This window comes from Peromyscus leucopus, chromosome 3, assembly GCF_004664715.2.
Source record: "Peromyscus leucopus breed LL Stock chromosome 3, UCI_PerLeu_2.1, whole genome shotgun sequence".
NCBI classification, from domain to species: domain Eukaryota; kingdom Metazoa; phylum Chordata; class Mammalia; order Rodentia; family Cricetidae; genus Peromyscus; species Peromyscus leucopus.
Window position 1 is genome coordinate 122,587,260 of NC_051065.1, and position 57,650 is coordinate 122,644,909.

Genomic DNA, 57,650 nt, shown 5'->3' on the forward strand with positions numbered 1-57,650 from the left:
TGTGAGATCCTTCCTCTGAATTTGCTGCAACCCTTCATTTGGTATTTCATAGGGTACCACTTTTGGAAATCTCTTGTACTGTTATCTTGCATTTGAACCTAACTCCTGTATTGTTACTGACTTTTCCTTGTATGTATGCCTTGTCTTCCCAACTAGATTGTAAGCTCCTTGAGGGCAGGGACATTGGTCTTCTCTTCCATGTACTCTCGATAGTGCCTAGCACAGTGCCTTGCAATAAATACTCATTGATGAATTGATTTAAGGGGTCTTTGAAGTAGCATTTTGCCTCAGTTGTCCGCCTGTGTGCTATATAGCAAACCAAGCAGGAAGGACTACTTTGGGGATGCTCTGGAAAGTACCAGTGGCTTCTAGTGTTATACTTTGATGAACTTTTTTCATCTCTCAGCTTTATCATCTGATAGTGATGCCCTGAGTTAACTGAGGTCAACTGGACTCAAGAGTTTGGCAAGCGCCACTTTCACCAAAGCTTGTCCAATTTGTTGGCTTCTGTGGTTATTGTGGGTAGGGGCCATTGTTGAAAGGAACAAAAACAACTCTCCTAACTGGACTAAATAGAAAGAAACTAATTAACACCTCACAGGGTCATCACAGGAGCCCAGGAATTACCAGAGATACAAGCCTTGAAGAGTTCGAGCAGCCAGCTACTCTCAGGAGTACAGAAACCTTGCCAGGTCTTTTTGGTATATAGTTTGAAGGATAAATCAGTTGTGTTTCTGGGTTTGATGTCATTCTGCTCAGTGCGCTCCTCACTTCTTCAGAAAGTGTCTGATCAATGTGGATCACACAAGCTGATCAACCTGCTCACACCAAGCCTTCACTCACAGGGACAGTGTATTAACCCAAGAGCAGAATGATGCTTCTAGAAGGTGAGAGAATAGGTCTTGGGAGGCTCTAAACAACAGACTTTCTATGTATAACCAATCAAGAGAACTTCCGAAGCACTAAGCCCCAGCCTATACAACCAAGTGGGGTGTACCACTCTTGAGAGTTATTCCCAAGGAAGGAACAGTAAGAAAATTTGTTTTCTTTAATCTTTTCGTATTCTTTTGTATGTCAATCACATGTAATTTCACTGAAGAAAAAAAAAGGGGGGTGTTCTATCCTGACAGGTAATTAGATCACATCAGGGCAGCTAGCTTTCAGTGAGATAACAAGCCTTGTATACAAAGCAGTGCATTCCAGGACCTTTCCGTGTGGCTGGAAGAGTAGGCAATAAACTTTGATTCTCAGGTAAGCACTGAATTTTTCCAGACTATAACATGGGAGCTGCCATTAACTTTTATCTTGAAACAGAATGCTTGTGGCTATTTTTTATATCTAGTAAACTGTTAAAATCCTGGTTAACATTTTTCCAAACCTTCCCTGTCTTGCTACCAACATGTTCAAGGAACATTGCCTACACAAGCAGCCCACAATTAACTCCTAAATGTCATAGGCTTTATGTAATATTGCCTAACAGGTTTTACTTTTATTTCTATTTTATTTTGTTGTATTGCATTGTTATCCTCCCAGCCCTCCATTTCACATCAATCTTGAAGGCTTGACTGTAATTTTCCTGTTTTTAAAATTAGTGCTGGATTCTCACTGAGAATGTGGTCAACCATAGTGACTTGAAATACAGGCTCTTAAAATTAAGTATTTCTAGTCAAATTGGGGGCATACAAATATTATTCTACCACAAAACACCAGTCTCTAGGGCCTCACAAAGGCAGCCTAAGCCAAAGGCTAATAATGATATGTCTGTGGATTCTAACAGTTTGAGGTACATTCTGACAAATACCCCTTCTTACTTTGGATAAGTTATAGAATGTTCTAGATGTACAACTCTCAAAACACTAGTGATTATTCTTGTATATTAGCTATTGCATTTGTCCAAGGACATAACAAAATCTGTAACATTTAACCATCTTACTACAATAAATAGAATATAAACTAACACTAAATATCAATATCAATGTTTATATAAAATAAAATAAAAAGCTGTAGGTTCCTCATTCAGATGCCTGGTTTTCTACAAAATCACTTTCAGTTGTTTCCCCCACATTGTACTGAACTGTCCTTCTTTTCCCCCAGGGCGCATGATCAGGACCTGTTTCTGATGGCCATCCCTCTGCGGCTAGTATCTTAATCATTGCATTTGTCTATGGAGGGCCATTATCTGTTGCTGTTCCGTGTGATTTCCGAGCCTTCTGTCACACTGTGATCACTGCGCAAGGCAGGCTGCCCGGTGTGTGAGCAAACCCCTTTGACCCTTGTGCTAAATGGGCCATGCAGATTAAATGTCTAAATTCCACAATTCAAGTGTAAATGTGCAATACTCAGCAGAGTTCACAGTTCAAACAAAACTGGCCTCTGTTCTTTATCCTCATGGTTATGGTCAGACCGAGATTAACTGAGCTATAATAAAACTAGTCACACAGACAAAAGCCTTTTTTTAAAAAAAAAAGGTCAATCACATGATAGATCTGGAAGTCTAGAAACTATAAGGCCGAGGTATTTAATATGGATATGGTTACCATGACACCCCGTCTCTGTCAACTGGACCATCTTTATACATTCCTTCTACTTGTTAGGAATAACACAAATTGAGTGTGAATATAAACATGCCTTAGGGTTTTAGTGAAAATTTTAGTATGATATTTAATCCTTTGTTGTTCTTGTTTTGAGACCAGGTCTCTTTACATAGCCCTGGCTGTTCTGCTACTCACTATGTAGACCAGGCTGGCCTTGAACTCACAGATATCCACCTGCCTCTGCCTCCCAGGTGCTGGGATTAAAGGCATGTGCCACCATACTTGGCTGATATTTAATTTTTATGGTTTTCAAAATGCTCTTCATTCTAATAAGAAAGAGGTACCTTTAAGAGGTTATGTTTTGGTCTTGAAATTGACCAGGGCTGGGATGACCTCTTAAATATACAATTCCTACAGAGAGAGCCCAGGTGGATTTTGTGTGATGATTCTTTTTCACTCCAAGAGGCCAAGCAGGGCTGCTTCTCTTTTTTCTATTGCAATTTGTGTTTTTCACTTGCATTTGTAACACTAGTCCTTCCCCCTTAAGCTGTCACAGCTGTACTGCAAGTTCAGAGTACCAGGTAGAATAGAAGAGGCCCAGTCAAACGTGGACTTCAGAGGAATTCAGAGAAAGCAAACGAATAACGTTCTTTGAGCCTAAGTATGTTACATGCAATATTTATTTGAAACACAAATTTGATTGATCCTCCTCTGTATGTGCTAAGTCTTGCAGGGAAGAAGATGCAACGATACCTATGAAGTCACTAATTTTTATTTCAAATTTCCTGGGACTTTCCAATGTCTGAAATTGATGGCTCTCTGCTGGAAGCATGAGGCTTGCTAATTGGAGCACTGTTTCAATGACCTATCTCTTCTCTTTCCTTGGATGGTGCAGGAGTGCTTGCTTGCAGGTGTGCATGCATGCATGTGTAAGTGCCCTGCATCATGAGAGCCAGAGCTAGTGGATAAGGTTCCACTTACAGCTGCCACCAAAAGAAAGACAAAGGTATCTTTCCAAAGCAAAATTATATGGCAAGGAGGTAAGAAGGGAGTGCAGAAAATTCCAGAAATATTTTAAAGAGTTATACAAATGACCTCGGTGCCAAGAACATAAGCCATACAGCCAGTTGGAGGGGGGGGCGAGATTTATTAATGTTTAGGACAAACTATCTGAAAACAAGTAGTTATCAGTTTTATTGGGTACAACTCTTCTTAGTATTGAGCAGTCAACAGATAAGAGCTAGGTGTTGTGCTGGCACTGAAGAAATGGAGATAAAAAGACTGAGACTTCTCATAGTTTAGTGGAGAAGACCAAAGAATGTACGTATTTGAAATATGGCATTAAAATGTGGACATATAAAAATAGGAACAAAAGTCCTGCACCTGTGTTTTCATGCAAAACCAGTAAGTGACATGGTTAAGTTCAGGGGAACAACCAAGTTTTTCATCAGCACAACTCCAAATAAAATGGTTTTTATTAGATTAAACATTTTCTCAAGTTGGTTGTGTTCTAAACAAACTCAAGAAGAACAGCACCCTTGAGGTAACATATTTGGGGTTCGTTAAGCTCTGTACAAGTAAAATATACCTGTGAAACCGAGCCCTTTGGTCCACTTTCTGCAAGTAAATACCGGGCCTCAGCCTTTCCCATGAACACCTTGTGTTGTGCCAGACAGTGAAGCTGAACACAGATCCCCGAGTCCTCAGACCCGGCATGTGGACAAGTTGGGTGCCTATAAGCTATACCACTGCTTTGTTGTTTCCTTCTCTCTCTCCTCTTTTTCCTCCTCCTCCTCCTCCTCCTCCTCCTCCTCCTCCCAGGTTTATTATGTATTGTTGCATCTTTATCACCTGGTAAGGACCAACCTCTGCTTTTAATTTGAAAAGAGAAACAAACTTAATAACATGCTTTCAAGTTGAAAAATAAAAGCACATTAGAAGTTCAACTTAACATACCTGGGCTACTTTGTGTTCCTGATCCATGTGCTAATTACCAAAGGGCCAGGAAAGCTGGGGCAAGTGCCCAGTGCACAGACCCTTCTCTGAGTGCCAGAGCTTGGGTACTCTGTGTGCACACATGCATGGTGCCAGCAGCTGGCTGGCTGCAGATCAAGTGAGTGATGTCAACTGTGAATTCTTACCACATTAGTTGATGGTATACTTCATTTCTGGTATAATCACACAACTTTTAATACATGAGTTTGAATTAGAATTCTAAATATCTGTTGAATGCTCTGTCTCTTTCTTTAGTCTTACTCAGCTCAGCAACCACTCAGTTCCTACTGAGGGCCTGTGTAAATAACAGAACATAAGGAACTAACTGTTCTTGACCTCAGGGTGTTTACACAATAAATAAGAAACAAACAGTTGAATGGTGTAAGAATTACGTAGAAGGTATCTGGCAAGCATACAGGGACACATCAATCAGACAAGAAATTGAAGACTTCAATGTGGCAAAGGGCTAAATCTTAGAAGATCCAAGGTTGACAAGAAGGAAAAAGGAATCAGAAGACTTTTTTCCACTGGAGAAAACTTAAGCAGTCATGAGAGGAAGGGAAAGACAACTTGCAGCTTGCAGACCAGAAGAGAGGTTATATTTTGCACAGTTTTGCTGGAGCACCACAGAGATGCCAGGTCACAGTGGACTTCTTGATAGAATGAGCTTTGGTTAAGTGAGGCATCCTTTAGGTTTCTAGACAGAGTGAAACAGGAAGATATTCCTTTAAGAGAAAGGAAATGCTAGAGGTCAGAAATTCAGCTCAGAGGCTCTTGCAAATGAGAAGGATGGTGAGAACAGTAGTGGATACAGAGAAGGAGGAATATTTAAGGGGAGGGATTAAAAATATATCTCCCTTGATTGTATAGACTTAACTAAATCAATGTCATTTATGTTAAAGGGTTCCCATCTTGAACCATACTCATGTTCACATTTACATGCCAGAGTAATGCTAAAAGAAAGAAAGAAATTAAAAGTAAGAAAGAAATTGTAACTCAATATGAAATTCTAAAAGAAGTGTTTTGAAAAAGTTTTGTGTTCTGGAACCCCAGGTATGGGACATAAAAGCAGAAACAGCTCCATAGCTTTTCTCACAAAGATCCTTAGGGTGACACTATGTCCTGTTTCAATCAAGCTCATCACCTTTTCCTGGGCCATCAAAGGTTGTTTTTGGTTCTCTCTTCTCACAAGCAGTCTGCTGTTTCTTTAACAAATTAGCACCTACAGTTTATGAATGCCACCAACAGATGGTCCTGACACATACAAGTCCCACCTCAGAAACGCTGGGATTTTTAATCAGGATGTTCCTTGCCCCAGTGACTTCTTCCCCAGCAGGCATAAAGAGTTTGAGGCCTAAGGCACATCAGTGAGGCTCAGGTGGTTTGGCTGTTGCGGACAAATTCCTCATTCCCCAGTCTCCTCAAACTCCCCTTACATAACTCACTGTGAATTTCAAGTACCAAAGAGAAGGGTTGGAATAAACTTTTCATTATAAAGGCTATCTTGGAGAACTGCTGTTTGTGATATGCTGTGGCTAGGAAAGATCTAGAAAAAAGGTGGGTCTCTGTCCTGTGCTGGTTGGAATCAGTATTGTGACCTCAACTTCCATCAGCCACAAGGTATCTTCTGGCTACTCCCAATTACATTTTTTTGGTTTTTCGAGACAGGGTTTCTCTGTGTAGCTTTGCGCCTTTCCTGGAGCTCACTTGGTAGCCCAGGCTGGCCTCGAACTCACAGAGATCCGCCTGGCTCTGCCTCCCGAGTGCTGGGATTAAAGGCGTGCGCCACCAACGCCCGGCTTCCCAATTACATTTCTATTAGATACCTCTCTTTCTTTCTATGGCATTGTAGATCTTGATAATCTCTGCTGAATACAATTCAATTTTAGATATATGCAATGTTATGCTAAGGCTGAGAGAACATTAGCTAGCTCACTAAGCATATACAATGTTTTTAATGTTATGAGTATTTTTGCAATATATGTCTGGGTACCACTTGCATGCTAATGTCCACAGAAGCCATTTAAGAGGGGGGTCAGATTCCCTGGGACAGGAGTTATAGATGGTTTTGAGCCACCATGTGAGTGCTGGGAATCAAGCCCAGATCCTCTGAAAGAGCAGCCAGTGCTCTTAACCTCTGGGTCATCTCTCCAGCCTCGGGAACCATTGTAACTCTAGAGGATTAGGTACTGTTCTAGACCCTGCAAATAAAAAAATGCATCTCACATACACAATGTTTGTGCTCCCGGGGCATATAGTCAATCAGGGAGGCAGCTAAACTCTTGGGTATATCTTCCAGCACATAAGGCTCACAATGAGACTCCAGAGCCATGACCTACCAACTGTTTTTGAAACCTTCATAGAAGAGATAATGTTGGATATGGATTCCCAAAGAATGATTTTCACAATCCAAGAATCAGGGAGAGTAAGTCCACAACACGCTGATGAGGCCACATGAGCTACTTTGTATTGCTTCTTATGCATGCACCAAGATTAGATGTTAGCACCAGCACAGGGAAGGGGCCAGGAGATCTGTGAAACCCAGAGGATTGCTGGCTGCTAGGTCTAGGGAGGCCTCTCTGAAATGAGAACTTCACACATGCACAACGAACAACTGGCCTTGTATGAGGCCAGCACCTCGGCTCCCTCTTCTGGTCCAGCCTCCTAGGTAGAGGCAGGTTTCCAAAATAGTGTTTCTAGGTTTCCTTTGCAAGACAAGAGACAGAGAATTCTTGGGCTTGGTTGTTTCCACCGTTATTCTTAAATTGGGCAGCTTTCAAGTTGTAACGCTCATAATAATTTATCCAAGTGTGGTATGCAGACCAGTGGCATAAGCCTTCCTTGAGAATTATTGACCATGCAAATTCTTGACACCACCCCAGACTAGTGCCCATTATAGAGTTTCTTTAGTACCATTTTTCATAGATTCTTGGCCAGTTAGCTGATCAAATATACATTTTTCCCATTATAGCAACACTCCCATAGGAGTGTTCCACTTCCTGGTCTGATCCCTAAAGCCAACTTCAGCTTTTCTTTCTTTCTTTCTTTCTTTCTTTCTTTCTTTCTTTCTTTCTTTCTTTCTTTCTTTCTTTCTTTCTTTCTCTCTTTATTTATTTATTTATTTATTTATCTTTTTTTTAAAGATTTATTTATATTTTTGGTTGTGAGCCTAGCCTTTAACGGCTGAGCTATCCCCCCAGCCTGCAGAGCAATTGCAAAATTGATTCCTGTGTACCTATGCTCTTGGGGGCTCAGGCAGGCAGGCAGACAGCTATGATCTCAGAAGTGGAACCATGGAGAGAAAATACTCTCATCAACAGAGTGGTGATAGGACCTGTGACATTGCCCAATACCCAGCTGAACTATTTATGAAAGACTCAAGTGACAAAGGCACTTTGCCTTACTGCTTGTGGGTATTTTTTTGTAATGATAAAAAGTAAGCTAGAATGTTAAAAGTGTAAGAATTATATTGTCTAAACTATGCCTTTATCAATTCAGTTCTCTTAACAAAAATAACTTGAAAAAAAAGATTAATTTACTATGTATACAGTGTCTGCCAGAAGAGGGCGCCAGATCTCATTACAAAATGGTTGTGAGTCACCATGTGGTTGCTGGGAATTGAACTCAGGACCTCTGGAAGAACAGCCAGTGCTCTTAACTGCTGAGCCATCCCTCTAGCCCTTATTCATGCATTTTATGTATATGGGTGCTCTGTCTTCATGCACACCAGAAGAAGGAATCTGTTCCCATTACAGATGATTGTGAGCTATCATGTGGTTACTGGGAATTGAACACAGACATCTGGAAGAGTAGCCAAGTGCTCTTAGCCACTGAGCCATCTCTCTAGCCTCCCAACTTCAGCTTTTATGTGATATTCTCCTCTGTGTTACTAAGATCTGCTGAGTCTGAGATTCAGATCATTACCGAACCTTTTCCCGCTATTGACATTTCTCATCCCCATATGTTGTATCTTTAATATGGAGGCAGTCATATATCTGACTGTGACACAGTAGAGACTTGTGAAGGCCAGAGAGACAGTGCAGAGAATCTGGGATGGTGCTCTGACCCTTTGGAGAAGGTCCAATATTGGCAGAGGTCCATGACTCTTTTACCTCTCATTCTGAGCACAGAATGGTGGATGGTTGTATGCTAAATCAGAAAAGCCATGTAAGAGGTATTTGGTACCCCTTATATACCTCACCCAGAGTATCAAAACTGACTAAACCAGCTCTACAAAGTATTAAAAAATAGATCATGGTGTGGATTTTAAGTGCCACCATCTCCTTTCATTGTCTCAAGCTTCTTGCCTCGGGGTTATATAAAACCAACACCATTAGGGTCCCTTCTACTACTAATTATTCCTCCTCCCAGAACGTAGTTGTGCTTGCTTCTGCTTTCAGCCCATTGCCCATCACAAAGACCTATGGAGACATCTTCATATAAGAAGATACTGAGAGAGTACATTTCTATACCATTGTAATGTGTACTGAGATAGAAGGCTGATAGGAAACCCTAACTTAAGAGAATATGGTTGAACAAGAACTAGCTGACCAATAAGTTGCCATGAAGGCTCTTGCATCAAACATCCCTTCAGGAAGTACATTCTAGTTCCAGCAGTCACCTCCACAGCAGAATTGTGCTCAGTGTCTTTCTCAGTTTATTTCCATAGTACCAAGGAAACCTTGATGAATGTAGTCCTTGAACAAACCCCTGTCTTCTCTCTTAATAGATGATGATGTTTTTAGTGTGTGTGCATGTGTATGGCTTTGTATGTGTACATGTGTATGTAGGCCAGAGGTAAGTGTCAGGGGTTCTCCCCAGTCACTTTCCACCTTACCTTTTTGAGACAGTATCTCTTACTGAACCTAGAAACCACCCATTGGCTAAACTGACTGGCCAACAATTCCCATGGAGCCTCTCATTTTTGTTTCCCAGTACTAGGATCATAGGCACGTGCTGCTTGCACTGTTTTGTTTCTGTTTCCTTGGTGCTGGTTGACCAGTCTCAGGTACTTATGCTTCTTCACCAAACACTTGTCTGACTGAGCCATCTCCTCAGCCCCAGGCATGATGTCTTAGTGTACGTTTTCAGGTAGTTTCCCTTAGATGCTTACTGGGACATACATACAGAACTGGACATAGTCTTTGTTTCTACCTCCACTTTACATCATCTCATACCCCAACACAAAGGCACAGTTCTTGAAAAAAAAAAGTATTCTAGAACTCAACAAGAAAAAGCACCATGAAGTTATGGCTCCCACTTGCTTTGGAAAAGACAGTCTTGAATTTGGGCTCACTCTGGATGGGCTCCACTCTTCCTGTCACTGTAGCTGAAAGTGCTGCTGTTGGCAGCTCAAACCAAAGTAAACACATGACATTAGCTTGAAAAACTGTCTCCTGTGCAAAATGTCCAAGGTGAGCCATGCAAATTGCAAACGCTGGCCTGTATAACCAGGTCAGGCAATACTTCATATACTGTGGGTGGGGAAACAAGGCACCCTGCTCTGTTGAATCTATTGTCCTACTGTGAGCAAGGAGGTGTTGATGAGGCTTGTACAAGTTAAGAGATGCAACATCGGAGACTCAGATATGTCTGGATGTGTTTCCTGGTAACCAAATTGAGCATTGTGTGTTCATTTGAAATTCCTTCTTGCCAAGAAATATTATTCCTTGCTTTTATCATGGAGTCCTGCATGAATTCAGAATGCCATCAAAACATGGAATTTTCCATGACTTCAAATCCAGCCTCTTCCACACAACTTACAGCTTCAATTTTGGTTTCATTCCAAGCGGCTTTCTGCAAAACAAAATACTTCCTTACATGTCTTTTAGAGAACATCTCATCTCTTTGATGTTCTTTTGTTTGTTTTAAATTAACTTTTAAATAACAATAGTCTGTTTTGCAAATAAGAAAACTTAAATGGAAAGGAAAAAAAATATTCATAAACTTATCTCCCAAATATACCCTACTGCTTCTCCTCAGCCTTTTTTTTTTTTTAACACATAAAGTGTCCTTTACACTAATAATGAAGTAACAGGGACACACAGCTTTATCTTTATAAAATATATTACTATTATCATTATTATTATTGATATTCTTCCAATGAAATATATCCCCCTAACTCTTGCATAAGTGTATGAATTTTTTTCTTTATAGCATCATATAATATTTTAAGTATATTTTGTATTTTGGGGGTCATGATGTAGTTCTGGGGATTGAACCCAAGCCTTGTACATGTTAGGCAGGTATTCTCCTCGGGAGATACATCCCAGTTAGATGTGGTCATATTCCACTCACCAATTACAATCATTTAATTTGAGGCTAGAGATGAAGTTCAGTTGGTAGAGTGCTCACCTACCATGTACAAAGCGCTAGCTTGGATTAAACCCAGTGTGGAGGTTCATGTCTATAATCTCAGCACTTAGGAGATGGGGGCGGGAGGATGGGAGGATCAAAATTTCAAAGTAATAGTAAGCTATATATCCAGTCTGAGGCCACCCTGCACTAGATGAGACCCTATCTCAAAAAATAAGAAGATTCTAGTAAAGTGGAGCATTTGGTTTTACTCTAACTTTAGATAACACATAAAGCTAATAACAATTAGAAATTATGCTAGAAATATCCCCTATAAAAGATCATCTTAGGGGCTAGAGAGATGGCTCAGAGGTTAAGAGCACTGGCTGCTCTTCCAGAGGACCTGGGTTCAATTCCCAGCACCCACATGGCAGCTCACAACTGCATATCACACAGATATATAGGCAGGCAAAGCACCAATGTACATAAAATAAAAATAAGAAAAGATCATCTTATTTTTCCCTCATGTCCTCATCCAGCACATTTTTAACACCCACCCCACTCCAGCTATCTTGCTATATATTGGGCATAATCTGAGAAACAAAGCAGACATAGTTCCTGAATTACATACTTTATATTATGTATAGTGGACATAATGTAGGGTAGCATCCTCTCTGGTTACCACTGGAAAAAAGTCAACTAGAAACTCATCTCCAATAAGTTTGAAAACTCAGAGTTAAATCTTAAAAAAAAAAAAGAAAGAAAGAAAGGAAAAACAAAAACAAAATGTTAACTGTCTATTGAATGTTGTAAAATAATCTCTAAACTGAAGTTGGAAGAAACAAAAACTTGTTTAGCAACAACTCCAGGATGACCCCTGTCTCCCAAGCCCCATGACTTTGAGCATTCCTACTGAGTACGGAGGTGCAAGTCACAGTGAGCCCCTAAATCCACTGTTTTGTATCTGTGTGTTCAAACAAGTGCTCTTGTTGTTATTATTCAGACTGTGCAGTGTAATAGTCACCCACACAGCATTTGCAATGTGATTATTTGAAGTAATTTTAAGAGGATTTATAGTGTGGGGCAGAATGTGGAGAGTCTAAGCAAATATTGTGCCATTTTACATCAGGGCTTGACTAGCACAGTTCTTGACAACCACAGGGGGTCTGGGCACAAATCCTTTCTAACCCTCACCGTGAAGGATCAGCTCTCAATGTAGAGATTTATTTTCCAATAGGCAGGTGCTTCCCAGAGACCATAGTGCCAATAGCACTCATGGGCCTTCTTTTCCTCATTGCAGGGTCCCCATGAGTGGAATGGTGACTGTTGCCTTTAGGTGGAGAGGCTGGAACACACTGCTGCATGTAGTCCAGCTGTTGTGGTCAGCTCTCTACTTGCTCACATGGTATGTTAGGTTCAAACTTTAGACCATAATACTGGAAACACCATAGAGTACGTTTTCAGTCCCTTAATTCTCTGCACCCGTTTCTCACCTCCCTCTCTCTTTTCCACAATCTTTCATGTAAAACTCTGCAATGGGTGCATAGAGTAAGTTATCCTGAGAAGCTAGGCAATGTGGACATTAATCCAAAAGCAGCTTGTCTACCCCCAAGTCATTATTCTACACACATGACTTGATTTTAATTAATAACAAACCAGAAGCTCAGGAAGGAAGCTCTTAAGCCAGTCCCATTCACCAGCCTCGGAATACTAAGAGAATCTTTCCGGACTCTCTAGGGAAATTAGAGACCAGCCTTCAGATGCTCCATTAAGAGAAGAGGACAAGCTGATGTGTCATATTTAACTTCCGTGTGCTTTCCTCTGCTACAACAAAGAGGAATGAACAGTGCCCACTCAGATGCACACAAGTAGATCCACACAGGGCCTGCTCCTTTCCAAAGAACTCTAGATAAGCCAGCATGGGTGGGCTCTACCCTCAATGAAGAAAACAAGAAACAAAGGCAAGGTAGCATGACTCTCTGGTCAGCCTCAAGTCTTTACTTCAGTAGTTTAGTAACCTACTGCCTATAAGTCATTCCAAACTCAAACTGCAAGGGACTCTAGGGAATTTTTTGGGATTTACTTAAATGAATCATTTTGGTGAATTTTTCATCAGCCTGCCTTTTCTTCTAACTAGTCATGAGATGCTTCATCCACATCTATTGAAGAAACTTCTAAATTTGTTAAGAGAATTCCTTGATCTAAGTCAGAAGTCAGTGAATGAAGCCCAATCTGACTTATTATCTCTTTTTGTAAATAAAGTTTTATTATAACACAGCCATGCTTATTCATTAGTGCATTTTATGTACATACACGCTTTATAACAAAAAATCCTACCTTAAATGCTTACTATGTCTTTATAGGAAGAGTTTGGTGCCCTTTATTTCAATAGCCACTCTACTGAAAGATAAAGTCAAGTTGACAAAATGCAATAATTGATTATACACAGAAAATATTGCAATGTTGCTGAAAAAAACTAAAGAAGACCTCAATATATGGAGATGCTGATAATAGTATTAAGATGTTGCTTTTCCCCCAAATTAACCACAGAAGCTCAAATTTACCACAGACTTCCAGCTTCCTGCCTTTAATCCCAGCATTCAGGAGGCAGTCAAGTGGATCCATGAGTTTAAAGCCAGCTTGGTCTACATAGTGAATTTTAGCCAAGACAGAGCTACATAGTGATAACTCATCTAAAAAGGAAAAAAAATCCAGCTGTCTGTCTGCTCCCATCCCTTCCCACCCCTCCTTTTCCCCCTTAGAGAAAAATGGCAGGTGGGCTTTAAAATGTATGTAATAATTCAAGATATCTTGAGGGAAAACCACTTTAGGAGACCTCAGTCTACATCATGTTAAGTCTTACAACAAAGCTATAGTAATTGTGATAATATTGTTTTGTCAGGATCTCATCTATGCCTGTTATGTACTAAAAAGGAACTTAAGATTTCCTGTTGTTGGAGGAATTACCAGAGATCAGTTAAAACATGGTGACTGTGATACTGAAATTCAAGTTTAACTGGCAAGAGCCCTTGTCATTGACTAAGACTTTCCCTAAATGTAGAGACTATAATAACATCTATATCTAACTACAGAGAGAGACAGAGACAGAGACAGAGACACAGAGAGAGACAGAGAGACAGAGACAGAGACAGAAAGAGAGAGTGAGAGTCAGAGACAGAGACACAGAGAGAGATACATATAGGTATTGAGTGTTGCATATATATACAGAGAGAACTTGATACTCATCTCAGGGCACTTAGAATATCACCTCTTTGTGACTTTAAACATTACCTCATAGTCAGTCACTACCAGGAGATCTTTGATGTTGCTCTTAGGGGCTGGAATTGGTGGAAATAACTTGATCCATATGCGACACCTGAAAACAGGGAAGGAATTGGGTGAGTGTAAACAGTCCTCTTGCCTAGATTTCTACTCAAACATTGACCAAGTTGGTTCCTCGTGTAACCATCTTGTAAATTTGGATTCTCTGTTCGTTAAGATTTCTAAACATCTTATCATCATTGAAAACCTTGGAATGCTGCCAGGCTGGGATGTGGCTTCTGAGCTCTCCAGGGAAGAGGAAGTCCTAACTGTTTCACATCAGGCTCATTGCCAGGCATGACTTCTGAAGATGAATCGGCAGCATCCTTTGCTTGGCTTCTCATTTATTGCTCATTCTAGCTTTCCTCTTTCAACTATGCCAATTTCACAGCCCCCTCTCTTCTTTCCCTTTCCTTTGGACTGCTGCCTATCACCCACAGGCATCCAAATATAACATGTTAATGAGTTATTACTTATTAATTCGGAAGTTATTTCCTAAGTTGTTAGACTAAAACAGAACTTTGCCTTAGCGATTGGGGAGTGGGTGCATGCAGCCACTTGCGGGCTGCAAGGTGGGATTTGAGATCTGTGTAGCCTTTAGAGAAACTGCATTTAACCTAAGGACAGCCACTCTGGACCAGGAGCCTGAAAGCCAGGAGGAGGTCAACCCCTGACCCATATGTGAAGGCAGTGTGTGGTGACTTCAGACTTCGGTGGCCTGCTGCCTTTTTATAGGAGATGTCAAAAGACAAGCCAGTGTGGAAGGGGAAACTGTGAAGGAAAAGAACACAGTGTCAAAAACCTCTACAGAAATGAAAATGTTGTCAACAAATTAGAGGAGTGTGTGGTGGCTGAGGACTGTGCTGTGTCCTGTCTAGCTTCTGTATGCCATGTTTTATTTCAGCCTGACCAGCATGCTGTAAATTCCACCTGATAATAAGCATGGGTGATGGTGCCCACCACACTGCAAAGTCTGCCCTTGAATGTTAAAGAATACCTACACTCTGCAGATGAGTGAGAAGATTAACAAGACGAAGCAGGCGGTGGCTGGAAACACAATGAGATGCCACTCTGCCAAGGGTTTCTTCTCCTTTCCTGGTGAGAAGGAGAGAGAGGGGGGAAGCAAAGTCAGAACCAGGGAGAATAATCAAAATGATAAGGAGGGCAGCAGAGGGATTGGGTTTGAGTTGAAGGTGCTGGGTGGTGCTAGGCAAGGACAAGTAACTAAACACTGAGCCGGTAGGTGTCTCCTGCTGAAGGAGCTAATACCCATCTCCCAGGGTTGTTAGGAAGTGGAAATGAAACCATGGCAGCAAGGCCTTTTAATTATTATTAATTTAGGCAGGATTAATTCAGCCAATCAACCAATGTTTTAGAGCCCACCACCACCCTGTATCACCTAAATACACGTAGAGCTTCAGATGAGTAGTAGGGTCTTAGGTAGAAAAGTTAAAAAAGCATAAGGCTACTCAATAACCTCATTACAGTACAGGGTGTGGGTGCTATATTGTCACAACAGGAAAACATTATTTTTACCTACTTGGAAAAGAAACTTCTGGAGGAAGTATAAGAAAATACTCATAGTTAGCAATGCAGGCCTTAGAGCCAACGAGGAGCACTTTAGGACTGTAATTATCCTCAAAGTACCACTGACCCTGATGCCCATTCCACAGCTCGGAAAGTAAAAAGTTGTCATTATCAGTCCAGGAAGTTTCCTGCAGATCATCCTGTCCTCTAATTTGTTCCTATTCTATATTCAGGGAATTCTTCTATGGGCTTTAAAGACTACATTAGACTGAGCAGGAGGAGGGGGTGCTTGATTTGTCTGTTTGATTTTAGGAATGCATGCCTGAGAAATCAAAGGTCCCTCTAAATGGTGTTGGGAGGAGTAGTGTTCTTGCTAATCTGCCTTACTCACTTTCAGGGGGAAAAAAAAAAAGCAAATCCTGAGTTAAAGTCAGTTCTCTTTCCTAGGGAAAGAGCTCATTCATTCATTCATTCATTCATACATACATTTAGCAAGTGTCTGCCAGGCTCTTGTCAGGTAGACAAGTTACTGTGGCACAGTGGTTGAGAGTGCATTTGATACCTCCCATCCTGCAGCTTGGAGTCCAGCAAGGGAAATCTGCAGAAGGTGAATAATGACTCAGGCCATGATTTAATGATAGCTGTACTATGTAAGCACTGTGGTGACATTCAAACAATGCTACACTGGTATAAAAAGGTCCCAAACCTTGCTATAATTTCTTTTATAAGACAATAAATGCATATAAATGGAGAGTTTGAGCACTCGTGACTCTCCCAAGTCTTTCAAAAAAACTGCAAGTCATTCAAAGTTCACACACTGTTCAAGTATCACAGGAGAGAGCTGTCTGGATTTAATGCTAGTTCTTGCTTCTGCCCACTCTTCCCCATTACATTCCCAGCATCCTTGGTCAGGTTTCATCTCTACCTTTCCAAAGCTTTCATCTCTTCCTCTCTGCTTTCAAATATTCGTAGAGTCCTGTATCTTGACTAAGCTGTGACCCTGCTCAGCCATCTTCCACAACTACCATCAATTACTTTCTTCTCTCACTGCCCAGGCTGGTATCTTAAACAAAGATTCAGTCTGCTGCCCTTTCAGACCTCAGGAACTACTTTTGAAGTCACTGGTAATGTCTTCCTAGAAAAAAACCCAAAAGATCCCTTGTTTCTTGTCCTAACTTGATGTCTTCCAATCTCTCCCCTAATTTTCTTCTTTTCTTTTAAGATAATTTTTGTGGCAGGGTCCCATGTACCCCTAGACTGGCCTCAAACTCAATATGTAGTGGAGGATGAACTTGACCTTCTGATCTTCCTGCCTCCAGTTCCTTAGTACTCTACCACACCTAGTTTATGTCATGCTAGGGATCAAATCTGTTGCTTCGTGCATGCTAAGCAAGCACTCTACCAAGTGAGGCACATCCCCAGCCCGTCCTTTAAAAAATCTTCTTAGCATATATTAATTGCTCAAAACCACAGGATTCATTATGACATTTTCATATATATACATTACATACTTCTATCATATCTGTCCCATTGCCATCTCCATTTTGAATCCAAGCTGTCCACAGCTGAGTTAAGGGAAGCCACGGCTCTTCCCTGAGATGGTCCCTTTCTTCTGTGGCACTTCCTTCTCCTTCCAAAATCGCAGTTGGGCCCCTTTCAGTGCATCCCTTGACTAGTTCTCATCTCAGTCTGTTATTTGAGCACTGAAAAATTTGTTTGTCTGACCTATACCTTTTAATTCCATGAAGCCCACAAAGCCTTTTCTTTTCCTGCCCCTGCCCTGACATGTAGCTCTAGGTTTACATTATAAAACCCCCATAGCCCAAACTCACTTCAATCTTTTGCAAACCTAAGAATAGCCACAACCAAATTTATGTTCTTCATTTCATCGAAACTATTATCAGCCAGGCATGATGCTGCATGGCTATAATCTCAGAATTTTAATGGCCAAGATAGAAGGATGGTGTGTTATAGACAGTCCTTGCCTAAAAACAAACAACCAAAAATGACTTCTTTCACCAGCTTCTCCATTTCAGTCTCTGACCTTCCAAGACCCAAACCTGAATCCTTGGAGATACATTGTTTCCAATTTTTATAGCCCCTGTTCCTTTTTCACACTCTTAGTATACATGAGTTCTATGTACAAGTATAAATGTAAGGCTACATGCTTCTGCCTCCTGCGTCAATCCTTGCTTAGCTTTCAGTGGAGCTGGACATTTGGGGGCGTGGTAGTCTCACCTCAAATCAAGTTAAAACACAGAATCCTACAAATCCCTCCCCCCACAGACATGCTTTTTTCTGGTAGCACTTACTCTAGCCAGGGCACCATCACTTCATTACATATCCTTTAAGCAAGACTAATTTTACCAAAGCAGTATATTTTTACTGTTAATAGTTTGAAAGTTAAAGTATAAAAATATGAAAGTTATCACTCATAAGGATTAACTAAGAACTTATTCTCTACACGTATTTTATATGTACTTTTTAAAAAGTGACTAGACATAATGTACACATTTAATTTGCTTCCAGAAGCCACTGTACAGATGGAAAAAAAACTGAAGTAGAGAAAGGCAGTCACCTGAGGACACACAGCTATCTGGGAAACGGGAAGCAAAGCCCATGATTGGCTAATGATTCCATCCCTAAATGTAATGTAGAGTTCCAAGTCCATTCCTCTCCATCTGTAAAACTGAGGGTGTGCTATGTGTGCTGGGGCTTTACTTGGGTTATTTTAGGTGTCTCTTTACTCCATGTATGTAGAGATGATGTATTTCTTTAGTTAATGTATTCTAGATGTTTCTTTGACATCAAGAACCACACCACTAGCCCCCAACACCACCACCTTTGTTGCTGGATCTGCCTTACTGGAGTAAAAGCCTATTTTGTGTTGGATATATATTTACAAGCCTCCTCGTTAGCTGAGGTTGGCTGCTCTGCAAACTTCCAGTGTGCTTGACAGTTCCAGGCCATAGGTGGGACTGAATCACTTTATAAAACCCCAAGCTAGGGCTAGAGAGATGGTTGAATGATTAAAAACTTATACTGACTTTGCAGAGGACTGGACTTCGCTTCCCAACACCCATATTAGGCGATGTAGAACCATCAGCAGCTCTGGCTCCAAGTGATCTGATACTTTCTGGTCACTGAAGACAACACACACATGTATGTACATAAACACACACTCAGACACACCCACATACATATACAGAAAGAGTCTTTAAAACCCTAAGTTTGTCTTTCCTTTTGTAAATGTTTTTGTGTCTGTTATAAGCAGGCCTTAGCACCCTGGGAATGGTAAGGCATACCTGTCATTCCAGCGTTTGCGAGGCAGAGGCAGGAAGATAATCACAAGCCAGAGGCCAGCCTGGTCTACACAGTAAGTTCCAGGCCAGTCCTATGAAAAGAACAAGAAATGTTGTAAATATTATCGTGGTCACACACTCAATAATTTGTGGCTCAAATTGTACAATACCCACTGGCCTGATATGCCAAGTCCTGATAAGAGTACTGTTGTCTTCTAACCATGATTACAAAAATCTTTTCAGTTATACCACTGGTTTATTCACCTTTCCTCTTAACTTAGATAAGTGTAGATTCTCAGTAAATGAGCAAAAATCAAGGAGGCAACTGATTTTACTTTATCCAACTAAAAAATAAAGTTCTCATTACATGGAAACTACTGTGTAGGAAGCCGAGTCATGGGTAGTGCTTGGAAGGAGTTAACCTGGCCTCTCCAGGCTCCCCTTCTCTATCACCATGTGAAGAGTAGAACTCATGCTCAAGGTCACAAGCATAGTGAGCTTCACCTCAAAGAAAATATGTTGACAGGTCAATCCAGTGCAAGAGAGCTTGTTCACATACTGTTGAATAAAAATGACTTGTCAATTACCAGCAGTTCAGTTATTTAAATTTTATTTCTACTTCTTTTCAACATTTATTTCTTTTATGATGGAAGGCTGTAGGTACCCAGGTACATGTGTGCAGATCATGGGACAACTTGTAGGAGTTGGTTCTCATGCTCCTTTAACTATGTGAGGCTGTAGGTACCAAGGTACATGTGTGCAGATCATGGGACAACTTGTAGGAGTTGGTTCTCGCTCTCCTTTAATTATATGATTCTCAGGGATGGAACCAGGTCATCAGGCTTAGCAGCAAGCACCTTTACTTCCTGAGCTATCTCACCAGTTGTTTTATCAATGAGAGCAAGAGCAAGAGAGAGGGGAGAGGGGGGGAGGGAGAGGGAGAGGGAGAGGGAGAGGGAGAGGGAGGGAGAGGGAGAGGGAGAGAGAGAGAGAGAGAGAGAGAGAGAGAGAGAGAGAGAGAGAGAGAGAGAGAGAGAGAGAGAACTAATAATTATAAAAAGATGGATCCAAGCAAGGACCTTCTCTTGTCTGGCTGAAGGCAGAACAGCAGATCAGTATTTCAATACTCTAAAGTTGAGACATTTTCAGATGTCCTGGAATACATGACCTCAGAACTTTCCTTTCCTAATCTCATGGGCAAGATCCTGGGCTTGATCCTGAGACAGAGGCTTTAGTGGGGAGGGGATAAAAGGAAACAAAAGAAAGTTCTAAGTAATGTGAATCATTTGTCTGACTTAAGGAGCATTTCTTACATGCTATTCATCTTGAAGTCACAGATGTTTCTTAAGAAATTGTTGGGAATGGGGTCTAAAAAGCTAGTTTGTGTATCCACCCTAAGTCCTGGCCCCATTGCCAGGGGACCCACAAACACATCAAGCCAACGCAACTTCCACCCACATTCAGAGGGCCTAGTTTGGTCCCATGCAAACTCCCCAGCTGTTAGTCCAGAGTCCATGAGCTCCCATTAGTGTCAGCTATCTCTGTTCTTTTTCCCATCATGATTCTGACGCCCTTTACTTTTACAATCTTCCCTCCTTCGCTTTAACTGAACTCCAGAATCTTGACGAAGTACTTGGCTGTGGGTCTCTGCATCTGCTTCCATTAGTCACTAGATGTAGGTTCTGTGATGACAATTAGGGTGGACACTAATCTGAGTGCAGGGGAAGGCTAGTTCAAGAACCCTCTCCACCATTGCTATGAGTCTTAAGTGCGGACAATCTTGTGAGTTCCTGGGGTTTTCCCAAGCTGCAGATTTCTCCCCATCCCCTTAATGGTACACTCTGTCCAGATATCTCTTTCACTGCTCTCCCTCCCCATCTCTTCCCTATGTTCCCACCTCCCTTCCCCTCCTGTCTCCTCCCCTCTATTCCCCCATCTTGGTTTGCCCAGGAGATCTATGATGCAATGCCTTACTCAGCCTTGATGCAGGAGGGAGGGGCTAGGTCTAGCCCCAACATGGCTAACAGCCTGTGTTGACTACACAAGGGAGGCCTTACCCTCTATGAGGAGGGGATGGGGGTAGGTGGGGAGGAGAGAAGAGAAGGGAGGGGGAACAGGGGTAGGTATGTAAAAGGAAAGAAAATTTCTCTTTTTTTAATAAAAATTATATATATATAAAAGAAATATGGCTATCAAAACAGAAAAAAAATAACTGATTCCTTCAAATTGTCCTCTGACTTCCAAATGTGGGCTGTGACACAGGCTTGTCTGTGACACACACCCCTACTCCCCACCTCAATACACATAACAATAAATATAATTTAAAATTTAAAAAATTGTTGGGTACTCTCTCCTTCCTTTTTCTTTCTTTCTTTTTTTCTTTTTTTTTTTTTTTTTTTGGTTTTTCGAGACAGGGTTTCTCTGTGTAGCTTTGCACCTTACAGAGATCACCTGCCTCTGCCTCCCGAGTGCTGGGATTAAAGGCATGCGCCACCACTGCCCGGCCTTCTTTTCTTTATTTTTAATCCTGACATGATTGGACACTGGATGGCCTGGGAATTGAACCGACATCCTCTGGAATACCAGTCAGTGTTCTTAACCGCTGGGCCATCCCTCTCCTCAGGGTACTCTCTCACTTGCTTGTACAGAGATGTGCTTTTTTTTTTTTTTTTTTTTTTTGAGCTGAGGACCGAACCCAGGGCCTTGTGATTGCTAGGCAAGCGCTCTACCACTGAGCTAAATTCCCAACCCCAGAGATGTGCTTTTGAGAGAGGGAGTTGCATAGCCTGTCCTTTGGAAAAGCCCACAGGCCCATCTGCCTCATTTCTGGGTACCCTGCAGATCTTACCAACACAGTGTATTTAGAGAACTCAATCATATGGTTCAGGTGGCTTTGGTTGCCATGATTTTTGGCATCTCAGCCAGTGGACCTTAGTATAAGGAACCTCATGGAAACTCTGTGGCAAGTGTACTGGGTAAGATGGATGGTGACAACAGAGGGCAGGGACTCTCTAGGTGATGATAGGCTAGCTTCCCCTAGCTGCCTCTGGCTGCCTTGGAAGCTCCACCAAATGACTCATATCTTGGTACAGCAGCCTCTCTGGCTCTAGAATTCTGTGATCTGTTAGTTGGGACTGGGAGCTCTACAGAGGTGAATTTGATTCCTAAGTCTATTCCAACCTTAGTCCATACAAGTTTGTGCTTTGACAGCTTCAGTATCGATTTTGAATCTGACTCTGTCTCAACAATAGGTTTGAAGCAAACGTACTCATTAGTAAATTGACCTAGCCCTTCCAATAAAGCAGCCCTGCTGTGTTTTTAAACCAGCAGGTGGTGGGAGCAGTTTAAATGGCGTCAACCAACGGGGTTGAGTAATTAAGAGGGTGTCAATGTGTTAGTCTGTGATACAGGGTTTAACTAGCTGCCTGTGGCTTTCCCCCTTTTGGAGGGTGAAGCTGTTGGTGTCACTCAGGAAAGGTTCCCAATTCAAGCAAAAGTCAAAAGTCGCCTCCTGTGACTGAGCTTTCTCTGGCAGCTTTCAGGTGGGCTCTGCGAGATCAGCTGGCTTGAGGAGCCAAGAAGAAAATAACAACAAACTAAAGGTAGGGGCAGCAGAATGCCTTGTATAAAACCCGAGACCCACAGGCAAACGCAGAAAGCTGTACGCTCCTGGAGAAGCTGGACTCAGGCGAAGGATGGTGCGGCAAGGCCATGGAGACTGCACTGTATACATGAATGACTTGACAAGCTTGGGGCTGAGTGGAAGCCCAGTGGTTTTCCTAACCCAGACTAGGCCCAGACGGGATGGATCACAATGGGGAAGGTAGAGTTTCCTTCTCCTCTGCAGGCTTCCCATAAAGAGCCTGTGCCTTCCAGAGCTCCCACAAACTCAGAATTCTTCCCTGTGAGCAGCTATGAAGCCTGTTTTTGCGAACCCGCTAAAGCAGCTGCAGGCTGCCTGCCGAGGGTGAGGGAGCCTGCAGAAGTGAGTAAGTCGGGACCGAGAGGTTTGGGCCTAGTTCTGTCTCTTGCTGCTGAGGTGACCTTCCTTGAGCTGTGGATTTGTTTCACTTTGCTTTGAAGCTGGGAGTAAGAGTGAACGAGTTAACACACGCAAAGTACTTAGCATCTGTGCCGGTCCACAGTAGCCGATCAATCCATGTTTGTGGTAATTATGATTGGGATTAATGCATTGTGTCAGAGCAAAGGCATCGAGTTAATTTCCCTAGATTCTCCAGGGAAGACCACAACTGCAGAGCTGACAGACCCCTCAGGTCAAGAGACACAAACACCAGAATTCTGGGTACAAAGGAAGAAAGAGGTCAGAAGTCACGGCTAGTCTCACTCCTCAAGAATCTGAATTAAGCCGGTGGTGGCACAAGCCTTTAATCCCAGAACTCAGGGGTGGGGTGGGAGGGGGCAGAGGCAGGTGGATTTCTGTGATTGCAAGGCCAGCCTAGTCTACAAAGTGAGTTCCAGGACAGCCAGGACTATTACACAGAGAAATCCTTTCTCAAAATAACAAAAAATTAAAATTAAAAAAAAAAAAAAAGAATCTGAATTAAGATGAACATTGCAATGGACTGGCGAGATGGCTTAGTGGGTACAATAGCTTCACATCACACAAGCCTGAAAGCCTGCGTTCAGATCTCTGGAACCCACACCAAAGCCTAGCACAGCAGCCCAGGCATTTGCAATCCTGGCAAAACCCTGCAGGGAAATGGGAGGCAGAGAAAGGAGAATCTGTAGAAATCAGATCTAGCCTGATGTGTGCAACTACAAAGAGTCTAATGCTAGGCACCTGCATGCCCATACTCACACACTCATAAACAAACATGCACATACACACACAATGTGTATGGTGCACAACATGGAATAAATATTTAGACAAAAACTGCCTGTGGAGGTCAATGTAAACAACTCCATTGCTTGGCCTAGATGGAGCCTGAGCAGACCAAGAACCAGAAGAAAGTCACATCTGCAGCAGTCTACATCCCAAGCCAGGTCTATCTCCATGCCTCAGTTTCTCCGGCTTGAACATAACAAATGGAACAAGGGAGTGTCAGTCAGCACACACAGGTGTAAAGGCAATCTTTTTGCCAAGTTCCAGGCCTAAGCCCACCGCTTAGCAGCTTTGAGTAGACCCTTGTCTTCATTTGGGCAGATATTCTAGATACTTACAGAATCAGGTACAGAGATCCAATCTTTCCTTCACCTAAACTGTTATGCATAGAGGATTGATTGGTGTGGCCACCAAGAGAAGTGGCCACATCTGAAATAAGACAAAACACCAAAAAAAAAAAAAAACCCAACCAACCAAACAAAAGCCTTGGCATTAGGGGACAGAGCCTGAAAGCTTACTGCTACCCTTCCTTCAAGATAGTGGGACAGCCCTCAGAACCAAGGTGGTCCAGCTTGAGGCTTACCAGGCGAGATTCATCCAGCCTTGAAACCACAGAAGCGTGAGTCAAAGGAAGCAGATTGACTCAACTCCAATGTCTACCCAGGTGAAATCCCCCATTTTCAAAGAAAAACCCAAGGTCACAGCTGTGACAGTAGCCAATGAGGGGTTTTCCTTGTTGCTACTGGGTCACCTGTTTTTCTTTCTAAGCATCGCTCCCCTAACCCCCGTGTTGACCCTTCTCTTACCTCATGAAGCTTTGAACCAGCAGAATTCTTTTGGGAAACCCAGAGAAAGCCAAGCTGGCTCTTTTCTGTTCCCTGTTTCCCTTTCTTCTTCCCCTTTCTGGTTTGTACCTAGTCTTACCACAGTGTGAGAATTTAAGAAGGAAGGGCTGAGCCGGGCAGTGGTGGCACACACCTTTAATCCTAGCACTCTGGAGGCAGAGGCAGGCGGATCTCTGTGAGTTCGAGGCCAGCCTGGTCTACAGAGTGAGATCCAGGAAAGGTGCAAAGCTACACAGAGAAACCCTGTCTTGAAACACACACACACACACACACACACACACACACACACAAAAGGAAGGAAGGGCTGGAAGAGAGGAAAGAGAAAGAGAAAGGCAAACAGACAGACAGATGAAGAGGGGCTGGGGAGAAACCTCCAGAAGAGAGAAGGGGTGAGAAGCGGAGCTTGAGCTTCTCTGATAGGCTGTGAAAACATGAAGGAAATGCAGTGGTCCAAGATGACCCCATCTCCTCCCGGCTTTTGAGTCCATAAACTTCAGGTGGCGTTGAACTGCTTCACACCATTTGTCATGGGCACCAAGTCAAAGAAAAAAGCCTTCCTTCCATCCAGTCCCCATTCCTATGTGCCACATTGGTTTGGGCTTTGCTCTGACAGTATGGCCACCACACATGTCCCCCTACACACACATACACACACACACACACACACACACACACACACACACACACACACACACACACAGTCTCACACCATAGCAGGAAAGTGAAGGTCAGGACCTCCACTGAGTGGCCTGCCTTTGTTGCTGAGGGATTTGTCACAGTAGAGACAGCAGCAGTCACCCTGTGAACAGTGACCACACTGCTGACTGAGCCATGTGAGAACAGGGGTGATTGAGTCTTGTTCTGCTCTCTGTAAGTGCACCCATCTTAAAGCTGAAGAAAGATTTTTGAAAGAACCCATTTTCACTGATTTCTAATAATGCCAGGTGCATAGTGGCAGATACAGCCTTCAGTGTGGGTGGAGCAAACCATTGTTCACATGAAGAGGGAGCCCAGTGATTGTCAGGTCTAACCTCTTACCAAGAAATAGGTCAGCTCCTAACCAAGGGCATAGCTACAAATAAATGCAGTCAACCCTCTCATTTCCATGGGGCAGGATGTACCCTGGGAACATTTATTTCCATAATTACTTACTCCACACTCAATATTTGAAGGTCACAGAGTGGAGGAGAGAAGAAGATGTGAAAAAAACAGAAAGCTTCAGAGACCAGGGTCCAGGACACAAAAGTTTTCAGTAAACAGGAGATGGCAGAGATAACACCAGAACAGAAGAATCCGGAACTTCAAGTTTGAGAAAAAGAAAGACCGTGAAATTGGGAAGTTCAGCTCTTAAAGCAGAAGCCAGCTGCTGCAGGGTAGTTGATAAGGAGTACTGATAAAACAAAACTGCTACTATTGTTTATTTTTAAGAGAGAGAGAGAGAGAGAGAGAGAGAGAGAGAGAGAGAGAGAGAGAAGAAGAAGAAGAAGAAGGAGGAGGAGGAGGAGGAGGAAAGGAAAGGAAAGAATGAAAGAGAAAAAGGAAAGAAAGAAAGAAAAGAGAGAAAGAGAGAGAGAGAAAGAAAGAGAGAGAGAGAGAGAGAGAGAGAGAGAAAGAAAGAAGGAAGGAAGGAAGGAAGGAAGGAAAGAAAGAAAGAAAGAAAGAAAGAAAGAAAGAAAGAAAGAAAGAAAGAAAGAAAGAGAGAAAAACCTATGCTCTGAAAATCCCAGGGCAAGAGGACAGATTCAAAGCAAATCTCAAGCAGACAGAGAGATCTTATTTGCTGGCTGTTCTGCTCACTGCATCTATACCCCCTGTGCTTATTAGACTGGCCAAGGACCTTGCCAAACAGAACAGAAGTCCCCTCCCCCAAGCTGAGCTCTCTATCATCAGTCCAGTTTCCTGTGTCTCATTCTTCATGAAGTAACCTTGGGCTATAATGGGTTAATTAGTTTAACTATCCTAATTTGCTAATTGGTTCTTATGGCATTTATTTGGGGAAAATTATACATTAGTAATCACTCCTTGACTATTTGACAATGACTAAGTCACTTAATATCTTCAGGCTTCCATTTCCTTGGCTTAATTAAAATAACGGGGTGAACATAATATCAAAGGCACGGGGTGATAGTGAAAATCCAGGAGGGCTCCCAGGGGCCGTTTGTGAGGCAAGGTAGGAGAGATGGAAGAGTGTCTGAAGGAAATGAATATAGCAGCAAAACTGCCTGAGAGACTTCAAGCTGAGCATAATTATTACTGCATCCTCCAGGGGTAAGGAAGAGCCATGCAAAGTGTCCCTGAGGGGCTTGGACTTCCTATTATGTTTATTAATCATCTTGATGAAAACGGAGAGTCTGCATTGATTAAATTCACTAATGATCCTAAACTGAGCAGGGGAGTAAATTCCAGAAAGGATGGATTTATAAGGTAAGCGCTAATATTAATCAGCTCGTCTTCACGAAATGGGTGGCAATAAATGAAATAGGATTCGTAGTAGCAAATGGCAATGAAGTATACCTGGGAGGGAAATATAATGAGGCCAGGTCCAAGCCAGGAAGCAGTTATTTTGGAAATGGTAAGAGAGCAGGAGAGTGGAAAATGAGTAATACGTTAACAACAAGCTCCACGTAAACTCTCAAGATGGATTAAAACCTTACTCTCAGTGCTTTGATGATGAATATTGAAGAGTGGAGTCACAAAAATGGCAGTCAGAAGCAACCAGGGAATGAAGTGTCACATCTACAGGCTAGGGGACTGAGGCCCAGAAAGGTTACTTGTGTTAGGAACTAGGTCAGAGTAGTAACACCCAGATTAGCATGCTCCTTCACTCAGTCCCCCGTGTGGTGGCAGACTATCACTCCCCCTTACAACCTGAGTTTATTCTCGGAATCCGCAGCACTGTACTGTGCTCTCTGATTACTTAGCCATCTCTAACTTGGGCCAATCAAACCACACACTGCCAGAGCCACAGATAAAATCCAGATCTGATTTTATCTACTGCTGCTTCCTCGCCCTCTTAAGTTCTAAAGTGTCAATAGTCAACACCAACTATAACTTCAAGACTCAAGCACTCAGCAAACAATACTGACTTCTTAGCCAAGATTCTGACCTTGGACTCTACCATACTCATCTGAGGTCTCTTGGTCCATATTCATTTTTTTTTTTCAAATTTGTTTAGGTTGCAATATAGGGACAACAATGAGAAACATCAGTAGCTTCAGGCCAATGAGAGTTGTACACTTGAGAAACACATAAAACACTTTGTAAAAGGAATCCATGGAATACAATATGCAAAGCTTCTGCTACAGGATTTGACAAAATTAATAATCTTGTTTCAAATTCCCTGAGACTAATGAGTCTTGGTTTTCTCTTGGGGCACAGAATAAGTTTTATTTGTGCAAATGACGTGTTTTTGAGAGTGGTCCTATGTGTAGCAGGTCAGTTTAGTTCAGCCGGGGAGAAAGGGAGAAGAACATTCACCTCGTCAAAATTATGAGGTAGGTAAGGCTGTCCATCTTTCAGTTCCCCATACCCCACTTTCAGTTCCTCTCCCTGGGAAGCTCACGGTGCTGCTCCTAACAAACACACACACACACACACACACACACACACACACACACACACACACACACACCAGTGCTGTCAGGCACTGAACACGGCAGTGTGGGTTGCGTATTGAACAACTGTAGGGGGTGCCATGGGAATTCGAGGCAATGTTCTCAGCCTCCTTACAGACCCAGATCAGTGCTCCACCTCTCAAGACCTTCCGTCATTCCTCTCTCCCCTGGAAATGAACCTGATAACATCAGTTCTGACTCACCACCACACAGGCTAATGGTTCGCTGCCCAAGAATTTCCGGAGGACCCACCCTGTAGCCCAAGTGAGCGAATTACTTTAGTAGAAAATTTTAGTATGTGCCTGACATAAATTTCTCTTTAACTATGGTGTCCCAGTTGTTTTGGAACATCCCTTAGGTCCTGTAAGAGGTAATGTAACCAGCTGTAACCACCAAGTCCTCTATGCCTGTCTAATTTGCTAAGCACCTTGCAACATGTAGGGTCCTATCAGACCATGACAGAGTGCTAAGAGACTGGGCCCTAGAATACATTAACCTAGGGTTCACCCAATCTCAGAGCTTGTAAGAGGTAAGCCCATCACCCAAATGTTCCAAATATACATCCTTATCTGAAGGACGGGTTTCTTGATAGATTTATCTAAGAGAATATATGAAAATCATCTAGAGTGGTGTTTTGCAAATATCTATGTATACCAGTAATTTCCTTTATCCAAGAAATATATCCCTTTGTCCATGGTTGCTATCCATTCCATTACTTGTCATGTATGGTACTCATTTTATTTACCAAATAAACCAGTCAATTTGATCACAAATAAAAATAGGTTCAAAACCAACACACATGCCCAGGAGATGTCCAAATTACTATCTGTTAGGCTAAAGGTTCAGGGATGGATCCAGGTTTCATGGACCTTAAGATTATTTAATTTTAAAATCTTTTAAAAAAGGAAACAAATAAATTCATACCTGATTATGGCAAAATTATGGTGATGGGGACCTTTCCGGGGCCTAGAAATGAGGGGCAAAAGAGGATGGGCGTGTTTCCAAAGGTTAAAGGGAACAGTCTTATGATCCACAACTTGGCATCTTCACTGAGCTGCAACGTGAATACTAACACGGCATAAGACCAAACATAAAGAAATAATTATGCATTAAATCCACAGGCTCTGAGAAAGATGGAGGGTCATCAATGTCAATTTTGCAGTTTTAAAATTATACTATCGGTTTTGCAAGATGTTGCCATTGGGAGAAACGAGGTCAAAAAAAAAAGATTGTATTTCTGTTTCTTTCCTCAGCTTATGAACCTGCAATTATCTGAAAATAAAAAGTGTACTCTAAATAATTAGATAGGGGCTGGGGAGATGCCTCAGCAGGTAAGAGTGCTTGCTGTACAAGTGTAAGGGACTGAGTTCAGATTCCCAACATCCATTTGAAAAGCTGGGCATGGCTGCACAGGTACCTGTAAACACAACGCTGTTGAGCATAGAGGTCTGAGGATCTCTGGTGTTTACTGCATACCAGCCGAGCCCCAAGTTCAACAAGAGACCCTGTCTCAAAGGAACAAGGCAGGGAATGATCGAGCAGGATCCTGACATCCCCCTTTGTCTTGCATGAACACACATACACAGTGCACATACCTGCACACACACACACACACACACACACACACATACCCTCTCATGCAGCACACACTCATGCATGCACACATACACGCACAATATGGATGGAAGTAAAAACAGAAAAATCTAAATAAAAATTCTGGAACAAAATAAAATAGGCCTGGGAAGGGTTTGTGCTAAAGAGACAGTGGGACCATGAGGCTTCCTAGAACACAGGCGTCTACTTGAAGACACAGTGGATGGATAAAAGGTGAGGCAGAGTGAAGGTGAAGCCATTTCAAGACCTGAGTGAACATGTGCACTCACCAGGATCATCTGTTGCCACTGCTTTTAAATACACAATAGGGACTCACCCACATAAATAGGCTGACTCCACTCGCCCCAGCTTCCAGACACTCTGCAAGACGAGCTCACAGCTGCTCTCACTTGAATGGAGTATGTAGAAACGTCATCAATTTTTGAGACAAATTTGTTGGTGGCCAGTTTTTCCATCTAAATGGGAAAAAATTAACATTATAATAATGCCTAGACGTATAATTTTTGCAGAATACCGACTTGAGGGGGTCACATGCAGGTAATATGGCTCATTATTTAGCAAGTAATCTAAAATCAACAGGGCGTAGTCATGAGTGTATTCTACACTGTTCCAGTGTGAGGTCTTGGCAAGTTACCCTGAGGGGGGAAAGTGATGTTATAACTAAAATATATAAAAGGGTCAGCTGAAGGACCAGGTGAAGCCATGTAGGAAAATTCATGTTTCATATGGAAAAATTGGAGTCACCTTCAACAATATACATAGTCTCTGGTACTTTGTCCTTCCACACTGGTAAGTCCTAGTTCTAAACAGCAGGTGGTTTGTGCCTGTTCAGCCCTGCCCAGTGACCACAGCCCGTGTGGGTTTTCTGCTCTATTGCTTGGATGGTCCAAATACCTCACATCCCTGTACCCACTTGGTCTCCCTCACATCCAGCCTACACACTGCAGCCAGGATTACCCTTCTACCCCATAAATGCTACACTTGTCAACCATGTAAAATCCTTTGATGCTGCTCATTGCCCATGGTCCTGGTTTTAAAGTAGATGCTCTTTGGCTTCTAGTGAAAGTCTCGCAGAGCCACTCTGAAATTGCTATGTAAGCACAGAGCTACACATCTAATGTTAGCCTTGTGTTGAGGCCAGCTCGGTCACTACCGTTTGGCTGGAGGAAGCATGCACTCTCAAGCCTCTGGCCTATTCCTTTTGCTCACATGCCTGGCAGGCACAGCGTGGCTGTGGACTGGTACATGTCAGGAAATGCTGGTTGCTGCTCTATGATAAGATCAGTGCAGACAGTGAGAGCACAGTTTAGAAGTGGAGAGCCGTTGGACGTTGCCGTGACAACATGATCAATTGGTTTGTATTTTCATATTTTCGGTTGTATTTGTTTTGTTTTTGTTTTTTCCCTAGTTGATCCTTTTTAATGTTTATGAAAACGCTAATCTATGACAGATTAGAAATTTACAAGAGAAAGCCGGTCCTTCACAGAGGATATTTTTGGAAACACACACTATGATGTCCTTCTCTCTTTTCCTCAGTAGTCAAGTTTCTGTCTGATGCCCCCAGGCTACATTCAACTGCATGCTGGGGTGGATGACAAGGCTGTTTTGCCACCCCCCTCTTCTGTACTCTATTGATCTTTCCTATGGTGGGAGGCTCTGATGCCATTTGCCAGGGTGGGACTCATCTTATGTCCACTTATTTTTATTTAATTTATTTTTGTTGCATTGGTGTTTTGCCTGTATGTATGTTTGTGGGTGGACACCAGATCCTCTGGAACTGGAGTTACAGACAGTTGTAAGCTGCCACATGGGTGCTGGGAATTGAACCTGGGTCCGCCGGAAGAGCAGTCAGTGCTCTTAACTTTTAGCTTTGTGACTATAAGAAATTATTTGACTTTTTTTGGGGGGGATGGGGGGGATGGGCCTTAATAAAATAGGAAACATAATTACGCAACAGTTATTGTGGACAAGGTATAAAGTAACACAATAAAACTCCATGGGTGTAACACATGCCCAGTGCACCATTGTCAAGTGTGCAGGCCAGAAATGTTGAACAGACACGCTGTTGTGCAACCAGACTGCAATACACTTTTCATCTTGCAAGTCTGAAGTTGGTCTCTGTGTGCATGAGACCCTCCGTTCAATTCCCATCACCTAGTGAGTGATCAAAAATTCACACTCTGGACACTGTTCCCATTAGACAATGGTTCCTCATTTTCCATTGCCCATTTCCTGGTAGTCATTGTACTGCCTTCTGTTTTTATGTGTTTCTCCACCCAGGGCATCTCATAAAGGCAGAATCATATACTATTTGTCCTTTGCGACCTGCTTATTTCACCTTGCTTGCTGTCCTTAGGCTCATTCATATTGTAGCATGTATCAGAATGTCCTTTCAAAGACTGAAGAATGACCCTTTGTACACATTAATTTATATACCATGTTGTTTTTCTATTCATATTCTGTAGGGCTTTAGGCTTGGCTTGTTTGTTTTCAGGTAAAAATCTTGCTATGTAATCCAGACTAGCTTCAAATTTACAGCATTCCGCCTCTCTCTGCCTCCCTCCTGGGTGCTGGAATCACAAACGTATGCCACCAAGCCTGACTCTAGTCATCGATTAATGGATGTGGGGGCTGTTTCAGCTTGTGAGTAATGCTGCTGTGAGCAAGGGTGTCCAAATGTCTTCTTGAGACCCTGTTTTGAAATCATTTGCATGCATACCTAGAAGTAGAATTACAGGCTCTTAGGATAATTCTAACTTCCGGAAAACTTGCCTTCCCATTTCCCCCTACTGTAGCTGCATCATTTGTATTTTTAGCAAAGCTCTTACAAATGAATTTCATTTTATCCTTCATAATATTTTCAACTTGAAGTTTGCCTTTTCAAAATAAAACTACTGCAAGATTTGGTTTATTTCTGTAAAACCTGGGGCAGATGTAAGTCAACACTGACTTGGTTGGTACTTAAAAACACCCAGAGTAGTCACTACTGAAACTTTTGAAGCAGTGGCTCTCAACCTGTGGGTTGCAACCCCTTTGGCAAACTTGTATATCCAAAAATATTTACACTAGGATTCATAGTAGTAGCAAAATTACAGTTACTTAGTAGCAATAAAAATAACTTTATGGTTGGGGATCACCACAACATGAGGAACTGTATTAAAGTGTTGCAGCATTAGGAAGGTTAAGAACCACTGTTTTAAATGCTCCAGAAATAATGGATGTCTATCATGGAATACTGGAAATATATTAAAAATTACCTGAAAGTAACCATTCTTTGGGTTGTAAATTTTCAATTCGTAATTAAAGCAATGGACTGGAAAGGCCGAAACTGGTTTCTCCCATTGGATATAAAGAGAAGTTTCTTCAATCTCAACTGTCACATTCATTGGAGGATTCACTTGATCTAGGTGAGAGAAGAAGAGGTAGGTCAGCAGCAATTCTCTGAAAACAATGATCAGGGCTGACAGCCCCAAGCCACCGTTTCTAAGATATGCTTTTTTCAAGATTTACCATTAGGTCTCAATCAACCAATCTCAAGCCACAGGAAGTGGGTGGCTTCCCACGAGGTTCTTGGTGTGGCTTGCCGAATAGATTTACACATATAAAGAACAGAAATCACTACTCCACATGGAAGGGATTGATTAGCACCCTTGTCCTGGCAGCTCATTGCAAGGTGTACCCAGCATCCCTTTAACTTTCCAGGATAGACTATACTCATGGTCAGAGCAGGGACCATGTGCCCCACATCCATTTCCCAGCAGAGGGATAGCTCTGGGAAAATCACTTCTCCTTTCTGGTTTCAGGGTTTATTTTTTGTTATTGTTGTCTTGTTTTGTCAGATAGAACAAGAAGCTTCTGTATAAAAAGAACAGATTGAGCTAAATATATCTTTACAAGAGTAAGCACTTTCATACTAGCATCAGAGACCTGAGTTTGGATTCCCAGCACCCAGGTGAAAACAGCTGTAACCTCAGAGCTGGGGGTGGTGGTTGGGTAGTAGAGGTAGGTGGATTCTGGGGCCTCACTAGCTATCCAACCAGTCTAGCAAAAATGACAAGTTCCAGATCCAGTGAAAGTTTCTGATTCCTACAAAATAAAATGGAGAAGCAATTGAGGAAGATGTTCTGATGTTAATCCCAAGCTTCTGCATGGACAAACACACCTGCACAAATACATACATAGTACACATACACATATAAAAAAAATGAAAGAGGAAGTGGGAAAGAAAAGACAAGGGTGGAGGAGAGAAAAGACTTGTGGACATATTGTTTAAAAGTCTAGAGATGAGTCCAAACCACTACAAAGGACCAATAAGGATTGGAGACGGTTAGCTTTGAAAAAAGAGCCACATGATGGAAAACCTGAATGAATACCTTTGGATTACAGAAGAACCACACCTTGGGGAAAAGGCTCAGAAGTGTTCTGGGTACAATCCATTACAAGACCTGTGGGCACACATTTCATGGAAGAAGCCAGAACAGATGAGTACTGCCATGACTTTTCTGGGTGCAGTCATTCTCAACTGGGGAGAACTCTACCCTCAAAAGGATATGTTTAAGATCTGATTTCATGACAGCTCAGGAGAAGGAACAAGTAGGGAAGATAAGAGTTAGATAACTAATAGATAGGTGCCAAGAAGACCACTAAACATCTTCCTACTCTCAGGACAGTTCCCTACATTGCCAAGTCATGCAGCAATTATGTAGAATTAAACTTGGGATGCCTATCTTGGTTTTTTTTCCCCTCATATTGATTGCATGATTGTTCAATATTTAAAAGGTAGCAAGACCCTTTACAATGCAAAGATTCTACTATTCCATTATTCCAATGTTGGGATTAGTGTCTTACCAATGGCATGTGGAGTGAACAGCTGATCAAAGGGCTTGATTGCAGCATGCTTGCTTGAGCCATTAATATGCACTGCAAGCTGCTCAAACCCTTTGCTGTTGATAAATGTCCTGGGAAACCAGCATGCAGTATTTCTGTCCAGTGCATCTCTGCTGTATTCCTGGCATTCTTCAGTCCAGACACCAAACCTAAATTGCAACACCCATGAGTTTTTATAAGGGAAGAGGAAATGGATAATTTGCATAAGTAAAAATAGATACTGACCTGTAGTATAGGAAATATTGTGTGTCCTCAGGGGCATCCTTGCCAACAAGCCAGGTGCAGCGAAGAGACACTTGGTATGGCCTTAAGTGGGTGTGACTACTCACAACAGTGTTTGTGGTACAAGTTAAATTCATAACCGAGGTTCCAGAAGACCCTAGGGGACCACAGATAAAAAGAACAAAACATTGCCATGATGGTTTATGAATTTTGTGCTTTTGTTTGAGATACTATTGATTGTGAGTGACCACAAACATTCAATTATAGAAACTCATTTGCAAAGGGCAAATTTACTGGAGAAATGAAACTAAAGCTATAAAGCCTCGGGTTTTGACATGAAAGAACTTTTCAGCTATTGTAGATGAAGCTGTGGAGGTGAGTCAGTGAGACGGATGTCTGAAAGTTCAAGTCTAGTGTCATGTGTCTAACAACTTGAGCACTCTAATACTATACTTGTCACTACCTGACTGTGAGGGATTTCCCCAAATGCTGCCTGAATTCCAGTTTTTCCTGCTGTAAATGAGAGGCTAGGTCAAGGAATCTCTCCAGAATCCCCTTCCCTCTTAGATTATATCAGCCATTCCTTAGCATCTATGTCTCAAGAATCGCATGGATTACTGCTCAGGGATGCATTTTGGCAATACCCCAAGATCTTACCATTATATTAGAGACCAATGTACAACAGCTTGCCAATCTCCTTAACATACCATAACTTAAAATCTAAGATTCCAATCTTTGTTTGCACTGGATTTCCCCCCAAATTATGTTTGTGCTACCCAGAACACTCTATCAAACAAAGAAGGGGGGAAGAGTATTTTCGAGGCTAGGGTCAGGAATAACCTTCCTAAAGAGGAAACCCTGAATAATGGAAGGGTTTTTATTTTTTCTTAAAACAGCTATAGACTAATTTTTATCACTGTCATCAAGCGTCTTTCATTGGACAGAGGGAAAGGGTGAGAGGAGAGAGCTTCCTATTGCCATTTGGAATTTGGAGACAGAAAACTGGTTAGTTTGCCTTATGATACATACATGCATATTATATATGATATAGACACATATGTATCTATAAAATCATGCCTCTGTATCTGTAGCATTTGTTCCAGAACTTTCCTCCCATACTAAAACCTTCAGATGCTCAGGTCTCTTATATGATGCCATCTTGCATATGGCTTACACAGCCTCTGGTTTAGTATAAATCCTTTCTAGTGAACTTGGAATACTTAACGTAAGTGCTTAGTAAATAATTGTTAGACTGTGTTATTTAGAATAATGGCATGAAACAATCTGTTCATGAACAGTGTAGATGCTTCAATGCTTTTTTAGTAGAATGCTTTTGATCCACATTTAGTTGAAAAGATAAATGTGGAGCCTATGGATATAGGGCTTCTCTCCTCACTCTGCACATACATGTGTCCACATACTAAACATCTGCACAGTCTATGTCATGTCAAAGTAAGTCATCAGTTTCCCAGTTCCAATCCAAGACATAATTCAGTATGGATTTTCACTTGGTTAGTGAGTAAGCATGTATTGGGCGGTGGTACTAAGGGAATAATTAGAACTGCAGAAACTTAACACTGAAAGGAAAACCACATAGAGGAAGTTCAGTTGTTCAGTAGATGTGAAATAATGGCTTAATGCAAGGTACACAATGGCCCATATGTATATCTATATTCCTTGAAGTACACTTCTTATTTAGGGTCAAGCCACTGGAAAATGATGAGTAAATGCACACATCTGTGTTGTTACCAACACAGTTCAGGTTTTTTTGGTTAAGTGTGCCCCAGGTTCTATTTGTTAAAGACTTTGCTGTGCAGCTCATGGTGTAGTTGGGAAGTGGAGAGCCCTGCCTGAGTTGGGGTCTTTGGGGAGGTCTTTGGAGACACATCTGTAAAGGGGATAGACAGTAGGGCCTTGCCCTTTTTATGCCTCCCCTTGCTTCCTGGCTCTAGACCTCTACCACCTGCTTCTGGAAGGATATGCTGTGTTGTTAAATGGACTAAAAATAGGCCTGACAGGTCATGGGTGGAAACCCCCACCCAAACCAGAAACCAAAATAAGTGTATTATCTTACATATTTGTTATAGTAAAAAGAAAGCTGACTAATAATACAGGAGGCAGGATCTTCTCCAATGATGTGGCTAGAAGAAAGATTTGAAAAACACTCATAGATATGGGGCTAAAACATATATGATTTAGGAAGTCACATATCCCAGGGTCTGATGGCCTGTCTCCTCCTTTGTTTTTTCCATCTTGTGTTTGTGTCACTCTGTGTTAAAATGTTTAAACAGATCTATCTCTGCTTATGTGTATCAGAAGCCGCAGCTCCCAGTGTAGATACAGGGGTGTGCTTGCAGGGGTGCCACAGGTGGACCTGGATGGCCTTATGAAAGCTATGATTGGAATGTGGGTGCTATGAAAGATTAAAAGGAGATTGGATGGTATGGTGCCGGGCTAAAGAAAAGAGGCTCTTTCCCATTCTGAGAAGTGTAAAATATGAAATTTAGATGTCCCATGTCTCCTTTACCTGATGGAGCTTTGAGTTCAGCAGAAACCCAACTGCTGGCCAGGAAAGAGTGGCTTCTCCATAGGATGCTCCTCACACTAGCTGCAAAGCCATCATGAAGGGGGGCCACATATTTGCTTTCAGTCTTCCTGGTGTTATACTAAAATAAAACCCGCCAGTCATGGTATGTAACAGAAAACAACATCAATCAAATAGGCCTTTTACTCCACTTTGAAAATGATAACAAATAAAATGGTATGAAGTAATTTTCTTAGAAAAGGGGCATCATAATATTAATATAGTTTCTCAATGACACATGAACATATTCCAATAACAAACACAATATTGTAATTAAAGCTCAAGTTGCCTTTGATTCTCATCATTAATGCTAGTCTCCTCTCTAGGAGCACCTTCTGGACAGAAAATTCTTTAAAATTTTATATTTACTCCAAAATGGTTAGTACAAATCACATGTTCCTTTCTTTCACCTTACTACAAGCATGATGAGCAGTAGGTGTGTTAGCACATCCCTAGCATAAACCTGAGAAATCAACTCAAGACCTGAGAATATAAACAAGGTAGTGAATGAACTTGGCCTTTACCTTGGGTTTTCTGACCCTGTACTGCTCCCTTGTACCATTCTGTTCATGACTTTCTTCTAGTTTTATTGACATTTTAGGAGATAAGTAAACAGTACTATCAAATACATTACCCTTCAAAAGTTGGTAAATAGTCTGGGAAGATGGCTGAATCAATAAAGTCACTGTTGTGTGAGCACAATGACTTGAGTCTGGGTCCCCAAAACACATGTAAAATTCAAGGCACATGGCAACATGCACCTGTAGCCCCAACACTGGGGTAGTGCGGAGAGGTGGATCCCTGAAGCCTAGTCAAATTGATGATCTTGCAATTGAAGGAGAGGCTTCTCTCAAAAACAAAAGGTCTTGGAGAAGGATCAAGGAAAGCGTCAACCTGTGGCCTTCATACCCCTGCATACCTAGCCACCGTGCATGTACACAGACCTACACTAACAAGTGCATAAAACACATGTACATCTCTCTCTCTCTCTCTCTCTCTCTCTCTCTCTCTCTCTCTCTCTCTCTCTCTCTCTCTCTCACACACACACACACACACACATACACACTAGAGAGAGGGGGAGGGAGGAGGGGAGGGAGGGAGAGAGAGAGAGAGAGGACTTTCCTCGAAGTAAAGCCTTCTATGCTACTGTTTCATTTTGAATAATAAGCATGTGTCTAATTCACTTTATGGATCCTACTGGTAATACAAGAAGATCTTTAGTAATTGGATGTTCTTTATGAAGAATTTCACTTCATGAAGAAAAATGCAATTTAAAAAAATGAATATTCACTCTCAGTTTGTTTGGTTTTTGTTTTGTTTTGTTTTGTTTTCATCAGACCCAGCACTTACCTCATCTTCTTGTGGAGCACTTATTTTCACATGATATTGTAGATCAATATTTCTTTGCTCTTGGTCAGGATTTGGGGCCCAGTGTAAAAGAACTTGCGCTAATCCAATGGCTTTAACAGTAAAATTGACAGGTGGTAGAAGTAAAACTATTGATTCAAAAAACAACAACAAACAAAAATGATACAATGTTCAATTGTCCATTTTGTGTATGGTGCTGGGGGTGAAACTCAGGGCCGGGGAATATGGGACAGATATGTTACCCCTGAGTTATATTCCCAGTCTTTAACAGATTTTAATTATTTTCTTAAGTAACATACTGGTTTGTTGTGGCTTATTAGAATATATGATACAGAAGTAATTTGGCAAAAGTTTCTTTAAAATGATTGCTAGTTCATCATCCAGGCACTACCTGTAACTTTCACATGGTTTTATTGAATATGAACAATCTACCATATTGTTATTCATTAAAGGTGTAGTTTTTACAATAAGCATCATAATCAGTGGATGGGATGTGATAACAATTTCTGGACTTCTAATCCCTCTTCTTTCCTTTTCACAGGAGTATAGAAGATAAATAGAACACACTGGGGGTTGGGGGCAGCATATATCAAACGTGAAAACAATTGTCTCATGGACATCTGGTTTCTATTGCATAAAAGTACCTACTTATTTGTAAGATCAATGATTCACAATGTAAAATGTATTTATTTTTCATTATTAGCCATATCTAAAGTATTTGAGTAGAAAAAAAGGATTTGCTTTCAAGGTAAAATATTTTTTAAATTAAGGACTCAGTACTCATTGTAGAAATACTGTAAAACACAATGAGCAAAAAGAAGAAAGTAAAACTTTTCAATTCATGTCTTATTCTGTTATTTTTTTCTGGCGTGTGTCTAAACAACTTCTTAAAATTTTTCATCCAAACTCAGGCAACACTATACATTGTGAAACACATAATCTTTAATTTATTCATTTTCTAAATTGTCAGTGTTTTCCATTGACCTTTAAAAGCCCTTCATAACTCCGCACCTGTGTTTGACATGCAAGGGTTTCCAGGACCGCTTGTGTAGTTCACCTTTATTCCAACAGCCACTGGCTACTGTGGCTTTTCAGATCTAAATTAGCTAACTAACCCCCAAAGTTCATTGCTCTAGCTGCACTGTGTACATTTCAACTGCTTGGTGCTTATGTGGACAGTGGCTATGTGCTGGGCAGTACCAAGATAGAATACCATCTTCATAGAGAATTCGAGATAGAGCTGGGCTGGTGCCATCAAACAGTTTTCCCCTCTTAACCCCCATCATCATACTAAACCCTTAGATCAACGAGTTTCAGGGGCAAAAAAGAAAAGAAAAATGGTAGAAGTTTATTCTTGCTTCTTGTGAGGCCTTTTGTGAAATTCCCAGTGGAAATGGGGGTCCTAAATATGGCCTCTAGAGGCTGCCTTCTTCCACGACACCCATATATACTCTTAGAATTGAATTTTTCACTGAAGTATAGAATTTACATTTCTGCCCACACTGATTTCTTAAATCTCAAGAGTTATACTGTTTTATAAAAAACTTCCCAACTGAATGCTTATTTTGGAGAAAATTCCATTACTGTTTTTTATAATATACTTTAACAAAAACAGACATTATTGGATAGACAATCCTTACCCTTCTTATCAGAAAGCAAGTCAGCTTGCAGTGTTGTCCAAGCCCCCACAAGGATTAGTAACATAGGCTGCATGATGGTCAAATCCTATGGGAAACATGGAAGACAAATTCCAAATCATCGCATTGTCATTTCTAAGGAAAGCTGGCAGCTACTTTCTAACTTGAGATCAGTCAGTGGGTCACCTAGCAACTGCTTATAATCTATCTCTTTTGCTTGCTGGGAATGCAAACATATGGGGCTTTGCTCTTGGGTTGTAGAATCATCTGTTGGGACAGAATGACATGTAAATTAGTAATTAATTAAAAGGTGTGATGTGTCTGGGGCACAATAGGTGCAAAGAGACTTCTGTTTTGACTCACAGAGGGTGAATTAAAGTTCACAATACACACAAGCAGAGATTCCACTAGAGTCCACTGAGCAAACGCGTAGCGGTAGAAGAAAAAGAAGAAAACAGCAGACGATTGATATTCAGGACAGTAGAGCAGGCCTCAGGATGGGAAAAGTTCTAAGTAATTAATAACAAATGAACACTACCGATTTCGTTCATATGTTTTTAAATTAGGGGCTTGGTGGTCGAGTGTTACGTAGGAGGTCCTAGGTTTGATCCCACCACCCTTCCCCTTCAAGTCAATGTGACAAGAAACTTACATTGATAACAATTTGTAGTGTGAGAAACATAAACTTCCATTTAAAGTCTGGAATAAATTTGTGATACTTTGAGTTTGGGGGAAGATGATTTATAGTCTTAAGGACCCAAATGAGAACAGGACAGGGGGCAGACAAAGAACATGATCAGACACTTAGAAAAAGTATAAGTATTTCTCCCTCCAGAAAACAACTTGACAATGAGATGGATGGAATGTAGAATGTTGGGTTAAGGGAATGAGTAAAAGCAGAGGGTCTCAGACCTTGAGTTCAAAGGGGAATGCCACAGCTCCTGCTGGGACCTGTAGATTAAAGATCTAGAGCCGGGCGGTGGTGGCGCACGCCTTTAATCCCAGCACTCGGGAGGCAGAGCCAGGCGGATCTCTGTGAGTTCGAGGCCAGCCTGGTCTACCAAGTGAGTTCCAGGAAAGGCGCAAAGCTACACAGAGAAACCCTGTCTCAAAAAAACCAAAAAAAAAAAAAATAAATAAATAAATAAAAAAAATAAAGATCTGGAGTTTTCCCAGAGATTTTCTGGAGCTCACCTTTAAGGATGAAAAGTGGTGTGTGGCTTCCACCTGGGGTGTGCCTCCTCACTTAAAAAGAAAATTAAGGCATTTATTTATTCATCATGTGTGTGTGTAGCTGTATGAACTTGGGTCATACCTCAATCTTCAGACAACAAAAGATGCTCTTGCAGCTTGATAGTAATTAAAATGACTTACAGGGCTAGGTTGTAGCTCACTAGGAGAGCCTTGTTTAGAATATGAAAGACCTTGCTTAGACCCTTAACACTTTCACAATAAATCATTAAAAAAAAACAATCAATAAGAGAAGGTTTTACTTTAAAATGATTTAAATGACTAGACCTTTTCAAAGTCTAATTCCAGTGCAGGCAAAGGAAAGAACTTCATTAAATGGATAAATTCTGAAAATTAATTCCAGATACTTTTGCTTCATTATTTAATCTCATCTTACAATATCTTACTTAACATATTGCTATTACTGCCCAAGTTGGAGTAATAACACAACAGCCGTAAAGGGACAGCATATAGAAGTCATTCAACTCTTTCTTTCTTTTTTCTTTTTTTCAAATGAACTTTCAGAGTTAGGCCAGCTTTCACCAAAATAATCCTTTTTACTATTTCTATGACACTTCCACTCCATACAAGTGATTTTTCATACCGATCATGATCATGACAATGAAAACAGACATTGTAATAGTCTAAATTTTCAACAAGTCAGACTTTTTATGAGCCAAAGGGAAGCATTTCTAATGCACCAGGCCTGCGAAGCTCAGCTAGAATATCCGTAGTAACAAGAAAGGTAGCGGCTGTCTCAATTATGAAAGCTACATCTTCAGATGTCAGCGTTTCCCGACATGATGTTTAATATGCCCTACGTTCACTGTTTTTCATTAACATGAGTTCTAGGTCAAGGAAAAAAATCCCTAAAAATTAATACCCTATAGTGACTTTTACTGACTGGTAGAACAGGAAGTGTCTTAACGCAGTGCTTGTAAAAATAACAAACATCTGTTTATCCTTTGCAATTAAATTGTTGAAGTAAATAATGATTCTGTTGAATATCTCAGTGGGGAGGTAATTGAATATTTTATATTAGTAAGCACTCTCCCCTAGAATTTACCTTGTATTCTGATTTTATAGCTGCTAAAAATAGAATTCTCTTTCAAGTTTTATCACTCAAACATTTTTTTTTTACTAAGTTTTGGCCATTAATGGCAACATGGTTTTTTTTTTTTCCGTATCTCCTGAGTTTTCTATGCCTTTGAAAAAAAATCAGTGTCCTATGAACAGTACAAAGTGCTCAAATAGACCACAAATATTTCAAAGCCGGGCAGATAAATTTCAGCAAAGGCTGAATGTTCCTGGAGCTTCAACATCTGACTGTTTCCTGTGATTAGCTGGCTCTGTTTCCCCAAACACCTCTAGGCTTCATCTCTGTGTGGCTGCTCAAAGCACATGGGCCCTTTGTAGGAGCTGTCGTCTTTGGTTAGGGATAAAAAGATTCAAGCTCTTTGGTTCATACATTCAAAGTTATGCTATTATGAAATGAGCTATAAATCATCATATTAAAATATAGTTATATAGTAGCTTTCTTTATTTGTGTAATCTCAAGATGACAATATACCTAACTCATTTCTCTTGGATATCAATTATAATGCAAATCAGAGCCATTACATTGCTAAATTAAGATGTAAATTTAGAAGAATAAAATAAATAAAGATTGCCTGCCTACAATTAGAAATACATGCTCTATCCTTGAGGGTGATCAGAAGAAATTTGTTTATGTGACATTTCTGTGAGTAAACTTAGATTTCTTGAGTGCCCTCATTAAAATTTAGAAGAAAACAGGAGTGCAGTCTTTCACATGACAGATTTTTCTAGAAATGAAGTTGAGTCAGGCTTTAGCCATTGATGATGGACTTCCCCAGTGTTCCTAAGAATCAGCCAAATTCTGCTGAAGTTCAGAAATAAAATTTTTCCTTTCCAATTAGGAGCATTCATTTTGCAACCAAAATTATATCGGTAGCCCTATTTTTAGAACCTTTGTGAGTGACTTGTGGTAACATCTAATTCCAAGCACAACCTGAATAGCAGAAATTGAAAAGCCACTGGGAAGATTCATATGCCCTTTTAGACTATTACAAGGAAAGAATTTGTTTCCCTTTTTTAACCCTGTACAGTATAGTCAGTCATAAAACCCAATTCTTGGATGGGGGGGTGAATATGTAAACCAAAGGATATGTTTAGCTAGGTACACTGTGTTACCCCCACAGTGAAAAACTGGACATGCTCATAAAAATAGAAACGAGCAACAGGATGACACATGCAACACTTTGTTCTTCCCACTACTGGACTTCTGAATAATTTTCTATAATAGTCCTAAAATATCATCCTTGGGGTCAAGTTGTGGCCAAAAACACAAAACACTCCATAAATCCAGATGCAAATAGATGCCACCCTCAATATTCTGTACAGAGAAGGCATTTGCCACCAGTATCCCAACACTTAAACACATCCTGCCAATCTCATTTGCCACTAAGTATTATCCACATAGATGCTGCCTCAGTGGTGGACATACCTGTCTATGGACGATCCCTTCAGTTCCATGGGTTCTCAACATTAGAAGCCGAGGACCACAGCTGCCTCTTGTGTCTAATATCCCATCAGAGCCCCAGCACCTAGCACTCCATCGAGCACAGGGCACATGCCTATTAGGCTTGGTCCTGTAAAGAGTGGGAGCAAGTCAGTACCCAGCCCTGAGAAGGCCAGACAGGTCTGTTCAACATGAGCTAAGGGACAGCTTAGGTCAGCTGGGACTGCGTGGGGAACACCTACCAAGCCTGGTTCTCTGCGTGCCTTACTTAGAAATTTCCCCACATTGCATTTTAAGTAATGGTAAACAAATGAGACAGCTTGATTTCCAAAACTTTATTATATTTCAAAATGTAAACTTAATAACAACTACATAGATTTATTACCAGACAACTATGGAAGAGAACATATTAACAATAAAGCAGAAATAACAGGTAATGAAATGTTAATTATAATTCATTGAATTCTAATTTTTCCTGTCTTTCCCCTCTCTTTTTCTGTTTCTCTTTAAAAAAATTTTTTTTTATTCTTTTCCATCCATTCTTTCCATGTATATGGAATATATATCTTCCTGACCTTAGGTAATTAATTAAATTAGTGAGTATAAAGGCAAGTGAGATATTTCATAAGCTTTTTTGTACATTTTAGGTAAAATGAAAACGTCATGGATACCAAAGAAATTTCAGCAGAAGGCAAAAGCAAAATGCCTTCAGTTATACTATGACATCATTTCCTTATTGTTGTCTCTAAATTTGTAACTTTTGAAATTAACTCTGAAACTTCTTCCTTACAATCTCCAAATAGACTTTATAACCTATTTTCTAAACTCATATATTTTTGAAGAGGTTTTATCACTAGATATTAACTCCTTTAAGTCTTGTAAGGTGTCTACAGAAGCAGAAAACAGATGTCTTCTATTTCCAGGCACACTGACAAGATATAAGATGTTACTTTAACAAGACTCACCTTGGTGTGAAGGAGCGCGTCAGATACAGAACCACCACCAAAAATAGAACCACATAGCCAGGACCTGTCCCGTGAGCTTCTTCAAGTTTGGTGCCCCCAGGGTTTGCTCTGTCTCTGCTGATAACAGGGTTAGGAAGTGTTCTGTTTCCTCTTTTCTCTATTGAAACATTGTCTATATGCTTACAAATTATTATTTCTCTTTTCCTGACCCTCCTTTTGTTGGGGGGTCCTGGGTGTGTATCCGGTCTAGTAAGAGAAAACAGTATTTATCTGCCCCACCAACCCCGCAGTGAGTCAAGCGTTGGATTCCCTTACTGAGAAGTTTGGGTGGCTACGCGATGTAAGCCAGCAGCTGTGAACCTTATCTCTGGGTACACTGTTTGACTTTGTAGAGGTTCTTCATTCTTTCATCATCAGAGCTGTACTGGTTAAGAAGTCACCTGCAGTTTCCTTTACAATAGAAAGGCCACATGACTGTTCTTTGGAGGATGATTCCCAAGAAAGCAACCCACTAAAGAGGAGTCACGCTGGACCCTCAGTGACTGTTATGTGGCAAAAGGCTTGTCTCCACCAGATAGCCACAATTTGCTAACTCTGCAAGCTTCAGCCTCTGGGGGTGATAGTGTGCTGCCTTTGGGAGTTAGAATATTTAAGAAGCTTCATCAGGAAGAGAAGGCACGGTGCGTGGTCACTACCCCAGTTGTCGGCTCACGCCTTGACAAGTGCAGAGCCTGACACATAAGCAGTTCCCTGCACCCTGAGCCTGATGTGCATTTCTCAGGCCCTGTGACTTCTGCTTTGTTATTAAATTCTATACCCTTAAGTGAACATGTGGGGAGAGGAGTGCCCAGGGGTCTGGGTGTAATAAATGGCTAGGGTCTATCTAGCTTGACCGAGCTCATCCTTCATGAGCCCTGACAGCGAGTTCCTAAGGCACGCTCCACATACTTTTCCCGAGTCATCTCCCAGTATTCCGGACAGCACCCAAACCTCGTTGTACTTCAGTTGATGCAGATCTACTTAGATTTTCCTGCCCTTTTCCCTTTTCTGGGTGTTTCAATCCAGGGAATTTCAAGCTAAGTGACTAGCAGCAGAACAGACCCCCCCCCCTTCCCTCCTTTAAGTATGGCTTAGAGCAGTGGTTCTCAACCTTCCCAAAGCCGCCACCCTTTAATCCAGTTCCTCATGCTGTGGTGACCCCAAGCCATAAAATTATTTTGTTGCTACTTCATAACTGTAATTTTGCCACTGCTATAAATCAGAAGGTAAATATCTGGTATGCATCCCCCAAGGGGGTCACGACCCATGGGTTGAGAACCACTGTTTAGAGTGACCGTGCACAAGAACTGTGCTTGATGCAATAGTTAAGGCTGATATCAGTAGCTGCCTCTGAAAGGCCAGCTGCAGGCTCAGCTGTAGGGATACCTGGCACAGGAATCCTAGTCCCTAGAGAAGGCAGCACAGAAGCCTTTCAGAAAAGAGGGGCAGCCATCCCTTCACAGTAGACACAGAGAGGCTATTATGGAGGCTAGATCAATGTTTCTGTTTGTGAGACGATAAATGATGAGTCCCCTGAAGGAAGCTTCCACACAGCTCAGCGTCCCTACAGTATAAGTACAGTACTATGTTCTTGGAGGTTCCCAGGGTAACCGTTTTAAACAGTTGCCAAAGTGAAACCAGATCAATTATTATTTGATGACCTGAAAACTGTGATTTTTCCTTGGGAAAGAAGAAGTGAAACAAGAAACAGAAAGAGCTCCAGCTCTTTGCTGAGAGCTGTCCAGGAAAGGTTAGACAGAGTCTCAGCCATCTGGCCTGCTCTTCAGAGTCCTGTACCTCCTAGTTTAGATGCAGCACACTCATCACTAAAGAACACTGAGAATGTTTATTAATCACCACGAGGACAGTATTTTGTGTTCTGAAAGGCTGTTTTTAACATTTGATATATTTCTTAGACATGTTTACTCAAAATGCATTTACAAATTTAGATATGCACCATGCCAGACCCTCTGAAGACTTTCAGAAAATTATTCTGGCTATGCCCCTGTATACCATTTTTCTAAGGATATGGTTTGATATTTTAACTTACTACACCAATAAAAAGCACAAATAACATGCTCATATTTCTCCCATGTTTTCCTGTGAACTCAAAGGAAATGAAGAAAAGCTGAAATTTGCATAGTTTATATTTTATGGCATCAGTTCCATTCTTTAAGATAAAATATGTGTTCAAGACGTAGTGGAATATTCTAGAAGAATTCATAAAATTAGTTTTTTTTTTCTTAATCTGCCTCATTTCTTAAGAAATGAAACTGCGAAGATTTAGGCAAATGGCATAGGTGAAATCTGAATTGTAATTACATGGGGGCAAGATGCAGCGGCTTCCCCTTGGGCTCTGCCTAATGAGCTTATTAAAGTCTGATATGCAGACCAAGATTTATACAGAAGGGACAGAAATACATTACAGCCTTCCTGAGAACAGGAAAAGTAACATAGAGATGGGTGAGACAGACACAGCTCCTCAAGCTTCACTCATGTGGATATTAAAATGGGTAATTATTGTAAGTTTCTTTCTTTATTTGTTTATTTTTATTTTTATTTTTTTGAGTCATGGTCTTATATAACTGAGGCTGGTAATAGACTAGCTGTGTAGCCAGGAATGAGCTTTAACTCCTGATCCTCTTGACTCTTCTAAGTTGTGGTGTTACAGGTGTGTACCATTATGCCCAGCATTATCAAGAGTTTTTGATAAGTAGCTATTATAGAAAAAGCAATAGGAGACTGTACACACACACACACACACACACACACACACACACACACACACACACTTTTGTAATGTCATTTTTAGTCAGACAAAGAATGAGAGGAGGGATTGTGTCGAAGTTGTAGGTGTCTTAACTATTCACCCAGAACAGATACCGTGGCCTGTCAGTGGTCGTCATTGAAAGGCATCTGTTTCTAACCCGCCTGTCTGATTTTTCACCGGAGTCTGGCGTATTGTACACTGGGTTCCAGGTCACACAGTGGGGTCAGGTTTGGCCCAGGTGTCTGCAGGATATTTGGAACCAGGACTACTCCGGGTATACTCTTTTCACAATGACAGCAAAGGTGCCAGGAGGCGAGAACAACCATTTAAGCTCATGCTGCTCATCTGCTCAATAATATTCTATGGCTCAAATCGTAGAGCAAAATCAAACCTAGAATCAAGTCTCAGGCCCCAAGTGTACTTTGTCATCCACAGTTGTCAGGCCAAGGTAAAAGCATAGATGTACAGGTCAGTAAAGGATTAGGAATAAAATAATTCCTCCTAATACAGCAGGATTAATATTTAATTTACTTTATTCATGTGTTTCTCATATAATACATTTTTTATAAATGCATGAACAAAAATTATGTATGAGGACACTAGATGCCAATTCTGAAATTAAATACACACCACACACATATACACACACAACTATATACAAATACTGTATACATCATATGTAAAAAATCAATTGATTATAAATCTAAGAGTCTACTTCTGGATTGTCAGTTCTATTCTGTTGGTCAGTATGTCTCTGATATTTTAAGTATATCAGTGTGTCTCCATTGTTTTTGTTTATGCATTTTATTTATTGAGGTAAGGTCTCTCAGTTGAGTTTACAACTCAACAATCAGCTAGTCTAACTAGCCAGCCTGCCCTGGAGCTCTCTGTCTGCCTCAGTGTGCTGGCATTATAGGTAGGCACCACAAGTGCTTAGCCTTTATGTAGGTTCTGGGGATACAAACTCTAATCCTCCAAATTCTGGTCCTCATGTTAGTGCAACAAGCATCTTATCTACAGAGCGTCCCCCCAGTCCAACGAGATGATTTTTTTAGAAGGATACTATTACTATTCAATGGAGGAAAGACCAGGCCTTTCTAGAAATAGTGCAAATACACACAGAGAAAACTGATATTGAACTTAGTTTACAACTTATACAAAAATCAACTTGATAGAGATAAAACACATGAGCATAAAAGTTGTGATGGATATTTTTGGTTGTCAACTTGACTACATCTGGAATTCACTAAAGCCCAAGCACCTGGGTATATCTGTAAGAAATTGTTTTCTTAATTAAATCATTACAAGGGGGGAGACCCACCTATAATCCAGACCTTTTGAGGTGGGAAGATCCACCTTTAATCTGGGCCACACCTTCTAGTGACAGCCCATATAAAGGATGTGGAAGAATGAAGCTTTTGCTCTTTACCAGATTGTCCTTGATCTCATTGACAAGTTCATTCTTCAGGATTCTGGCATATACTGAAGACCAACTGAGACATCCAGCCACATGACTGAACATCTGGATTTTTGGACTTTCATTTGTAGACAGCTATTGTTGGTGTTGGACTAGCTGGACCTCAGCCTATAAGCCAATTATAATAAATTCCTTCTCTCTCTCTCTCTCTCTCTCTCTCTCTCTCTCTCTCTCTCTCTCTCTATATATATATATATATATATATATATATATATATATATATATATAATCAGTTCTGTTCCTTTAGAGAAACCTGACTAATATAAAAGGGAAAAGTATAAAATACTCAGAAGAAAATAAACATAACTTTTCTGGGTTTGATGGTTTGAATAAGAATGGCCCCCATGGACTCATATTTTTGAATGCTTAGTCATCAGGGAGTGGCACTGTTTAAAAAGGATTTGAAAGTGTGGCCTTGTTGGACAAAGTGTATCTATCACTTGGGATGGACTTTGAGTTTTCAAAAGCCCAATCCAAATCCAATCTCTCTCTCTCTCTCTCTCTCTCTCTCTCTCTCTCTCTCTCTCTCTCTCTCTCTCTCTCTCTCTCTCTCCTCTCTTCTCTCTTCTCTCTTCTCTCCCCCTCTCCCTCCTCCCTTTCTCTATGGATCAGGATGCAGCTCTCAGCTTCTGCTCCAGTGCCTATCTGCATGCCAGCATGCTCCCAGCTATGATAATAATGTAAGCAAGTCCCCAATTAATTGCTTTTTTGAATAAGAGCTGCCTTGGTCATCATGTCTCTTCATATCAATAAAATAGTGACTAAGACCATGAGCTTGAACTCTACAGGTTTTTAAAAAATGAGTCACAAAACTGCAAGTAACAAAAGAGGAATAGGCCATCTGAAATTTCACTAAATTTAAAAGATTCTGTACTTAGAAAAGTCCCTCCAAAATTTTTTAAAAATATAACACAGCAATTAAAAGAAAAATAATCTAAGTTTAAACTCATCAAAGAATTTGAGCAGATATACAGCCATAGAAAGTATACCAGTAGTCAATGTGCATATAAAAAAATGCTCAAATCATTAGCTATGAGGGATATTCAAACAAACCACAGAGAGGCAACCTCTTTACACCCATTATGATGGCTAAGATACAGATGGTAACAAGGGTGGATGAAGAACTTCCAATATCTTTCCTAGGGTTGCAAATAGTGCATTCCCAGGCAGATACCCAACTCAAGAAGATTGAAAGTGTATGATCACATAAAAATTTATATGTAGTAGGTCAGTGAAGCTCTTACGTTTCATAAGAGAGGTTTCTTTGTGGATGGCGGCAAATACAGAAACTCACAACTAGTCAAAGAACAGAGAAAAAGTGTCCATGGAGTGCTCAGCCATAAATGAGACATCTATATTATACCCCTTATCCTCAGATCTCAGGAACCATCATGGAAGAGAAGAGTGGAAAAATTTCAAGAGCCAGATGTCAGGGAAGATTAGGTCAAAGTTGTGTCTTTCGAACATGACAGGACACTGATGAATTCACCACTGCTATGCTTGTCTTCATAAGGCATACAAGATCAGGCCAGTCAACAGTACATTATGGAAGGAGGATAGGCTCATGAACCCCAACTCTTAGCTGAAGAGCTAGTGACTCCTAATGGGGATTGCAGAAGGGCAACTCAATTGTCTTTAAATTTATGTTCTCTTGTAAGTCAACCATGTTCTGATTGATGGCCATATACCTATGAGTATATGAACAGCACAAATTAGATTCAAAGGTTACAAAAAGAAGGAGAAGTAAAGTTGGGTGGGAGTATGAGGGTGAATCTGGGCAGATGTAAAAGGAGGAACGGGAATGAATATAATCAAAATACACTGTCTTCTTGCATGAAATTCTCAAAGAGCTAATACAAACATATTCAAGTTTATGTGAATATTCATGGCATTACTTGTAATAGCCAAGAAATGGGAACAACTCAAGCATACATCAATTTATATGAATAAAGAATACATAATGCAGGGCTTTGAAAATGACTTGGAGTAAAAGTGTTTGCCACACCAGCATGAGGACCTGAATTCAAATCTACAGACCCTTCATAAAAAAAAAGAAAAAAAAAAAACCAGAATGCATGATGAGTGTCTATAATCCCAGCAGTACTGTAGCAAGATGGAACTCAGAGACAGGAAAGTCCTAGAAATGCATAGGCCTGCCATCCTCTACAAACATCTGGTGGACAAACAACCAAAGAGGCCCTGTCTCGAACAAGGTAGAAAGTGATGACTGCACCTGCGATCGCCCTCTATCTCTAGCAAGCATGCCACGATTGATGTATCACCCCACCCTTGTCCCCCTGCCACACACACACACACACACAGAGGAAGAACATATAGAAGAACATATAGTGTAAGCATCAATGGCATATTGATAATTCATAAGAATGAAGTACTGATCCATGCTATAAAATAGATGGACCTTAAAAACAGGAAGCTAAGTCAAGTTGGTTAGAAAGGACCAACATGTGATTCCACTCTTAATGTGAAGTGTCCAGAACAAGATAATCTACAGAGGAAGAAGATCAGCTAGTGATTGTGAGTTCAGCTGTACAGGGAACACAATGTGGAGAGTCTGTAGAACATGAGCAGTAACTGCTATTGAGTATGAGTTTCCAGGAGTAATAAAAACATTTTATGCTGTGTGTGGTGATATCAACTCAACTAATTTAAAAAAAATCATTGAGTTATATACTTTACATACATTTTATGACATGAACTATGTGCCAGTACAACTGTCATAAAAATACTAGAAAGGTCTCCCTAACAAATTTTGATCAGAATCCCAGGAAGTTATAGGGAAAACTATATAGTGTAAGCTCAGTGTGTGCAGACCCATCTTGTTTCCCTGAAATTCAAAACTCATTTTTGTCTGGCAGGGACTCCCAGAAACTGAAGGTTTCCCATTTCTTTATCCAGCAGCCAGATCTTTGCTCTGCAGTCAGACATTAGATCAGCTTAAGTGTACGAAAGTTAACAAATGGACTGACTGGTGGATAGCTCATAGGTTAAGAGCTCTTATTCCTGGGTGGTGGCGCTTGCCTTTAATCCCAGCACTCGGGAGGCAGAGGCAGGTGGATTTCTGTGAGTTCAAGGCCAGCCTGGTCTGCAGAGTGAGTTCCATGACAGCCAGGGCTAGACAGAGAAACCCTGTCTCGAAAAACAAACAAACAGACAAAAAAATAATTCTTATTCCCAGTGCAACAATTCAGAACACCTGTACCTACATAACAGGCTGAGTGAGGTACTCCATGTGCCTGTAACCCCAGGGATGCAGAGGTTGGATTCAAGAGAATGGCTGGGGCTTCCTGGCTGCCAGTCTAGCTGAAAATATTCAAGGTCTCAGGGAGAGATCTTGACTCAAAAGATAGAAGAGGTTACCCAATGCTCTCCTCTCATCTATGCACACACAACATACAACAGAACACAATCATACAAAGAAAAGAAGAACTAGCAGAAGCTGTGCAGTTAAACACATTTTGTTTCAGTGAAGAAAGAAGCTCTGTGCATCACTGTCTTTTGCTGTGCACATATTACTGTGGCCCCATAAACCTTATGGGTGAGTAAACCGAGGCTTAGAGAATTTGCATATCACAGCTTCTTTGTGATGCTTCCTAAATTCACATTGCCTGGGATGGCAGAAACCTTCATTCTACAAATATAGTAGTTATTTTAGAAGAAGATGGTAAGTGTATGACTTGGATGGAATGTTTAGTTGGTAATGGCTGGTGAGTAATTCTTCCTGGGAACCCTCTGATGAATTCACAATTCAGTGTAAATGTCATTGGTCCATGAAGCCCTCTCTTGCCTCCCTCTTCCTCCCTGACTGTTGCTTTCACATTTCTAATTTGTGCTGTTACTGAACTGATATTGATGTTTGTTTTTCTGTCACCACTGCAGCCGTGGCTGCGGGAGCCGTCGCCCATCTTGAATCTGAAACTCTGGGTGGGTCAGAAGACAGGTGTTTTTATTCCAGCTGCTGGGTGTTTCCGGTCTTTGCTGGGAGTCAGCACACAAAGCAGGTTTGGGTGCTGCAAGGAGGAAGGTTTCTGCTTTGGCAGTAGATTGTTCCATGTGAACCCACATTTAGAGCTAAACAGTGCAGTGTTGAGCGATACTCTAAGAAACTGACTTTAGATTCCTCCTTACTCTGATCTGAAGCTGCTGAAAACTGAGAATTTTGAAGGTGATTATTTTGTCTTTACCCTTGGGCCTCTGTTCTCTTAACTATTATTGAAGTCTCATCTTTTAAAATTAATGACCCGGTAGGAAATTTCAGAGCAGCTCAAATTGATTCGTCTATTTACTTACCTCTTTTAAATGTAAAATAAAATTGCATTTGTGTGTAAAATCCCCCAACACCAATGGAAACTGCAGTTCTACATTTGCTGAGAAATATCTTTATTTGTCCTCTGGGAGATCTTAAACTTTAGTTGGCTTCTATTAAACTTTTATGAGGACGAAACTAGGGAATGACTTTTTCTTCAAACAGGTACTTTTTGTTGTTTCACAGAAAAGCACACATGCCTGAAACAGAACTTTTTTTTCCCAGCAAATTACTGTGTGTCACTTACAGAGAAAAGGCCGAATGGGGGGAAGGGGTGGGGGAGACAAGTGCCAGCCCTCCTGAATTGCAGACTGTAACATCAGGTCACAATCATATTATTCCCTGGCTTGTCTAAATATTGCCTAAAATGTCTTCCTCAAGAGGGTGACAGTGTTATATGAACTCCCAGCACAGAGAGAATAGTCCATTTGCCTTCTCCTCGAGTGTGAAGATGTGAAAACTTCTAGCAAGGAGGGTAAGGTGAGGAGGGTGAATGCTGAAGGGGCATGAGTGAGTAGGGAATTATACTTATATTTAGCTGTGTTTTTGTTTTGTGTGTGTGTATGTGTGTGTGTGTTTATGTAAAGATGATGTGTGTGTGTGTCTATATGTCAGTCTGCCTTTATGTAAGAGTAAATGTATATGTATATGCAGTGTGTGTGTGTGTGTGTGTGTGTGTGTGTGTGTGTGTGTGTGTGACAGAGCTCAACCTTGGCATTATTTTTTAGGAACCTGGTCATCTTATTTTAGGGGACAGCATCTCTTACTAGCCTGGCACCTGTCTGTTCTGATACACTGATCGGTCATCAGTAAGCTCAAGGCATTTACTTCCTTCTGCTTCCCCAGTTCTGGGACTACAAGTGTGTGTCCTTATACCTTGTTTCATTTTACATGGGTTCTGGGGATTGAATTTAGTTCCTCAGGCTTGGACATCAAGCATACTGCCAAATGAGCTATTCTAGTCCCTTATCTGCATTTGTGATGGAAATCACACAACCTGCCTAAAAGCCAAAAAGGAACACTCAGGAAAGTACTTGATGTTATCAGATGCAGCTAATGTTATTGCACTTGTGTGGATCTTTCCATGGTATTCCTTTTCCTCCCCAGCTGCCTAGCCACTAAAGTATGTCCTTAGAGATTTTGCAGACAGAATGATGGGAGAACCCAGAAATCAGTCTACTTCTATGAAACAGAGTTAAGGCAAGAAATTTTCTGTAGAAAGATCATCTTAGGATATCTAGATAAATAAATCCAGTTGCCAGTGTCCTTATGACAGGGTGGCAGGAAGAAGCAGAAAAGAATGAGGCTCTGCTCTGGGCTTTGAAAGTGGAGAAAGAAATCCTCTTGGAGCTAGAAAAAGCAAACAGAATCCCCGGAGTACTCAGAAGGAACCCCACTCAATAGACTTATTTTAGAGTTTTGACCTTGAGGTAGTTTGAATTAGAAGTGTCTCCCACGGGCTTAGGCATTTTGTTCTCTTGGTTCCCAGTTGTTGATGCTGTGCAGGAAAATTTAGGAGGTGGGACCTTGCTAGAAGAAGTACATCACTGGAGGCCAGCATTGAGAGTTGATAAATTCACCCCACTTATAATTTGCTTTTCTTGCTTTGTGCTTGCAGTCAGGGGATATGAGCTCTCAGCCTCTGCCATCATGCCTGCCTCTTACTGTTACGCTTCTCCACCATGATGGGGACATGTGGCTTTGAGACCTTAAGTCAAAATAAATTCCTCCTTCCATAAGTCACTTCTGAACTTTGTGTTTTATCACAGCGAGAGAAAAGCAACTAATGAAGACTTCCAGAGCTGTGAGATGATGCATTTATGTGGTTTCAAGCCATTACATTTGGTGTAGTTGGTTATGGTAGCCATCGGGGGCTAATGCAGTGGGTTGCCAGTCATTTCCTCTCCTCACTTCATCTTTAGCTTTTCTCACTTTTCTTCTGTTTACCATTCACTTTTCTCTTCCCTCCAGTGCCACTATCTTGGCCCAAGTGCATAACTATAGCATCTCCAGCTCTATTCCTCCTCCCCAGGCCTTCATGCCGCCAGCGTGCACTGATGACTCTCGGGAAAACACAAATGGGTTTACGAAAACCCCTGCTTCAATAAAACCACCAACTCCTTACTATTAGAGTCAAACATATGTGCAGCGTCATGAGTCCCAGTGTCACCCTGTCAGACCTGACATCTGTGACCTCTCCCAGTGTAATGAATGTTGAGTAACAGTTCTGAGTCAGAACACTTGAATCCAAAATCCCACATGAAGCCTTTGATGACTATTCTTCATTGTCAACTTGACTACATCTGGATTTAACTGAGGCCTAAGGGGCTGGGTACACCTATGAAGAATTTTTCTTAATTGAATCATTTGAAGTAGGAAGACCCTCTTTTAATCTGGATCTTTTCAAGTGAGAAGATAGATCTTTAATTCAGATCTTTTGAGGTGGGAAATTCTGGCCCATACCTTCTGGGGCAGCCTATATAAAGGACGAAGGAAGGAACCTTGCTCTAATTGCCTGCTCTCTCTCTCTCTCTCTCTCTCTCTCTCTCTCTCTCTCTCTCTCTCAAATCCGTTCCTTCACTGGCATTAGAGCCCACTTCTTTGGGATTCTGGCATATTCTAAAGATCAGCTGAGACACCCAGCTTCACGGACTGAACAACTACTGGATTAGTGGACCTTGTATTGGTAGACAGCCATTATTTCACTAGCCTGTAAGCCATTCTAATAAATTCACTTCATATATATTTTTGACATACACGTATGTTTAGATTTCTTTTATTTCACTTTCCTAATTTTTCTTCTTAATCACATAGCATCTTCTAACTAATGAATAATAGCCTTGACTGTGTTTTTTCTCTAGAATAGTACAAACTTGCCAGACCCTTACAGGGTGCTTTGTACTATAATTAATCTTGGAGTATAAACTACATACCTAGGGAGAATTCTTTCTGTGCTGTTTGTGTATTAAATACCAGTTCTTCTTGTAAGCATTGCAGCTCAGATGGAAAGGTATCCTGGCAGTCAGGAACCAAGGAATACCACAAACTCACTGTAAGCATAGAAGCTTACAGCTCTGCTCCAGGGAAAGATTTCCCCAATGCAAGTGAATTCTGCTCTGTCAGGGGAGGGTTTCTCCAGAGAAATTGTTACAGCTCTGCTCGGCTCTGGAGAAGTGTTACAGCTCTGGTCAGGTCTGGGGAAGTGCTACAGCTCTGCTCTGGTCTCCAAGAGTGTAACAACTGTGCTTCTCTAGGGGAAAGTTTCCCCAGGGAAAGTATTACAATTCTGCTCTGCTCCAGCTCGATGAAAGTTTTTACAGCTGGGCTCAGCTCCAGGGAAAGTGTCGCTCTGCACAACAAACCTCATTCAAGACATTTATTGGGAAGGAAGAATATAGGAGGGTGGCTGTTTTGAGTAAGAACCAGCAGCAAACTGAATAGGGTACAAAGCTTGTACAGGGTTTCGGGGGGGGGGGCCTTTCCAGGCTTTGGATTAGTGGATTTCTGTGGTCTGATTCGGTGGCAAGCTCAGGGATTGGTAGCATTTTGAGCTCAGGGCCCCCAGGAATTGGTGTGGTTCTGTCCTCAGGAATAGATAGGATTCTACAGACTGATTGGTGTGATTTCAAGTTCTGGTCCTGGAGTCAAGTCAGGCTCAGGGTGTTTTTCCTTGGCCCAGATCTCAGGTCTATTCAGGGGCAGTGTGTTTTCCTTGGCCC

The 57,650-nt window shown here is 41.3% G+C and overlaps 1 protein-coding gene across 1 annotated transcript; it reads right to left on the reverse strand.

Moving 5' to 3' along the window:
• Positions 1–8,310: 8,310 nt before the first annotated feature.
• Il5ra (interleukin 5 receptor subunit alpha) lies at positions 8,311–40,663 on the reverse strand. Its single transcript, XM_028886671.2, has 10 exons — positions 40,591–40,663; positions 38,933–39,078; positions 37,526–37,664; positions 35,002–35,155; positions 34,738–34,925; positions 33,147–33,292; positions 30,206–30,344; positions 15,146–15,239; positions 14,115–14,199; positions 8,311–10,325 (listed from the first exon to the last, which is right to left on the reverse strand). Exons 1-10 carry the CDS (start codon positions 40,661–40,663, stop codon positions 10,239–10,241), a joined length of 1,251 nt encoding a protein of 416 aa, XP_028742504.1. The 3' UTR covers positions 8,311–10,238.
• Between the last annotated feature and the right edge of the window lie 16,987 nt (positions 40,664–57,650).

Excerpts from the sequence above, each read along its gene's own strand:
- Il5ra (XM_028886671.2), bottom strand. The coding sequence starts at position 40,663 with ATGCAGCCTATGTTACTAATCCTTGTGGGGGCTTGGACAACACTGCAA. Across the intron at positions 37,665-38,932 it reads GTGCTCCACAAGAAGATGAG|TATAACACCAGGAAGACTGA; the intron begins GTAAGTGCTGGG and ends GTTTTATTTTAG. Across the intron at positions 10,326-14,114 it reads TGGTAGTGACTGACTATGAG|AAAGCCGCTTGGAATGAAAC; the intron begins GTAATGTTTAAA and ends TTTGTTTTGCAG.